The 72,089-nt window shown below is 40.2% G+C and overlaps 1 protein-coding gene across 1 annotated transcript; it reads right to left on the bottom strand.

Annotated features, from left to right (window-relative positions):
- Positions 1-11,942: 11,942 nt before the first annotated feature.
- DEFB116 (defensin beta 116) lies at positions 11,943-58,140 on the bottom strand. Its single transcript, XM_049869140.1, has 3 exons — positions 57,905-58,140; positions 16,640-16,725; positions 11,943-12,166 (listed from the first exon to the last, which is right to left on the bottom strand). The coding sequence occupies exons 1-3, from the start codon at positions 58,138-58,140 to the stop codon at positions 11,943-11,945; spliced, it is 546 nt and encodes a 181-aa protein (XP_049725097.1).
- Positions 58,141-72,089: the final 13,949 nt, after the last annotated feature.

Raw genomic sequence — 72,089 nt, 5'->3', positions numbered from 1 at the left:
AAAATTTCTGAAGGGTCTTTGCAACTTCTCACGCTGGACCAGCTGCTCTGATTTTGTGCTGCCCTGAGTCACGATGCATCTCCCATGCCAGAATGTCACCTTTGTAGTCCCTCCCTCTTCTAACCAGAAGTCAAGGAGACCACTTTCAAATCCAGCATTGTCCCTGACTGTGATCTTATGCTTTAACTCTCTGAATGTAGCCTTTCTACCTCAGCTATGGGGCTGGAGGAATTTACATCAGATCATAATCTAGCAGGTGTGTGTAGAGAGGGAAGTTATGGAGGCATCAATACACTGGAATAACCTGATAGTCTGAGTACATTTTTAAAATTCTTACACTGAAACTCTGTCTCCAGAGATTCAGTAGACCTGGGTAGAGATCAGGGCAAGGATGCTTTTCAAGAATTTCCTCCACTCTCTGAAAAAAAAAAAAAAAAGAATTACAGTGACCTTTTGTGTGATGTAAATTCTATAATTCTTCTTAGTCCTGACCTTCTAACACTCACCGTTAGATATTGCCCAACCATCTCCCCTCATTAAGCTATTCATGGCTTAGGATCAAAGTAATACATCATAAAATAGTAACAACTCAGCAACAATCAAGACCCTTTCTGAGCTCCATCCAGAACCCAAACATGCTATGCTTGCCACATTGTCTTCTGCTAACTGTGCACCCCTAAAGGCACCCTCCCCCAACTTCAAAGGTCTTGCCCACTGGTGGCCCACTATGTTTATTTGCTAGTCATAAATCATTTATATACATATATTCATTTAATAAGTATTTACTAAGAAGAAAAAAGAAACCCTGGTGACATAGTGGTTAAAAGCTCAGGCTGCTAACCAAAAGGTTTGCATTTCAGATCCACCAGGCGCTCCTTGGAAACTCTGTGGCGCAGTTCTACTCTGTCGTATAAGGTTGCTATGAGTCAGAATTGACTAGAAGGCAATGGGTTTAAGGAGATAAATGAACAAAGCACTCAACAACAGAGATACATAGGTTTATAAGACAGCCTTGGCTTTAAACTAGGTTAATATTGTATATATATATATATATACACACATACATATGTGTGTGTATTTTGAGATGATGAAAGAAGAGAATGGCTTTAATTTTCTTATTAGAAGAAATTGTCCAAAATAATTCCTGGCCACAAACTCTTTCAGCAGTGCTTGTTGAATAATAACTAAGGAAGCAGAACTTCTTATAACTCTTGGGAAACTCTATGGGGCAGTTCTAGTCTGTCCTATAGGGTCGCTATGAGTCAGAATCGACTCGATGGCACTGGGTTTTGGGTGAAGCATAAAGTTCTGTATTCATTTTATTTGTAAACCCACTTGCAGAAACCATTACTATTCCAACATTTTACTGAACATGGAAACAACTATCCCTGAAGTTAAAGAGTAGAAAGGGGCAAGGAAGAGGGGAGTAGGAGGATACAGAGTAAGAGGAAAATTGGGAGATAAGAGGAAGGGATGGTGGAGCAAGGGGAGGAGAAGGAAGTGGAGGAAAGCCTAGACATGGTAATTTTGAACTCACTCCAGAGAAAGGAGAAACAAACCTAGCTGTCCATAAGGATGGTCAAGTCTGCTCCTATGTTTTTGTTTTGTCTTGTTTGTTTGTTTTTTACTGGAAATGCCAAGGTTTGAAGGAACACATCTGGAAACATTCTAGCCTCCCAGTTTCATTTACCTGCATTGTCTTCTCCTCTATCTAGTGTATTTATGTTCAATGAGAGTCACACTCAAAAGAAAAGGAAGTGGATACATTTTATCCAGGGATGACTGATCTCCATCCCACAACAGCCCTGTTGTGATAGGCGGATATGTCTATTCACATGTCTTCAGCTTCTGCCCCAGGCTAACCGAAACTGTGTCCATATCAACCCCACATTCACCTACTTTGAACAAACATCTGGTAAAAACCTAACTCCACATCCTATACCTATCTCCATTCTATGCCTACCCAACCCTCAGTCCCAAGGCAAACACACTAGTCAAGCTATCCAACCCCAACACACAGCTTCGACCCACCAACCAGACTAACTACAAACCTTCTTTAATTCAACTCCCAGCTCTACTGAACTTCACTGCCAGGTCCATTCAACCACAATATCATTTTCAGTCCATCCTATCCCAGACCATCAGCCCAGCCTAATTCCATAAGCACAATCCCTCACTCCAAGTTCATCACTATTCATTTTTCTACCATCACCCCAACCCAAAGGTCCTATCCTCTCTGAACCACAATTCACTTCCCAATCTCCAAAGAAATCCCTTGATCCATAAATCCCCTACTTGGACTCAATTCCTCATACCTAACCCATCTCCCAAGCTCTCACCCCAGTGACAGTACTATCCTAAAATACTCTATGTCCAATCCTTTTCACATTCCACCACCCAGGAGCACCAAACTCTTTAATCTATTTTGGTAGTACAAAGCCATTAAGAGATCCTGGTATGATATGAACCTGGGGATAACATCCCTAAGCTTTTTAACACCATATCACCATGATCTCAATACCACATTCAGGACCCCAAAACTTTGGTAGAGGCCCGATTACCTGCAGTCTTGTGAATCAGTATCAGAAGGATGGCAATGGTCATTACATAGTACTTCATGACTGACAGATCCCAACAGAATGGAAGGCTGTGTTTCAAGAGATGGAATAGAGATAATTGCAGCAAGGCCGTGCCCTGCCTTTATTAGGTCCCGAAGTAGGCCAGAGTTGTGGGCAGTAAACTAAGGAATGGGACATACCTGAGGTTAGCCAGGCAGAAGGATAAAATGTATTACAGATAAGCTGGGCACCCTGTGTTAGTGTGGGAGATTTCTGGTACCCATGCCAAGGTTGGCCTTCCTTCCCAGTAAAAGGCAAAAGCAAATTAGAGCAGTTGTTATTTTGTGTGAGACAAATTGGAACAAATGAGTGAACAAATCAACAAATTGGACAACGCAAAAACAAGTAATTGCATGAAAAGTCTGTTCCTTACAATTTGTATTTACACTGCCCATAATTACCTTAACCAGCACATGACAATGATTCTCAGATGTCTCAAAGAAAAAATAAAACAGAATTTTATCTGCATGTAGTTTTTTCCTCGCTTAGACATTAAAAATAACTTTTGAAGGTATGCTCATCCCTCCAGTGATATTTTTTCATTTCTCTACAGTAATTCTCTTCCTGTGGCTCTGTTCCTGGATTGCTGTGGTTAACCTCACCTTTATGTCACTGCTATCTCATAAGGAAATTATTTTATGGCCATTTAAATATAATTTGAGTTCCTAATTTAAATTAAACCACCGATGATTGAAACAATGCAAATCACTCAACTGAGAAGAAAATAGCATTCATCTTCTTTGCACAGCTTTTTTGACAGACATGTCCAGGCAACTCTGTCACAACTTGCTCCAATGTGTGGTGGTTAACAAGGTACTTTCAACATTGATGTCACAATGCATCCAAATTTTAGAAGTGCTCAAATGTGCAAGAAAAAAGTATGCATCTGAGTTTCAGAGAAATAGGGTACATGCCAGACCTGGGGCTAGACGCCTTATACAAATAATCATATTTATTGCCCACAGTTGTTGCTAAGTTTACAGACACATCTTCACATTTATTATTATGATTGGATCCTTGATAACCTTGAGTCTATGTGCTTTTCTTTCCTCTTCCCAGGCAATAAAGACCAAAAATTAATTGGAAAAATGTGCAGGCTGCAGTAAATACTAAAAATTCAATGGAATAAAGAAAATAACATGTAAGAAAGGTAAAAATTTCTATCAAGAGAGGTCATACACTGCCCCAACAATCCCATTATCTCCCAGGAAAGTCCACCAGCTGGTCCCTGTGTATCCTCCCATCCAACCAAAACCAAAACCAAACCTAGTGCCATCGAGTTGATTCCGACTCGTAGGACAGAGTAGAACTGCCCATAGAGTTTCCAGGTAGTGCCTGGTGGATTTGAACAGCCTACCCTTTGGTTAGCAGCCATAGCCCTTAACCACTATGCCACCAGAGTTTCCTCCCATCCAACAGATAACTGTAAATTAAGCGATATAACAATATTCACTGGACAGTGCTTGGAGATGCAAATGAACAGCAGGAATCTAGAGTGGACCAGATGATGAGAGAGAATTTCTATGTCCTTGACTGGGGTGCCTAGAGTTTCTCCCACAGATTATTTGAAATACATGAATTAGGATAATTAATACTATTTGCTACAACAAACAACCCCTCAAATCTCATTGATCACATAATTAAAACTTAGTTTCTTGCTAACATCATATTTCATTGCTGGTAAACTAACTCTCCTGGAAGACTCAGGATGGTAATTCAAAGTGATGACTCAGGAATCTTGGTTTTCCCTATTTTATGGCTGTACCATATTTAAATTCTTAGCTCTCAGTTGCACCATATAAAGGTTAGGGAGAGATGATGACACCAGAGCTTTTAGAAGAAAGGCTTTAAAGTGGCTTATTTGTTTGCCCATATTCCACTGGCAGAACCAGTTACATGAACTAGCTAACTGCAAGGCAGGTTGGAATGTGTGGTCTTCTTGTGTGCCTGGGATGAAGATGTAGAATTTAAAAATATGTAAGCATTCTTTGCTACAGTCCACCAAATTTGCATTGTACTATCCCTGTCATAATAATCCAAGAAACTGGACTATATGAAGAACATGGCATCAGGATTGGAGGAAGACTCATTAACAACCTTCAATATGCAGATGACACAACTTTGCTTCCTGAAAGTGAAAAGGACTTGAAGCACTTACTGATGAAGATCAAAGACTAGCCTTCACTATGGATTACACCTCAACATAAAGAAAACAAAAATCCTCACAATTGGACCAATAAACAACATTATGATAAACAGAAAAGATTGAAGTTGTCAAGGATTTCATTTTACTTGGATCCACAATCAACACCCCTGGAGGCCGCAGTCAAGAAATCAAATTATGCATTGCATTGGGCAAATTTGCTGCAAAAGAAATCTTCAAAGTATTAAAAAGGATAGATGTCACTTTAAAGACTAAGGTGTGCCTGACCCAAGCCATGGTGTTTTCTATTGCCTCATATGCATGTGAAAGCTGGACAATGAATAAGGAAGACTGAAGAAGAGCTGATGCCTTTGAATTATGGTGTTGGTGAAGAATATTGAATATATCATGGGCTGCCAGAAAGATGAACAAATCTGTCTTGGAAGAAGTATAGCCAGAATGCTCATTAAAAGCAAGTATGGCGAGACTTTGTGTCACACACTTTGGACATGTTATTAGGAGGGACCAATCCCTGGAGAAGGACATCATGCTTGGTGGAGCAGAGGGTCATCAAAAAAGAGCAAGGCCCTCAAGGCGATGTTGCAGTAGCTGCAACAATGAGCTGAAATATAGCAATGACTGTGAGGATGTGCGGGACGGAGCAGTGTTTCGTTCTGTTGTACGCAGGGTCGCTATGACTCGGAACCGACTAGACAGCATGTAACAACAGTAACATCTCTCCAGTGTATAGAACATTGCCCCTCTCCAGAGGAGATTAACCAAAAGTCAAGTTCTCTACTCCCTCCCCTCCCCATATCCACTCAATTTAAAATTACTAAACAATGCTTAGACAATTTCAACAAAGAATCCATTTCAAAAAAGCAAGAATAAAAGGCACACGGCAGTCATTGTTCCATAGCCATTCTGAAATCCGAATAGACGGACATGATAAAGGCCACCACTATGATGATAGAGGAAATTTTATTTACGAGGCCTAGGTTCTATGGAAAGAGAAACAGAACTTTGTTGTCATTGTTCTCTGTGACCTCTGGCTCCACACTTTAGGAGCCTTCTTCTCGTTTGGTGCTCTCCCTAGTCAAATCTGAATTTGGGGAGCATACCTCTCTTTGAGGCACAGCAGCCTTTAATATCTGCATCTTGCTCAAAGAGGGGGACCATGAGTTAATCTAATTCTCACAAAGTCAAAGAATTTTCAGTCAAGGTTTGTCGTTTCTTGACAACGCAATTCTGGTCAATGGTATGAGGAGAAACGTGATCCATGCTGTTGCCAGGTTTGGCCATAAAACTCCCTAAATGCGCTTCTCTCTCTTTTTTTTTTTTTTTCTTAACCTCAGCAACCCTAGAAGCCAAGTCCTGAGATGGGTTCCATCAAGAGTCATAAAAAATTTCAAATGAAATGGATAAATAGTCCCTCGTCATAAGTACTATGAAAATATTGTGAAGATCGCTTCTTGTCAAATTGGTCTATAAATTCAATGCAATGTCAATAAAAATCCAAACAGATGCAATGCCAATTAAAGTCCTGATATATTTTCCATGAAACTTGAAAAACTGAATAAAAAGTTATATAGAGGATGAAAGGCCAATAACTGCCAAGAAACTTCTGAGAAAAATAGTTAGGATGGTGACTTCCCCTACCATGTATTAGAACTGTTTATAAGGCTATATTTGTTAAGATAGAAGAATATCGATGCAGGGATAAGCATAAGGACCAACAGAAAAAACAGGGAGCCTAGAAAAAGACCCATGTATACAGGGAATTCTGTTGTATAATGGGTATGAGCAGAAAATCAGTGAGGAAAAGAGAGATCAGTCAATAAACACAGGCAGAAATTTTGGTCATATCTATCGGTAAAATGCAATTATATTCCTACCTGTCACAAAAATAAGAAAACTATATCCCAGATAAAGAGCTTAACATTTAAACTTTAGGCAACTCAATAGGTGATGAAAGTAAAGTTGGAAATTGTTCATTTCTTTCATGCATCCACACATACTGAAGGCCTACTGTATTCCAGACCTGACGAGAGCCGCCGGAGCTCTTTAAGACCTTACAACTCTACTAGAAAAAAATTATTGGTAGTTTAAAAGCAGTTTAACTTCTAAAATTTTGTTTCATGCTGAAACATTCAGTATTACTCCGCTTTTCTTCCTAAAAATCACCAAACCTAAAAATATATCAGGACTTTAATTGGCATTGCATCTGTTTGGATTTTTATTGACATTGCATTGAATTTATAGACCAATTTGACAAGAAGTGATTTCACAATATTTTCAGATTCAACACATTTTGTATTTCTATCGTTTGTGTCTTCATTGTGTCAAAGTGTAATTATTTTTTAAAAGTTAAAAATGTGACACATACAAACATAAAATGAAATGTCAATGATTTCATCCAACTCGTAAATAATGAAGAAACCTGAGAGCTGTTAAGACTATGATGAACAGTGATGAATATAATCGGTCAAAAGAATTCTGAAATAAATCTGCAGAAAGATATACATCTGCTTAAAATCTCATAGGGCGATAAGCTGTAACATTCAGGGCTGTCTTTGCTACTGGACAGAAATTGAGGGCACCCAACTGCATTTGTTGCATCTTACCCGTTTCCATTGTTACGTGCGGGAATACTTTGCATGACTCTCAAACAAGAATTTTTGCAATGCCATTGATTTTTTACATGTTAATCTCTGCTCCTAGTCAATAGAAAATCTTCCAAAGGCGCACATCCCTAGTCACCAGTATCAGTAGTCATTGAGTCAATTTCGACTCACGGCAACCTGTGTGTGTCAGAGTAGAAGTGTGCTCCACAGGGCTTTCTTGGTTGATTTTTTGGAAGTAGATCACCAGGTCTTTCTTTCAAGGCACCTCTGGGTGGACTCGCACCTCCAACCTTTTGGTAAGCAGCTAAGGAGCGTTAACTGCTTATACCACCCAGGGACTACACAGAAGAGTACATTTCTGTAAAATAGGCTTAATCTGGTGAAAAGTCTTTGGTCTATTTACTGTAAGTGGAAAAGCATCTATTTGCCATTATTTCTAGGGTGTGCTCTTCTAAACACTAAGAAATTTTAGGACCAATGCTTTGAGGCTTAATCTTATGTTGAGGCAATTGATAGAGTTACTGGGATCTTTCTGTAGGAAATCTGGAGGCATATGAAACTCTAGTACTAGATTGGTTTTTAAGTCACAAAACGAAGTGTGAAGGTTTTTCTAACAGTCAGAGTTTTCTTCCAGTATAGTCTGGTGAAGACACTAAGGCCCGTATTTCCTCTGACCTGACAGGGTTTGGTCTTTTGCCAGTAAACTTTTTACTTGTATCTGAGAGGGCTTTGAGTTTGTTTGTTTGTTTTGAGGTTCACTGATGATACTTGCAGCCTCACATATCTTTGCTGTGAAAGAGAGAATTTAGAATTTTGACCTTCTTTCATAAACCTCTTCTTTCCACAGATACTATGATTTCATTCTGGCCAAGATGAGAGATTTCCAGATTTTTCTCTTAGATATCTTAGAACATCTTTATGCTAAGATAAAGTAGGGTTGGGGGGAAACACCAGTTTGAGGATAATTTATGGTCACTAATTTCAAATTATATCGAGGGGGTACCATAGTAGTTAAAAATAAACTAATCAGAGATGGGACTTTCTTCTTTAGTGTTTGAGGACACTACACAGTGTTGATCTAACCTCAAAAGCAGCAGCCCTGATTTTTCTGAAATCTAGGTGGTAAGGGATAACAGACGGCAGCAACGTAGAGACGGGTCAGTTTATAATCCTTACCTGAAATACCAAGCATTTCTGAGCTCAAGTGTGGAGCCATGGCATCTCCGGGCAGCAAAAGGAAGACACGGAGGAGGATATGAAAGTAAACCCATGCGTGCATTCAGTCTACATCCTGTACTCCACCTCCACTCTCCTTAGGATCTTACAAACTATGCCAAATTGTTGAGCAAGGATGACCAGACTCAAAAATTTAAAACAAGCGTTTGTCATTTATTGGGACTTCTGCAGGAAGGACGGAAGAGAATGCCCACCAGCCAGGAGCTGGGAACTACCTAACCCCCATTGCTTAACACATCTAAATTACAGACTTTTCTTTTATAACTTAATGTACCTAAAATCCCCTCTAAGATTTGTGTTGATAAGTAGTGGAGAAAATGAAACTCAAGAAGGAGAAGTGAGAGAAACCAATGCTATGCTGGGGATAAGGTGGACCTTATCATAAAATAGCAAACTTCAAAGATAAAATTTGAGAGGAGTACTGATAACAATCAAAATATACATTTGAAAAGAAAGGGAATCATATTACTTGTTGAGAAGGACAAAGGGGAATATGACATTGGAGATCCTTCTTATTACTGTCAGCTGCCATTGAGACGGCCCCTGGCTCATGGTGATCTCATGCATAATGGAATAAAGCGCTGCCTGGTCCTGAGCCATCCCTATGATCAGTTGTGAATCAGACTGTTGTGATCCATAGGATTTTCAGTGGTTGATTACCAGAAGTAGATCTCCAGGCCTTTCTTAGTTTTGGAAGCTCCACAGAAACTCGTTCAGCATCGTAGCAATGTGCCAGCCTCCACTGACAGATCAGTGTGGCTGCGCTTGAGGAACATTGGCCAGGAATTGGACCTGGCCCCCTTGAAAGGCAAGAACTCTACCACTGAACCACCCCGCCTTTTAAAAGAATCAAAACTTACATTTAAGGGAATAAAACACTAGAGGTTTCTTAATCAGTCGAGACTTTTAACTTTAAGAATAGCGAGTCCTCTACTTTTGACTATCCAAGGGCCAATTTAATCATTTAATTAAGATCACTTTTAGAGTTGGAACTAAAAGTGAATTTTAGTGATTTGGATGTGGTGGCTTGAGATGAATCGGGGGAATCAAGAATGACAGCCAAGTTTCTGAACAACAGGGCACGTGACCGAGGATGTAAAAACAAGAAGAGGAAGACCAGGTAACAGGTTTGAAGTTCAGTGTTGGACGTTTTAGTTGGAGATGGTTGAGGAATCTAAGAGGACATAACAAATATGTAATCAGTCTGTGACTCTCTACCTCTGAGATGCAATCTATGCTGAACATATAAATACAGAATTTGCCCAAGATCACAGAGCTAACTCAGCAGTGATGCAGAACAGAGGACAAACCTTTTTGACTCCAAGGCATGTGGAAACCAGGGAAATGGGAATTTGTACTTTAACCTGGAATTCCACAACCATTTTCCCTCTCCAAATCCTGCTAAGGTCAAAAGTCTAGAAAGATTATATTTAAACTAGTATGCTGAACCCAAGACTACATATGGCGTAAAATTGCTGTGTCTCTCCTTGAAACCTGGCTACTGCCAAGCCCTGAACTCCTGTCTGACAAATACGTCTGATTATTGGTGAATCTCAAAGATGTAAATATCATGAAATTTTCCTACTGGACTCTTAAACTCCATGCAAATTAAAACTAGATTGTATAAATTCATCATTTAGTGCACTGCCTTTAATATTTGATTTGTGTAACTAGTTGTGAACAATCTGGCCAGGTAAAGTGTGTATGGTGAAAAAAGAGAGAGAAAAGAATAGGGAAAATGGCAAAGAAATACCAAGGGATAGATGACAAAGAAGAAACCCCCAAAATGACTAAGAAAGAACATTCAGAAACCGGAGGCCAAGGCAAGCAAGAGTTTCAAAGAGGAAATGAGAAACATTGTGAAATGCTAGCTAGAAGCAACAAACCAAAACTCACTGTCGTTGAGTGGATTCCAACTCGTAGTGACCCCACAGGATTTCCAAGCCTGTAAATCTCTACAGAAGCAGACTACCACGTCTTTTTCCCTAGGAGCTGCTGGTGGTTTCGAGCCGCCAACCTTTCAGTTAGCAGTTGAACCTGAACCCTTTAACCGCTGCACCACCAGGGCTCCTTCAAAATGTGAAGAATGCTCAAGTTTTTCAACAAGGAAAGCATTGGTGACCAAAACTAGGGCCTTTTCAGTGATAAGCACAAAAGTTAGATAAGCACAAAAAGCCCAGCTTTCTCTTCGTTGAGGTGAAATTGGGGAATCTACAACTTAGACAGGACTAGCGTAAAACACTAATTCTGGGAGTTTGTGTCCAAGCAGGTGGGGGTGGGGGATGAAATTAGAAGAGGAGCACACACAGCGCAATGAAAATCCCACAGCATATCAAATAGCAGTTGTGACTAAGTTTGGAGTAAAAAAATATATATATATATATTATATTTTTTTAAGTTTGGAGTAGAGAAACAATTTTCTCGATTCTCAGAAATGAAAAGACCGTAAGTCCATTAAGTGCAATGGCTAGCTTCTCTGCAAAATCCCTCTCTACCACCATAGCCACCATCGCCTCTGTCCCAAATCCAGGAAATGGTCTTCCAGCCTCAAAACTGGAAAAACACCCAGTGCCAAGACTGTGACTCCGCTTTCCAACAACTCTCCTGTTAAGAAAAGGTTGTTTGTTTGTTTTATTGTGGTATGTATGTGTATATATATATGTATATACATATATATGTATACATTTGCCATTTTAACACTTTATATGTATAATTCAGTGGCATTAATTCTCTTCATTATGTTGTGCAACCCTCACCACTATCCATTTCCAAAGTTTTGCCCTAATTTGTCCCACAGATCCCACCTCCAATTCCATCCATCCATCCGTCTGGTTCTTGTTCTTCCTGAATACACCACTCCAAACCGAACAGGCTACGTTAGTCTTCTAGCTATTAAGGCAGCCCTGTTGTCCCTGTCCTGATCCTTCCGTCTTTACTCAGAGGACTCAGTGATCTCCCCTCCATGTTCACTGGATCACTTACACTCGATCCAGTTGTCACCTTCCTTCTGAAGCCTCCAGAAGGAATCACAACCCTCTTTGTGGTACCAAAGCAGAGCAGAAAGGCAATCTCCTCTTTCCCTTGGCACCCTTTACATCTACTGAGTTATTCCAGCATCCTATTTGCTTTCTTGACCAGTGCCCTGTTCTCTGTGGCTCTCCAGCTCCCAACCTAGCCTTCCCTCCATCCAACAATGACTGCTCATCAATGAAAGATACACACATGAAAAGGAATGCATTTTATGAGGAGGGGATTCCAGGGCAGGGGAGGAATTATTTGAGGAGGGGATGAAGCTGGTGATCTTCGAATTTCAGAAGAGCTTCAAGTGTTTGTGGCTGACAAGTCGGAGGTGGAGTTGCAATCCCCCCTCTCTTTGTTAGAATTGGCTATATTCACAGAAACTTTCAGGCAGCACTTTTTACCATTTTGGCACAGTAAGTACTGAATTTCATATTTTTTGCAGGTGTTTCTGCATGCGCCTTGATAAAGCTGGCACGGATTCCAAGGTTTTTGGTTCTTGTCATAATTGAATCCAAATAGGCCACCTGGGAAAGACATGACCATGGTTAGTTTCCATGCGGTAGTGTTAACAGGAATGGGAAAGCATGATTTAAAGAGGATAAGCCCTGAGAATATTAAAAGCACAGGACCTGGAATCGAAACCACCTGGATTCAAATCTGGGCTCTATCATTTACAAAGTTCCCAGGGTAGCACAGTTTGTGCTCAGCTAGTAACCAAAATGTGGTGGTTTGAATCCACCCAGTGGTGTCACAGAAAAAAGGCCTGGTGTCCTACTTCCTTAAGACTACAACTATTGAAAACCCTTTGGAGTATTTCTACTTTTACATACACAGGATTGCCATGAGTCGGAATCAACTCAACGGCAACGGGCACACACACACACACACGCACACACACCGTTTACAAGTTCTCCATCCTTAAGCATATTACTTCATCTCTCTGGCCTTCCATTGCCTCATCTCCACAATGGGCCTACTAACGAAGCCAACTTCTTAAGTTTTTTGTGAGGACTAAATGAGCATATACAGTGTGCTCAGAGTAGTGTCTGGCACATGGTAAGAAGTAATTACATATTAGGTGGTGGTGTTGATATGGCAGTCTTTTCCTGAGGGCTCCTGCGTCAAGAGCTGAGCACATATTGGGGATGTCTCCAAGTGCCTACAGAGTTGTGTCCCCACATACACAGGTCATTAGAGATGCCAGGATCTACTCTGAGACAGGGTACTCATATATCAGAGCCCATGTGCACGTGTACCTTTGTGCTTTGAAACATAAGAGCAAATATATTTCACACGTCTTCCTTTGTCCGTTGGCCGCACAGAAACAGGCATTGTACATACATGGGCTACACACTGGCATATACACAGGCACATATGCACAGCTTGCTTTGTTCACAGGTCCACATTCACACACAAATTGTGCCATGTTTGCATGTGCTCACTGTGCAAAACTCTGCCACATATTTTCCACATTTAGCTAAAGCCCATCTGTGAATATTGATAACCTTATCAGCCAGCCAGCTATGTGCATGTGTTTACAGGATCTTTGTCTAAAAACACCTCAGTGGCAAAGGTTCTCATACATAGTTTTCTATAAATACTAGTCAGCAGTAGTATTAGTTGCCCATTGGATCTTTCAAAAGACAAAGGACCCTTTGGAAAGAAAATAATACCAACAACACTACCATGTGCCCAGCATATCCTATGTACCAGGCATTTTATACACAACATCTCACTGAAGCCTCAAGAAAACCTACCATGATCTTCATTCATTAGATGAAGACACCGAAATTCAAAGACATACCCTGTTTTGTCCACATTCCCATAAATTGTACCTGACCAAACCAGGATTCAGTTTCTGGTCTATATGACATCAAGCCCATGCTCTTTCCTCTCTGGGTCACACTGCCTCTCTATGTAATAGGACTTCTAGGACAGGGTGGCATCTTCCTTTGTGAATTCTGCAAGCACGGGGTCTTCTACAGCTTCCAACAGATAGTCCAAATTCCTTAGCTTAGCATTGGGAGACCTTTTCAACAATCCACCCATTCCCTCATTCTACATCCATTTATCAGCATCCACTCTGTGCCAGACTAAGCATATAGAGGTCTCCAATGGGCACATTAATAAAATTAAAAGGAAGTTTTATTTTATTTCTTGCATGGAACAAAAGTAACACTTCACTAATTTTTTTGACCTGAGAAAGCAAAATTGTCCATGTTTAGGTGAGGTGGGAGGACAGGAGAAGAAAGGAAGAAGAAAAGCAAAGGCCTCCGCGGCAGACATCCCACAGCATTTGGGTCCTGGTGTATGTATGAACTGCCACAGACATCCAGAGGAGGCACTGAATTGCTGCTGCATCAGCCAGTCTGCTGGTTAACCAGAGGAAGGGGACCAAAAATGGCACCCAGCCAGACATCCTTCAGGATCATGGTACCAATGCGTTCCCCATCCCAATCCTCACCCTCATCGTGGGACCCATTCTCTTTCCTGGCACCATTCTGCTTAAAGGAGGAGGATGTCAGCAGGGGAGACCTCTCCTGAGTGACACCCATACTCTTCTGGCTAGCACTTGACCTTGAGGACTTGCCCTCTCCCAAACACCTTGGATGGAAGTTGGAGCACACAAGACCCCTTACTAGGGTGATGGATAAGAACATAGATACCAAGAATGAGGATCAGGCAGGCTATACTGCCTTTTTCTTACTCTCTTCACGTGGAGAGTAGGTCAACGCAACCCCAGGAGAATGCTCCCTACAACGGCTCATAAGAAGGTTTTGTCAAGGACATCTGTAGCTTCTCTCTCCTGCTCTGACCCTATATTGCCTTATTGCCCTGTGTTACAAATTCTAACACCCACATCAAATTAATGTCACCTTTGATAATTCCTCCACCTTCAAATCGAAATCAGAAGAGATCTTTTGAATCTCAGCACTGCCTCTCACCCTGTATACCATGTTGTATTTAAGCTCTCTGGACCTAGTCTTCCCCTCTGAGAAATGTGAATAGAGAGGTTTGCACTGAGGCAGAAAATCTCGTGTTTTATAGAGGGGGAGAATGTTAAGATTTTTCATACTTTGTTATAACTTGGAAATTTTAAAATACACTCACACCAAGTCTCCATTCTAGAGATTCTAATTCAGTAGGTCTAGGGAGAGCCCAGAGCAATGGAGTTTTGCAAAAGTTTCTTCCAAAATACTGATGGGTTCCTGCTTGAAGTGAGAACCACAGCCCTGCCTGACCTTCTCACATTCACCTATAGACCCTGCCCAGCTTATTTTCCCAATTGGAGGTATTTAAAGAGCAAATTAAAAGATAAAAAAATGAAGAAACAAAAGATATGTTCTATTTTCTCTCTAACTGCTCCATCCAGGGCTAAAATAAATGTGATACATTGTTTCTCTTCCACCTGTACACACAAAATATGATCCTTTCCCCAACTTCAAAGATTCTTCATACCCATATACTTATTAGACATAAATCACTTATCTGTTTATTAATGCAATAAACATTTACTAAAATGTACTCTGTACAAAGCACTCAGCTTAACACCAGGGATAGAAATATTTTTTTAAAATGTAGTCTTGGCTTTCAAACACATGTTTATATTTGGAGTGATGAAAGAAGAAAATAACTTTGATCATCCTAGTGGCAGAGTTTTCCAGAACAGTTCCTGGCCATAAATTTTGCCCAGTGAAAGTATTAAATAATTATTAAGGAAGCTACACTGTGTACAATTTTTGAAGCATAAAATGCTGACCTTTTTTTTTGTTCTTTCTTTTGGCAAATCTACAGTTTCTACTACTATTCCAACAGTGTTTACTGAGCATGGGGACAAGTCTTCCAAGTGAAGAGGATGAAAGAGGGTGAGAAATAGAGGGTAGAAGAATGGGAAATAGAAGGAAGATGGCGAAGAGAAAGAGGAGGGGAAGGAGAAAACATAGAAGAAGGAGGGGGGGAAATCCTAGACAGAATGACTCTGAACTCTCACTCCTAAGAAAGGAGAGACAACCTTGGTCCTCTACAAGGCTGGGGGTTGAGACTGCTCCCATGTCTGTCTGTAAATGCCAAGGTTTGAAGGAAGCCACTTGAGGACATTCAAGCCTCCTGACTTCATTAATCCTCACTGCAGTTACATTTATTGATCTTCATTCCCTGAATATCACACTCAAGAGACGTAAGAATTTGAAAACAATACTGGATATTTTTCATCCAGTGTTTATTCTCCCCATTCCAATAACTACAACCCTGATTGGATGGAAACGACCATATTACTCAAAATTAATCATCTCCAACCCTAGCCTAAGTCAACCAAACATCACCTCCATCTCCCAGCCTTACCTCTTCTGCTAACCACCGAAGCCTAATTTCAAAACATAACACAAACACAACACCGACCAAGCCACCTAATCTTAATTCACAGCGTCAATTCAAAATACAGCCTAACTACAAACCTCACTCTACGCCAGCTCCCAGTTCCCCCAATTCCATCTCCAGCTCCATTAAATAAAAAATACTATTCCCTCTCCAGACTACTTCATAATATTAGTACAGTCCAATTCTATAAACAGAATTGCTCATCCCTGCTCATTTTCTCAGTATCACTTTATCTCTAAGGTACACCTTCCTCACAACTCACTCTCCGTCCTTAAAATTAACCCTTGGTTCCTCCTACGACTCCTGACCATGGACCCAGTTTTTCACACCTAGCCCATCGACCAAACTCCCATTCCAATGGCAGCGCTACCTAAAATGCTTCATGCTCCTACTCTCCACTATTCCACCACCAAGAGCAGCAACCTCTTAAGTCTTTCTTGGCAGAGCAAAACCAGTGGAGATCTTGACATGAGATGAGCCTTGGAGATAACATCCACAACCTGAGACCATGAAAGATTTTAGGTGTTGCCTACTATATATAAGTAAGAGTCACCTCAGAGGTCGCCAAGATGCCAATACAATATGCAAGGCCCCAGAATTTTGAGAGAGGCCTGAGTTACCTGCCGTCTTATGAACCAGGATCAGAAGGATGGAAATGGTCATTAAATAGAACTTCATGACTGACAGGTCCCAAGAGAATGGAGGACTGTGTTTCAGGGGATGGAATAGAGATCACTGCAGCAGGGCAGTGTCCTGTCTTTATTGGTTTTGGAAATAGGCCAGAGTTCTGCTCAGTGAACTAAAAGGGATGGGACATGCCTGAGGTCAGCCAGAGAAAAGGGTAACATGTATTACATATCTCAATTGGGCATTCTATGTAAATATGGCAGAATTGTCAGCAACAGTCACGCCAAGGTGGCAAATTAGAGCCAATTGGCATTTTGTGTGACACAGATTTGAATCAATCAATCATTTAATCAATCAATGAGAAAACAAATGCATAACTATAAGAAATAAAGGATCATTTTTTGTATAATTGTCTTTACTCTCCTGACAGTATAACATCCCCCTCCATCAGTGGCAATTACTGTACGTCCAACCCTCTACTAGGCATCATGGATTAACAAAGAGATGGGAAGAAAAATTGAAAGGGAAGGAGGAAAAGACAGAAAGCAAAAATAAAGACAATTCACATCTAGGATATGCCACTGGCCTCACCCCTTTGGGAGCAAGGAAGAATGAATAAAACTAAAGATACAAGGGAAAGGTTAGTCCAAAGGACTTATGAACCACATCTACCATGGCCTCCACCAGACTGAGTCCCATACAACTAGGTGGTGCTAGGCTACCACCACTGACTGCTCTGACAGGAATCACAATAGAAGGTTCTGGACAGAGCTGGAGAAAAATGTAGAACAAAATTCTAACTCAAAAAGAAAGACCAGACTTGCTGATCTGGCAGAGACTGGAGAAACCCTAAGAGCATGGTCCCCGGACACCCTTTCAGCTCAGAAATGAAATCAATCCTGAGTTTCACCCTTCAGCTGAAGATTGGATGTGCCCATAAAACAAAACGGGACTAAAGGGGCACACCAGCCCAGGGGCAAGGACTAGAAGGCAGGGGGGAACAGGAAAGCTGGTAATAGGGAACCCAAGATTGAGAAGGGAGAGTGTTGACATGTCGTGGGGTTGTTAAGCAATGTCATAAAACAATATGTGTACTGTTTAATGAGAAGTTAGTTTGTTCTGTAAACCTTCATCTAAAGTACAGTTAAATAAATAAATAAATAAATAAAGGCAATTCATATCTACCATGAATCTGCCATGTGTCATTCTCTGTACTAAATATTACAGTACACATATGAATACTTGCTACAACCCTTAAAGTCACGTACCGTATTACCACTCTACAGATGAGGATAAGGAACTTTTAAAAAAATTGAAGTAATGTTCCTAGGTCATACATCTAATAAGGCATAGAGGCTTATGACTCTAATAACCCATATGTCTGACAGTATGTACTTTTGGGATTTTCATTCTTTCTGTGGATAGAGGGGCAGAGAATGAGATAAAGACATAATCAAAATGATAAAAATCAAAGACTAATCACTTTGTAAGAAAATAAATTCAGTCTGGGGAATTCAGTGCTTATCCTGTGAGCAACAGGAGAAGTAGGAGCTTTTGTTGTTGCTGTTGTTGTTGTTAGGTGCTGTCGAGTCGGTTCCGACTCATAGCGACCGTATGCACAACAGAACAAAACACTGCCTGGTCCTGTGCCATCCTCACAATCATTGCTATGCTTCAGCTCATCGTTGCAGCCACTGTGTCAATCCACCTCGTTGAGGGTCTTCCTCTTTTCCACTGACCCTGTACTTTGCCAAGCATGATGTCCTTCTGCAGGGACTGATCCCTACTGACAACATGTCCAAAGTATGTAAGACGCAGTCTCGCCATCGTTGCTTCTAAGGAGCATTCTGGTTGTACTTCTTCTAAGACAGATTTGTTCATTCTTTTGGCAGTCCATTGTATATTCAATACTCTTTGCCAAAACCACAATTCAAAGGCGTCAATTCTTCTTTGATCTTCCTTATTCATTGTCCAGCTTTCACATGCATATGATGTGATTGAAAATACCACGGCTTAGGTCAGGAGCACCTTAGTCTTCAAGGTGACATCTTTGCTCTTCAACGCTTTAAATGGGTCCTTTGCAGCAGATTTATCCAATGCAATGTGTCTTCTGGTTTCTTGACTGCTGCTTCCATGGCTGTTGATTGTGGATCCAAGTAAAATGAAACCCTTGACAACTTCAATCCTTTCTCCGTTTATCATTGGTCCAGTTGTGAGGATTTGTGTTTTCTTTATGTTGAGGTGCAATCCCTCCTTAAGACTGTGGTCTTTGATCTTCATTAGTAAGTGCTTCAAGTCCTCTTCTTCACTTTCAGCAAGGAAGGTAGTGTTATCTGCATAATGCAGGTTGTTAATGAGTCTTCCTCCAATCCTGATGCCCCGTTCTTCTTCATGTAGTCCAGCTTCTCGTATTATTTGCTCAGCATACAGATTGAATAGGTATGGTGAAAGAATACAACCCTGATGCAAACTTCCCTGACTTTAAACCAATCAGTATTCCCTTGTTCTGTCTGAACAACTGCCTCTTGATCTATGTAAAGCTGAAACTAAAGAAAATCAGAGCAAGTCCACAAGAGCCAGAATATGACATTGAGTATATCCCACCTGAATTTAGAGACCATCTGAAGAATAGATTTGACGCATTGAACACTAGTGACCGAAGACCAGACGAGTTGTGGAATGACATCAAGGACATCATCCATGAAGAAAGCAAGAGGTCACTGAAAAGACAGGAAAGAAAGAAAAGTCCAAGATGGATGTCAGAGGAGACTCTGAAACTTGCTCTTGAGTGTCAAGCAGCTAAAGCAAAAGGAAGAATTGATGAAGTAAAAGAACCAAACAGAAGATTTCAAAGGGCATCTCGAGAAGACAAAGTAAAGTACTATAATGACATGTGCAAAGAGCTGGAGATGGAAACCCAAAAGGGAAGAACACACTCAGTGTTTCTCAAGCTGAAAGAACTGAAGAAAAACTTCAAGCCCCGAGTTGCAATAGTGAAGGATTCTATGGAGAAAATATTAAATGACACAGGAAGCATCAAAGGAAGATGGAAGGAATACACAGAGTCATTATACCAAAAAGAATTAGTTGATGTTCAACCATATCAAGAGGTGGCATATGATCAGGAACCGAAGGTACTGAAGAAAGAAGTCCAAGCTGCTCTGAAGGCATTGGTGAAAAACAAGGCTCCAGGAATTGATGGAATATCAATTGAGATGTTTCAGCAAACAGATGCAGCGCGGGAGGCGCTCACTCATCTATGCCAAGAAATATGGAAGACAGCTTCCTGGTCAACTGACTGGAAGAGATCCATATTTATGCCTATTCCCAAGAAAGGTAATCCAACCAAATGTGGAAATTATAGAACAATATCGCATGCAAGCAAAATTTTGCTGAAGATCATTCCAAGCAGCTGCAGCAGTGTATCAACAGGGAACTGCCAGAAATTTAGGCTGGTTTCAGAAGAGGACATGGAATCAGGGATATCATTGCTGATGTCAGATGGATCCTGGCTGAAAGCAGAGAATACCAGAAGGATGTTTACCTGTGTTTTATTGACTATGCAAAGGCATTCGACTATGTGGATCATAACAAATTATGGATAACATTGAGAAGATTGGGAATTCCAGAGCACTTAATTGTGCTCATGAGGAACCATGAGGAGCTTTTAAAGGGAGTCATATTAGTTTTTAACTCCTGTGAAACATGTGGAAGCTGGATAGGCATGGCCCGGTCTTTTGGCTGAAGATATGAAAATGAGTGAAAAAGCTTTTTCAAAATGCTAGAAGAGGATTCCTCCATGTAGAAAATCTGAGCTTCCTCAGGGAACCTCCTATTGACTGGGTTTTTTGTCTTCTTCCCCTCCCCCCACCACCTGTGTGCATGAGCCATACTTTTTTCTTTCTTTTCTTGCCTTCTCATATTTTTATTGAAAACTGGACATTTTGGTTACTATAATGTGGTGACTCTGAAAATCAGACTCCTCTCCCTCTCCAGGTTTGTTGTTGTCACTGTTAGTTGTAATTTTTGTTTGTTTGTTTAGTTATTTTTCTGAACTAATTCTGTAAAGTCTCTACATTTGTCTTGTATGGTCACTGCTACAACAGAAATAAGACAAGTGAGTGGCTTTAACAACAAAAATTTATTTTCTCACAGTTCAGGAGGCTAGAAGTTCAAATTTAGGACACCAACTCTAGGGGAAGGCTTTCTGTTTCTGTCAACTCTGGAATGTCCTTATCTTTTCAGCTTCTGCTTCCTGGTTCCATTGCTCCTCCTTCGCTTGCTTGTTTAATCTCTTTTATATCTCAAAAGAGATTGACTCAGGACACACCCTATACTAATCCTGTCTCATTAACATAGTAAAGACAACCAATTTCCAAATGAGATTATAACCACAGACATGTTGTTAGGTGCCCTTGCATCAGTTTTGACTCATAGCCACCCCATGTACAACAGAGAGAAACGCTTCCTGGTCCTGCACAATCATTGTTATGTTGCAGCCACTGTGTCAGTCCGTCTCCTTGAGGGTCTTCCTCCTTTTTGCTGACCCTCTACTTTACCAAGCATGATGTTGTGTCATCTGCATATTGCAGGTTGTTAATGAGTCTTCCTCTAATCCTGATGCCACATTCTTCTTCATATAGCCCAGCTTCTTGGATTATTTGATCATCATACAGATTGAATAAGTATGGTGAGAGGATACAACCCTGACACACACCTTTCTTGACTTTAAACCACGAATTATCCCCTTGTTCTGTTCGAACGATGGCCTCTTGGTCTATGTACAGGTTCCTCATGAACATAATTAAGTGTTCTGGAATTCCCATTCTTTGCAATGTTATCCATAATTTGTTATGATCCACACAGTAGAACACATTTACATAGTCAATAAAACACAGGTAAACATCTTTCTGGTATTCTCTGCTTTCAGCCATCACCCACCTGACATCAGCAATGATACCAGAATATTTTCTAAAAGTGGACTGCCAGATCCTTCTTCCTAGCCTGTCTGAGTCTGGAAGCTCCACTGAAACCTGTTTGCCAAGGGTGACCCTGTTGGTATTTGAAATACTGGTGGCAAAGCCTCCACTATCACAGCAACACACAAGCCACCACAGTACAACAAACCGACAGACATGTGGTGGACCACAGGCGTAACAGTTAGGATTTACAGTGGGTATTGGGGGGGGGGGACACAATTTAATCCATAAATTTCACCCCTTGGTCCCCCAAAATTCATGATCATGTAACATTTAAAATGCCTTCACCCTATCACATCACCCCAAAAGTCTTAAATCAACTCCTAGTCCAAAATCTCATCTTCTGAATTATCTAAATCAAATACTGGTGAGACTTTAGGTGTATTCCACCCTGGAGCAAAATCCCTCTTTATCTGCGAACCCGTGAAATCTAGACTACAAGTTATCTGCTTCCAAAGTAGAACGGTGGAACAGGCACAAGGTAGGCATTTCCAGTACAGATGGGAGGAAATGGAAGAAAAGGAGGGATAAGAGGCACCTGTTGTTGTTGTTACTGTTAGGTGCCGTCGAGTCGGTTCTGACTCATAGCGACCCTATGCACAACAGAACGAAACACTGCCCCGTCCTGTGCCATCCTTACAATCGTTGTTATGCTTGAGCTCATTGTTGCAGCCACTGTGTCAATCCACCTCGTTGAGGGTCTTCCTCTTTTCCGCTGACCCTGTACTCTGCCAAGCATGATGTCCTTCTGCAGGGACCGATTCCTCCTGACAACATGTCCAAAGTATGTAAGACGCAGTCTCGCCATCCTTGCCTCTAAGGAGCATTCTGGCCGCACTTCTTCCAAGACAGATTTGTTCATTCTTTTGGCAGTCCGTGGTGTATTAAATATTCTTCGCCAACACCACAATTCGAAGGCGTCAACTCTTCTTCAGTCTTCCTTATTCATTGTCCAGCTTTCACATGCATATGATGTGATTGAAAATACCATGGCTTGGGTCAGGCGCACCTTAGTCTTTAAGGTGACATCTTTGCTCTTCAACACTTTGAAGAGGTCCTTTGCAGCAGATTTACCCAATGCAATGCATCTTTTGATTTCTTGACTGCTGCTTCCATGGTTGTTGATTGTGCATCCAAGTAAAATGAAATCCTCGACAACTTCAATCTTTTCTCCGTTTATCATGATGTTGCTCATTGGTCCAGTTGTGAAGATTTTTGTTTTCTTTATGTTGAGGTGTAATCCATACTGAAGGCTGTGGTCTTTGATCTTCATTAGTAAGTGCTTCAAGTCCTCTTCTTCACTTTCAGCAAGCAAGGTTGTGTCATCTGCATAATGCAGGTTGTTAATGAGTCTTCCTCCAATCCTGATGCCCCGTTCTTCTTCATATAGTTCAGCTTCTCGTATTATTTGCTCAGCATACAGATTAAATAGGTATGGTGAAAGGATACAACCCTGATGCACACCTTTCCTGACTTTAAACCAATCAGTATCCCCTTGATCTGTCCAAACAACTGCTTCTTGATCCATGTAAAGGTTCCTCATGAGCACAATTAAGTGTTCTGGAATTCCCATTCTTCGCAATGTTATCCATAATTTGTTATGATCCATACAGTCGAATGCCTTTGCATAGTCAATAAAACACAGGTAAACATCCTTCTGGTATTCTCTGCTTTCAGCCAGGATCCATCTGACATCAGCAATGATATCCCCGGTTCCACGTCCTCTTCTGAATCCAGCCTGAATTTCTGGCAGTTCCCTTTCGATATACTGCTGCAGCTGCTTTTTTAATGGTCTTCAGCACAATTTGGCCTGTGTGTGATATTAATGATATTGTTCTATAATTTCCACATTTGGTTGGATTACCTTTCTTGGGAATAGGCATAAATATGGATCTCTTCCAGTCAGTTGGCCAGGAAGCTGTCTTCCATATTTCTTGGCATAGATGAGTGAGCGCCTCCCGCGCTGCATCTGTTTGTTGAAACATCTCAATTGATATTCCATCAATTCCTGGAGCCTTGTTTTTCACCAATGCCTTCAGAGCAGCTTGGACTTCTTTCTTCAGTACCTTCGGTTCCTGATCATATGCCACCTCTTGAAATGGTTGAATATCGACTAATTCTTTTTATTATAATGGTATTCCTTCCATCTTCTTTTGATGCTTCCTGCATCGTTTAATATTTTCCCCATGGAATCCTTCACTATTGCAACTCAAGGCTTGAAGTTTTTCTTCAGTTCTTTCAGCTTGAGAAACACCGAGCGTGTTCTTCCCTTTTGGGTTTCCATCTCCAGCTCTTTGCACATGTCATTAGAATACTTTACTTTGTCTTCTCGAGATGCCCTTTGAAATCTTCTGTTCAGTTCTTTTACTTCATCAATTCTTCCTTTTGCTTTAGCTGCTCGACGCTCAAGAGCAAGTTTCAGAGTCTCCTCTGACATCCATCTTGGACTTTTCTTTCTTTCCTGTCTTTTCAGTGACCTCTTGCTTTCTTCATGGATGATGTCCTTGATGTCATTCCACAACTCGTCTGGTCTTCGGTCACTAGTGTTCAATGCGTCAAATCTATTCTTCAGATGGTCTCTAAATTCAGGTGGGATATACTCAATGTCATATTTTGGCTCTTGTGGACTTGCTCTGATTTCCTTCAGTTTCAGCTTGAACTTCCATATGAGCAATTGATGGCCTGTTCTGCAGTCGGCCCCTCGCGTTGCTCTGACTGATGATATTGAGCTTTCCTATCGTCTCTTTCCACAGATGTAGTCAATTTGATTTCTGTGTGTTCCATCTGGTGAGGTCCATGTGTATAAAAAAAAAAAAAAGTATAGTCACTGTTTATGTTGGTGAAAGAAGGTATTTGCAATGAAGAAGTCGTTGGTCTTGGAAAATTCTATCATTCGATCTCCAGCATTGTTTCTATCACCAAGGCCATATTTTCCAACTACTGATCCTTCTCCTTCGTTTCCAACTTTCACGTTCCAATCTCCAGTAATTATCAATGCATCTTGATTGCATGTTTGATCAATTTCAGACTGCAGCAACTGATAAAAATCTTCTATTTCTTCATCTTTGGCTCTAGTGGTTGGTCCGTAAATTTGAATAATAGTCGTATTAATTGGTCTTCCTTGTAGGCGTATGGATATTATCACTGACACTGTTGTACTTCAGGTTATATCTTGAAATGTTCTTTTTGACGATGAATGCAACACCATTCCTCTTTGAGTTGTCATTCCCAGCATAGTAGACTATATGACTGTCTGATTCAAAATGGCCAATACCAGTCCATCTCAGCTTACTAAATGCTTAGGATATCAGTGTTTATGTGTTCCATTTCATTTTTGACAATTTCCAATTTTCCTAGATTCATACTTCGTACATTCCAGGTGCCAATTATTAATGGATGTTTGCAGCTGTTTCTTCTCATTTTGAGTCGTGCCACGTCAGCAAATAAAGGTCCTGAAAGCTTTACTCCATCCACGTCATTAAGGTCAACTCTACTTTGAGGAGGCAGCTCTTCCCCAGTCATCTTTTGAGTGCCTTCCAACCTGGGGGGCTAAGAGGCACCTAGCAAGTCCAAAACCCAGCAGAAAAATTTACATTAGCTCTCAAGCCTAGAAAATAATCCTCTCTTCTCTGAGACCATATAGGTAATGGCCCTGCCCTCCAGACTCTGGGTGTTGACCATGCTTTCTAGATTCTGGGTGGAGGCCCTTCAACCCTGGGCTTTAGCTCCACCTTTCAGGCCCAACTGGACGGTAACTCTGCTCCCTAGGCTTTAGGCGGCCCCGTTCTCCTAGTCTATATGAATGGCAACTCACCTCCTCTGTCCCTTGGACATGGCAACCTTGCCCCCTCTGCTTTGGGCATAGGCCCCACCCGCCTGGCACACCTTAATAGCAGCCCCACACTCCGAAACCAAGTGAGAGAAGATCAGACTGTTTGAAACTTAAAAGGCTGTGCCCCTCCCCGTTTGAGGTTCAGGAAACCATGGTCTCACCCTTTTGAAACCCCAGAGGCCATGGCCCCACCCTTTGAGATGAAGGCAACTCTGCTTCTCATGCTCCTTCCGGCAGTTCTACTGATCTTCGAGCTGCTCCAAGGATGGTCCTTTTCTTTTCTTGAAGGACAACAGAGGTAGCTCCTTTGGCCTGTTTCCCTGCCTGTAGACTTTCAAGAGGCAGACAGTGTTCTCTCCTTTCGTTCTTTATCTGTTACCTTCAGTCTAACCTGATGGGTTTTCTGCTGTGGTGGTTGGTTATACCCATCAGTCACAAGCTTAATCTCTTTAACGAGTTTATGTAGCCACATCCTTGGTGATAATTCTAGAACATGTGTCCTTAATTTCTACAACAGAATTTTCCAAATTTTACATTCTGTTTTCATTTTGCAGAGTTCATTTTTAAGTCCATCTCTTTCCTCTCACATTTTACTGTAAGTGGCAAGAAGAAACCATGTGGTTCCTTTAAAATGTGACTTAGAAATCTCCTCAGCTAAATATCCAATTCATCACTTACAAGTTCTACCTTCCACCAAACATTTGAACATAATGCAGACAAGTACTTTGCCACTGCATGGAAAGCATTGCCCTTCCTCCATTTACCAATCGCATGTTCATCATTTTCTTTTAAAGCCTTCCCAGAAACACATTTAACGTCCACATTTCTAGCAACATTCTGTTACTGGCATCGTATGTATTCTCTGAGATGATAGAAACTTTCTCTATAACTCTCCTCACTTCTTTCTGAGCCCTCACCAGAATTGCCTTTAATGCCCATAATTCTACGAACAGTCTCTTCAGTGCAATTTAGGCTTTTACTATTAAGCACCTTAAAACTCTTCCAGCCTCTACCCATTACCCAACTCCAAAACTGCTTCCACATTTTAGGTATCTGTTAGAGCAGCACCCCACTCTTCCGGTACTAAATTCTGTCTTAGTTATCTAGTGCTGCTATAACAGAAATACCACAAATGTATGGGTTTAACAAACAGAAATTTATTTTCTCACAGTTTAGGAGGCTCGAAGTTTGAATTCAGGACAGTAACTCTAGGGGAACTCTGTCTCTCTCTGTCAGCTCTGGAGGAAGGTCTTTGTCTCTTTAGCTTCTGCTTCCTGGTTCCTTGGAGAGCTTCATGTGTCCTGGCATCTATCTTACCCCACCTCTGCTCACTCACTTGCTTGTGTAATCTGTTTATATCTCAAAAAAGATTGACTCAAAACATACCCTATGCTAATCCGATCTCATTAACATAACAAAGACAAGTCATTCCCAAATGGGATTATAACCACAGGCATAGAGGTTAGGATTTACAACATATATTTTTGGGAGACACAGTTCAATCCATAACAGTCACTGAAGTCTGTACTTGAATAGCTTGGTGGTTAGCTAATGATTAGGCAGAGATTTCATTAAGCACCTGGAACCAATAAATCTCCTAGTCTTTGCTGAGGGGCTGTGTGTGTGTGCTGGAGAATGCCTTCATCACTCAGCCAACTGCTTTACATCACTGTATTAGCCTTCACTTCTTGCTCACTTGACCTCATGGTCAGCCAGAGGTTAGAGCTTAGGGCCTTCTTGGGCCTTTCCTGAATATGCATACAGCCCTACAACTGTATATTGCCTTTTAGAGTCCCAGTAATACATTAGATTTTCAAAGCTCCTATGTACATCTCAAGGAGCCCTGGTGGTGCAGTGGTTAAAGCGCTCGGCTGCAAACCAGAATTTTGGCAGTTCGAACCCACCAGCTGCTCTGTGGGAGAAAGATGTGACAGTCTGCTTCCGTAAAGATTTTTTTTTTTTTTACAGCCTTGGAAATCCCATGTGGTCACTATGAGTGGGAATTGACTCGTCGGCAGTGGGTTGTAGTTTTGCGGACTTCTCATTCTTCGGTTTTTTCTTTTAAGCATTTTTGTTAGTCTATTGCTTGCTCTGTTACCCATCATCTCAGGCAGTCATGATGTTAATAAGCATTCAACAAAAGCCCCTAGGAGAGAGGCTTTTGACACTCGGGGAGTTTGAGAGAGGTCAAATAAAGACAAGTCTTTGTCATGTCATCCAGGGAACCATCAGACAGGTCAAATAGTGGCTCTTTGGGAATAAAGCTTTGAAAAAGTTCCAGCTCTGTTCCACTCCATCTGGAATGCAAATTGTGATTTTCAAGACCACTACTAGGCTGGGGAGGAAGGGATGAGCCAAGGGTAAGTTAAGGTGTCAATAAACTTGCTGTTCTTACAGAAATTCAACTGTTTTTCTTTATTAAATACTCCCTGGGTTGCTGCAAACCTTGTTAATTTCCAGAGTTCTAGAAAAGTTAATTTTGATAACTTTTGCCAGTTTTTTTTTTTCATCGCTTTTATGAAGGGGTGAATTTTCGGACGTCCCTTGCCATTTTCACTGACATCACCTGAAAGTACCCTTGACCTAATCAGATAAATAGGCTACATAAACCCCTCCCTTTGGCCTTCAGTTGTCTCCACTTTTGTGGCAGCATTGGTGCTGGAAATTCAAGCGCAAGCAAAGGAAAATGTTGTTGGACAGCAAGCCCAGACAGTGTCCCAGATATGGGGGCGGCGATAAAGTTTTCAGGGAATATGAAGGAAAATAAAGAAGACAAAAAGAAATTCAAATTTTCAAAGGGAACAAACCTTTCTCTGGGGTCACCGACAAATAATCCCCTTTGTCATCGAGTCGATTTCGATTCACAGCAACCTTAAAGGACAGAGTAGAGCTGCCCCATAGGGTTTCCAAGGACGGTCTGGTGGATTCAAACTGCTGACCTTTTGATTAGCAACTATAGCTCTTAACCACTACGCCAACAAAAGATGGGGAAATGGAAAGCCAAGCCAGGATTATTGGAAAAAGGAATGCCAGATGGGACTGACGAAGATGCAAGAGATGCAACCTAATTCCGAAGGCTTGGCACCTCGCCCAGAATATTTTCTTCTAGGAAATCAGACAAGAAATAATTGGCAAATGGTTCCAACTAATGAGCAACATGGACATAGCTGGGGAACTCCAAGCTAGAAATGGGAAAACTTTATGTGCCTGTTTCTTTTCTCTGTGTTAATCTTTCCCCACTGTTTCTTGTGGGTACAGGAGCCACATATTCTCCAGTTTCTACTGACCTTCATCATTTTAATCTCTGGACAACTTTCTACCTGTCCCTTCTCCTCCAAGATTTTCATGTGAATTTCTCCTTTTTTGAGAAACACAACAGTCTCTGGTCTCCTGACACACCTTTCAACCTGTTTGGAAGGGACTTGCTATGAAACTAAGGACTACCTTGTTTTGTACTCCTGATGGAGTGTGTTTGGAGCTCCTGGGGCAGCTGTGCTGATAATATGTGCATTCTGAAACAGAAGGGGGATGAGGGAAAGTGGCAGTCTCACCAGGTGCTGGAAAATACCCCAAATTACAGGAAATATATGGTACAGTGGTTAAGAGCTATGGCTGCTAACCAAAAGTTGTTGGCAGTTCAAATCCACCAGCCTCTCTGTGGAAACCCTGTGGAGCAGTTCTACTCTGTCATATAGGGTCACTATGAGTCGGAATCCACTCGATAGCAACAAGTTTGGTTTGGTTTCGGTTATAACTTTGAGAAACCATCCCACCTTCTCTGTCATGAGAATATGGGAGCTGTTAGTGGTGTGTTTACTCAAAAATTAGGCCCTGATTTTAGACCTATTGCTTAATTTTCTGTGTTTTTGGATTCTTTTGCTCCTTATTACCCTGCAGTCTTCTTGGCAAGTGGAACAAAGGAACCATACCCTAAAGAATTCTTTGGCTGAGTTATAGCAATCCACTGGCTTAGGATAGTCCAGAACTTCATAGTTGTTCTATTAAAAATAAGGTCAACTACTTCTAGCAAGCATGGCATTTCTCCCCTGAGTTAATGTTTGGAAGCTCTGAGTTTAAGGTTTAAGACTAGCCCCTTACTTGATACGATGGAAAACACTAAGGATCGGCTATACTTGTTTCCGTAGGCTCAATACGCCATCGTGCGGCCAGATGCTGGAAAAATCCCCCCGAGGAGGTACGTCATTGATAAAGACAAAATCCGCATCGAAGTAATCCGATGGCAGGCTGAACTGTCACCTTGCTGGGAAGAACCCTATCAGGTGTTGCTGATGACTCACACCATTATCTCAGTGAGGGAGAAACCCAGCTTGATACGTGCTTCACACTAAGACTGGCATCTATGACTGAACGGGCTGTAACTGCCATTAAGGACCTTAAGGTTAGATTCTCTAGACAGTAACTTGCAATAATACGCAAGCTAAAGGAAAAAAAGATTCTCTAACGGGCTAAAGGAAAAAAAGGCAGAATATTGTTACTTTCTTTTTAGTTATCCTGGCCATTATAATTTTAATAATTTATTTCATATCATTTGATCATGGAGCTTATAGTATTAGTCCTCCTTCTTTTAAAAATGAGTGCCTTAACCTCATGGAATTTCAAATCAACTGCAAGTTGTCCTGAATATGAAGTAAAGACTCAAGAAACCTCTTCCTCTGTCTATATGCTTCAGAGTCACTGACTGGGTGATTTAAATTTAGAGTGAATGAAAATTTCAAATCTTCCCACAGACTGATATCAATATTACCTGAAAACTAAATGACACATCTTAAATATCACCACCCATTGTGTTACTGACTATACTGATTGGGAGAAATAATTAAGCAATCTAGCAGAGTACAATTATACACAAGTTATGTTCCACAGGACTCTAACCGTTCTCTATCTTTTACAGCCATTGGAGTCTGGTTTAAGAAAACTGAAGATGGATGTGAAAATGAGGAAAAAATACCCCAGCCCAAATGGTGGGATTGGTTTCTCCCAAAAGGCTCAAAATATATCCTCCCATAAGCGTGAGCCTGCCCCATTTGTTGTCGTTGCTGGGTGCCATTGAGTTGATTCGGACTCATGGAGACCTCATGGAGACCCCACGTTACAGAACAGAACTGCTCCATAGGGTTTCTCGGCTATAATCTTTACAGAAGCAGATTGTGAGGTCTTTCTCCTTCTCCCACTGAGCTGCTAGGTGGGTTTAAACCACCAACCTTTCAGTTAACAGCTGAGCGCTTATCATTGTACCACCAAGGGCTCCTTCTACTCTGTTTAGAACCTAGCCATCTATAATCCCCATACTTAAGGTCCCCTGGGATAATTAAATGGACTATATCTCCTAGTATTACTGCTGCCAACGTGAGTCAATTCAATACTCGCACACAATGGACTTTATTGTTACAGAAATTTTTTACAGAGGAAACAAAGGGAGCCATGATCAAACTAAAAGAGGCTTATTAAATATAATGTTAGGAGGAATTAGAATGGGGACTGGAATTGCAAATTCTTATGATACAGAAATACTGACAAAAAACTTAGTGTCTTGGGGCAATTGCAGAAACATGTAACTCAGAGGCAAACGGCATTGAATCATAATCTAGTACAGGATTTAGCAGTGTGAGTGAAATTGACATTAAATTGGTGAAGAATTTGGAATTGGACAGCTGGGAATGAAATTCTGCTGTGACAAAATACAGCTAAAGAATTGTCATGAGCCTTCACTTGTATAACCACAAAACCATGAGCTACCCAAATATCGGTGGTAGATTTTCATGCAAGAGACCTGGGTTCGATTCCTGGCCAGTGCACCTCCTGCATAGCCACCACTCATCTGCCAGTGAGCCCTTACGTGTTGCTGTGATGCTGAATGGGTTTCAGTAGAGCTTCCAGACTCAGGCAAACTAGGAAGAAAAACCTGTCTACTTCCAAAAACCGTCAGATGAAAACCCTGTGAATTGGGACAGTCTGATGTGCAACCGATCATGGGGATGGCATAGGACCAGACAGTTGTGCACGGGGTTGCCGTAAGTCGGGATCAGCTCAACAGTAGCTAAAAACAACAATGCTGAACCACAGGATGGTATCTACTTATGTAAACAATTAGGTATTGGGCGTGGTACTGTCTATGGAGGGATTAAAGGATTATACCAAAAAAAGTTGATCATATCATGGATATGAAAGCTGAAAGTTGGTATTTGCAGATTGAAACTATTGAAAATTGAACCAATATACTTTATATTATTTATATTTATGTTAATTCATGTTACTTGTAAAGGGTGAACATTTTCTCTTATGCCAATATGGAACAATATTTTAGATGAGTGCCTGTCATTCAAGGAGACTGGCACATAGACAGGTACAGTAATTCAATCAATATATTGATATTGACAGGTGTGAGAAAATGGTCAGGTGAATGGATTTGTCCCCAAGATTTGGAATAAACTGAACCCAATTCCTCAAAATTTAATAGTTTTATATATACCCTCCAACAAAGTATTCTTTATAAACAAACTTTAATAACAGATAATAAAAGATGTGTGTGTCTTATATTGGAAACATTACTTGGAAATATAGGACTATTTCTTTTGGCACTGATTTGGCCTATAAGAATAATATAACTTACAGAATTGATGGCTATTCACAGGAAATATGTTGAGCCATGCAAGAAAATTTTCAAATCAAAGCTTATGCTGAAAAACAAAAACCAAACCTGTTGCTGTAAAGTTGATTCCTACTTATAGTGATCCTATAAGACAGAGTAGAACCACCCCATAGGGTTTCCAGGGAGCGACTGGTGGATTCCAACTACCGACCTTTTGGTTAGCAGCTGAGCTCTTAACCACTGTGCCACCAGGGCTCCAAGCTTGCACATTTAAGCTCCAAATTGATTATATGTTAGTTATCACTTGGGAAAAGACAAAAAGGAAAGTTGAAAAATAACTCCCAAATTGTAAAGCATTTAGAAAAACAAGTGCTAAAGCTGATGATCAACAATTGGTAAAATTGTTCTATGCTAAAGGAGAATTCTTACGCATAGCTCATCACAAATTTGCTTTTGACTCAAAGGCAGTGGGTTTTTTTGTACACCACTGACACAATATTTTCAAAGGCTATTCACCTGATACTTGCCGATAGATACTTCTGAGTCAAGGCCCCAACTCTGCAATCCCAGAGATCATATAACAGAGTCAAAGACCCATCTGTGGTGCTTTTCACACCCTCTTTACGGGAGTGAAAATATACGTTGCACATTGGTTCTCTATAGACCTAATTGTCATGAATTGAATTGTGTCCTCCAAAAATATCCTCAACTTGGCTAGGCCATGATTCCCAGGATTGTGTGATTATCCCCCACTGTGTCGTCTGATGTGATTTTCCTATGTGTCGTAAATCCTATCTCTATGATGTTAATGAGATAGGATGAGAGGCAGTTATGTTAATGAGGCAGGACTCAATCTACAACTTTAGGCTGCGTCTTAAGCCAATCTCTTTTGAGATATAAAAGAGAGAAGCAAGCAGAGAGACATGGCGACCTCATATCACCAAGAAACTAGAGCCAGGAGAATAGTGTGTCCTTTGGACCCAGGGTCCCTGCACGGAGAAGCTCCTTGACCGGGGAAGATTGATGACAAGGACCTTCCCCCAGAGCTGGCAGAGAGAGAAAGTCTTCCCCTGGAGCTGGCACCCTGAATTCGGACTTCTAGCCTCACAGACCGTGAAAGAATAAATTTCTCTTTGTTAAAGCCATCCACTTGTAGTATTTCTGTTGTAGGAGCCCCAGATAACTAAGACACTAATCACACGTGGTTACCTGATTCATGAGTCGTGTGATGTGGGTTGTGAACACTGGCTCTGCCTAATGGTTACGGGGCCTTGGCTAGATCACTGCTGCTTTCAGAGACACAGTATCTCATCTGAGATGAGGGAATAATGACATCTGCTTGTAAAGATTTGATGAGTCAATGACGTAATATTAATAAAGTACCTGGCACATAATGGTTGTGCAGCAAACAATAGTGCTAATTTTTATTATTTGTTTTTGTTTTCTTACTTTTATGAAAAAACTCAACTACAGGAGAATAGTAATACCAACGGCCAAAAGTGATCGAATGCTGCCTTTGTGACAGGAACTGTGCCTTGGGGTATCCTCAGGGCAAGGAGCCTGTGTCAACATGTGTGTCCATGTGTGGCTGGTATAAGTTGTCTTCCCTGTGTTGTTGCACGTGTATGAGTGAAACACATTTGGGCTTCTTCTCCGTATGGGATGTGTGTGATATTTGTGAAATACACATTGCAGTGCTTGTGTAGGCAACTGTGGATCTGTGAATGAATGGAGTTGTATATAAGTGCCTTGCAGAGGCCAGCAGAGAACTTGGAGGACTAGTAGTCAGGAGAAACATACCAGTTTGGTCACACAAATCATTAAAGTATTAAGATGCTTCAGAACCAATTTGATGAAAACAAGTTCCCTAGCTATTGAGTCGTCATGTCACCAGATGGCTTCACACAGTGGCATCAGTAGAAACGAGTAACAGAGCAAGCACAAATATGGGGTGAAGCAGGAGGGTATTTAGCACTAACTTTTTTTTTTTTAGGGGTACTGAAGTGGTGGACACAGAAGTACGGGCATGAGCAGCAGCCCCAATTGCTCCAAGAATACTCAGGTTGCTGGGAGCTATAGAGAAGGGTACTTATCAGGCAGCATGGGCAATGGGGTGTTGGCAAGGGCCTGGCACAGGCACTCAGGTCTGTGTCTGGTAGCAAGTAAAGGTATCTAGGGACCAGCAGGGCACCCACCCAGCTACCCACAGGCTGCAATAAAGCACCAGAGTCACAGTGACTATCATTTTAATAAATGTGTTTTGAGAAGACTTGGATGCCCTTCCTTATGCTAATGTATAACCCAAATTTTAAAAATAACAACAAGGAAATTCCATTGCCATTGAGTCCGTTCTAACTCATGGTGACCCCATGTACTACGAAGTAGAGCTGCTCCGTAGGGTTTTCTTGGATGTAATCTTTCACAGCAGCAAATTGCTGGGACTTTCTTCAATAGCGTGGCTGGGTGGGTTCAAACCACCAACCTTTCAGCTAGCAGCTAAATGCAAACCGTTTTTGCCACCCAGGCACCTGACTCAAATCAAGGCAACGTTTATCCAGTAACCCAAGTGAAATAAATTACATCAACAATTTCTAAAAATCAACAAATAATTTGGAAGTTATTAGAATGATTAGGTGGGAAAATTGTGTGTCCTCTTATATGGTAAAAAGCTGAATGACACATACTCTAGTTCTTTTAGAGGCTAAAAGGGATCGTATTTAAAATATTTGATCCATATGTTGATTTACATATTAATTTATGTCATTGTGCTTGTTGTTAAATATTTGGGGTATCATCCCTTGCTGCAGATCTTGATAATACCTGTGATATAATGCGAAGATGAAAACATATATGTGTATACATACATGTACATGTATAAGAGGCGTGTGTTCAGGAACAAAACACAAAGGGCCTCTAGCATGGGTGCTCATGATTGAGTGTGTATGGGTGAGTGCACACCCCGCCTCAGAATGAACCTGGCTGTCTCTAAGCATTTGGTCAATAGCAGAACATGTTGGGGCAGATATGGGGGAACTTGCCCAACCTGTGCCAAAAAAAAAACCATACCCACTGCCATCGAGTCGATTCCGACTCCTAGCGACCCTATGGCACATACCTGCAAATGACAATCTCTAAATCTGCCATCTCTGTTAACTTCTTCCATGATGTTCTCTGTTGAGCAGAAACCCTTAATTCTGATATGATTTAAATTCTACACAATCTTTATTGTTTGTCCTTTGAAAGAGTGGTTTAGAAGTTCTCTACTATAAGGTTACAAAAAGATTTTTGACTTATTTTTTCCTTTTTAACTTTGTATTTTTATCTCTCACACTTAGGTCTTTAATCCACCTGGAATCTACCTTGGAAAATGATTTAACTTGGTGAATGAGCCAGGTTTCTCAATACCATCTACTCAACAAACTGTTCCTTCCTTATTGATTTGTGTTGCCACCTTTATTGAATATTAAGTTTCTGAGATCTAGATTTTGTCCATTGGTCTATGATAACACCTATAATATTCACAATAACATTCACAATATTCATGACAATTATACTTCCTCCTTTTCAGTGCTTGCACTTATTCCTAATTTTTCCTAATAGCATTGACCAGGCCCTCCACTGATATGATAAATATTTGCAGTATTATGAGAATCCTTCTTTTCTTTCCAATTTAAAGGGAAGGCACCTAAAGGTTCATGAGTAGATAAAACATTTGCCCCAATATTTTGGTACAAGATCTTTCATATGTTTAGTAAGTTCCCTTCTCTTCCCAACACACTGTTAGACTGGGTTTTCTACAGTTTTATTTTAGATTTTGGCAGATACACACAGAGATGTGAGGATGGCACAGGACCGGGCAGTGTTTCGTTCTGTTGTACACAGGGTCGCTAGGAACCAACTACATGGCACCTAACGACAACCATATGCAAGGCAATATGGCCCATTATTTTCTGTTCTTTATTGTTCTTATCTGTTGTTGAAATCAAGATAACACTAACCTCCTAAAATCATCCAGGCAGCTGTTATACTTCTCCTACTTTCTGGAACAACTTGTATAAGACAGGAATTAATTACTTTTTCAAAGCTTGCTACATCTAAGGTCACTATTTAATTTGTCTATAATTCATGTCACCAGAACACACTAGAGAATAAAAAGGAGCATTATTAATAATTATGCCAGGGCAAAAATGAGTGAGTAAACACTATTCTAAGCAAAACCAACTAGAACTAGAACTGGAGTCTGGAACTTAGCAGGAGAAGATGACTATCAGTAGCATTTCAATGTCTTCATGCTTGGTTGATCTATTGAGGTTTATATTTCTTTAAGCATTTTTCAAATTTATTATGCATGTTTGTTCATCATATTGTTTTTGTTGTTAGGTGCCGTTGAGTCAGTCCGGACTCATAGCAACCCTATGTACAACAGAATGAAACACTGCCCAGTCATGCGCCATCCTCACAATCTTTGCTATGTTTGAGCCCATTGTTGCAGCCACGGTGTCAATCCATCTCGTTGAGGGTCTTACTTTTTCTTCACTGACCCTCTACTTTACCAAGCTTGATGTCCTTGTCCAGGGACTGGTCCCCCCTGATAACATGTGCAAAGTACATGAGACAAAGTCTCACCATCCTTGCTTCTAAGGAGCATTCTGGCTGCACTTCTCCCAAGACAGATTTCTTTGTTCTCTGACAGTCCATGGTATAGTCAATGTCCTTCGCCAAAACCATAATTGAAAGCCATCAATTCTTCTCCAGCCTTCCTTATTCATTGTCCAGCTTTCGCATGCGTATGAGGCTATTGAAAATGCCACGGCTTGGCTCAGACACACCTTAGTCCTCAAAGTGACTGCTTTCTAACACTTTAAAGAGGTCTTTTGCATCAAATTTGCCCAATGCAATACATCCTTTGATTTCTTGAGTGCTGCTTCCAGGGGTGTTGATGGTGAATTCAAGTAAAATGACATCCTTGAAAGTTCAATATTTTCTTCGTTTATCACAATGTTGCTTATTGGTTCAGTTGTAAAGATTTTTGTTTTCTTTATATTGAGGTGTAATCTATACTGAAGGTATCAGGATTGGAGGGAGATTCATTAACAACCTGCGATATGCAGATGACACAACCTTGCTTGCTGAAAGTGAAGAGGACTTGAAGCACTTACTGATGAAGATCAAAGACTACAGCCTTTGTTTGTCATACAGGTTTATTGTTTTTAATCTGTTATACCTATAGTTCTTGCCGTATCTTTTTATTGTTTTTAATTATTTCCCTCTTCTTCATTTTCTCTTGATAAGATTATTAAAAATGTGTTTATCTTGTTTATCCTTAGCAAGAATTAGACTTCTGGTTTTGTTAATTTTACACAGGGTATTTGTTGTTAGTGTAATCTATTTCTGTTCCATCAATTTGAGCTCCTGAACTTAATTATGCCTCCTCTCTTTGTTTCTTTGGCTTTCCTCTATCGCTGTTTTTCTAACATCTAATATTTAATGCTTAGCTCATTTTTAAACTAATATTATTATTACAAAAGCAATAATATTTCATCAAATAATAAAAATGCAGATAAGCAAAAGTGATACAATACAAACATATCACTACCCTCCAGAGATTGCCACAGATAATACCTTGCTGTGTATTAGTCTGGATCTTTTTCTATGCATATAGTTTACTAAAATGAGATTCTACTGTATCCACTGTTTCCGAATCTGCTTCATTTAATTAACCATCTTCATCTTCCAATTTTAACAAATTTTCATTTAATTTAATACCCAATCCACGTTCCAATTTTCCAAATGGTCCCAAAAACCTTATGTAGAGTTGGTATAATATATGATTTTTATATCGCTTCAGTCTCTCTCAATCTAGCAGTCAGCATTTCGTCACACAGTTATGAACTCCATGGTGGCTGATTCATAAAGGATGGGACGTTGTTTTTGAACTCTGACTTTATCAGCTCCTGAAGCAGAGTAGGTTGTTGGTTAGTGAAATACAGAGGGAGGGAACTTATTTGAGGTCAGCCTAGTAGCTAGACAGTGTGGGAGAGTGGAATACTGGCTCGTACCCATAACAAAAGTGGGCTTGCTTCCCGGAAAGGGATACAGGCAAATTAAAACCACTTGTCTTTTTGCGTGAGACAAAAATAATAATGGAAAGGGTTTTCTTAGAAAACAAACGTTGAAAATAATAAGCTGTGCTTGCCTTCCTGTTAGAAACAGTTATGAGCACTTCCCATGAATCAAGCCCAGTATGCACCACATGAATGAGGAAGACCCAGGTGGGAATAAATATGGAGGGAAGAAGGAAGAAAGGGAAAGATGGAAGGTGAGAAGGTCAATTAATATTTATCAGGCAACTACTTTTTGTCAGTCTTTGTTCTAAACAACAAAATGTGCAGTAATTACAGATATAGACAAGGAAGACATGTCTTGAGTCAGGTTCCTTGAAAAAACGACTCTGAGACAGAAGTTCAAAGAGGGGTGTAAACTTCCCCAAGGTCATACAGCTCAGAGAACAAGGATGGGAACACTGATTTGTCTCGAGTCTTGAACAAAGCCCATTTTCTTCACAGACTCAGGGCAAAGGTGGAGACCAGTAGAAGAAACACTCATAAAACGATACTGTTGAATCCATGTTTTCTCAGTAGTCATTGTTCATTTAAATGTATCTGACTTTGGGCTTAGATAAGAAACCCTTGGGATCATTTTGCTCATTGCTTTGTGTCAGTGGGAGGAGTGGAAAGATCCTGGTTTTTCATCTTTGAGAAAAGGTAAAACATAAGAAATATGATAAATATGACAAACAACTGGAATTACAGACCTCATGGAGGTTCAGTTTAATTCACAGGACACTGCAACAAACTTTGAAGTCTGGATGGCTTCCAAAACTTCCCTGTTAGCATTAATCTTTGTAAGAATTGTTTTATTAAACTGTAGATGATCTGCTTTCCTGGCAGACCTCATGGGGGGAAAGAACATTTTTCTCCTTATTTTGCTGAAATTTATTTTGCCAACAGTGAATAGGATTTACTGTCCGTTTCAAAGACAAGTGCTGGAATCTCAATTATTATAAAGATGGTGGAGAGGGAGAAGCAAGTTTAAAACTTACAATATAGAAAGACAAAAGTGAATTATTAACAAATAAAATACGGGGTGTGTAATATTTTACACCCACAACCCCGCTCCCTGCTGCCATTAAGTGACACTTTACCTTAGACTTGAATTTGCAGATGATACCTTAGCTCTTTTTGTCCAGATTTCACTTCCCTAGTATGCATTACTTTTTAATATCCAGGTGAGAACATTTGCTCTTTATCAGGTAAGGTTGCAAATTGTACAACACTCTGTGTCCCTGCCAAGTACTGTTTCTTCCAGCACCGTTACAATAATGCGCATTTTAAAGTCAAGAAAACACAAGCTGAAGAAATGCTGGATTTTTTCAATTTTTATTAATTAATATATTTTTATGTCTCCAAATACTAAGAATCCTTCTACATCTGCTTCCCTTAACCGCAACTTCTCATCAGGGCCCCTTCACACTTCTCTTTGAGCCTCTACTGTTCCTTTTCTATAGTCTAACTTTTCTGCAAACTTCCTTGTCTCTTCAATCAGATGGTAACTCTCACTGTACATCTCTCATCTATGTGAGAATTTTTACAAGAGATTGGTTCAATCCATTAATGCCGAGCTTTGGTCCTCCTTCAGGATACCCATTTTGGGTGAGGATTTATAAACTAGCCCTTCAAAGCCACCCATCATGACTGCAAGCCTGGCATAATAATAAATTATTATATGCCTTTAAAAAGAAAACAGCAGAGGCTAATCTTTGAGAACCAATTTCTGCCCTTATTCTTCTAGTGGAAACCCTGGTGGCCTAGTGGTTAAGTGCTATGGCTGCTAACCAAGAGGTTGGCAGTTCAAATCTGCCAGGCGCTCCTTGAAAACTCTATGGGGCAGTTCTACTCTGTCCTATAGGGTCGCTATGGGTCGGAATTGACTCAACGGCAGTGGGTTTGGTTTTTGGTTTTATTCTTCTAGTATCCCGGACGGCACAAGTCTTGTCCACTCTAGCTACCCACAGTGTTTTCAGGGCGTCCGCTGGATTTAACTGGCCAACATCAAGAGGTTTCCAGAAAGGTCCCAACCTATACATCTCACAGTGCATATACTGAGGTGCATCGTCTGGAACCCCCGTCAGTATGGAGGCAATCATTCTTCCCAGCTGCCAGGAGTGTTGGCAGCTGGCAGCTCACAACTGAGTCCTTCTCTGGAAATTGCTCTCTACTGATAAAGAAGTTGCCACACCCAAGGTATCACCCTCTCCCCAACAACTCTACCTCCAAAGTCTGGTCAAAGAGAAAGAACAAAGTCCCAGCCTCTTTGCTTCAATTGCAGTGAACTCTGAAGGACCATCCCAGCTCCAGCTGAGGCCTCTGTTGCAATGACAGTCTAGGTTAACTTCTTCCTTTGCGCAGCCCTGCTTCTTAATTTCTTACAGATATTACATAAATCTACACGCAAATTTGTCCCAGAGTCTGTTTTCAGGGAACCTGAACCAAGACACATGTCCTGGAAGAACGTTTCAGCTGTTCAGGAGGTCAAGAAGCTTTCAGAGAAATGTGATCAAGTCTCAAAGAGTAATGGAGAAGGACAAGGTGATCAAGATAGCAAAAGTGGAGTGGAAGGAATAGCCAGGGCACTGGAGAGAGGCATGAAGAGGGGTTCTTTGAAACGGACTGTGGTGTCCATTTCTGAAATGCCTCATTCTTTTGGAGTTTGGCCAAACCCACCTGGCTGAAGTATGTGGTAGAATCTCGTTGGTTGATGATGGACTCACCAATGCTGAGCCTGCGGGATATGGCAGGAAAACTCACAACTTTGACGTGCTGCTGTCATCACTGGCTTCACAGTATACTAAGGAGAACTCAGAGCATGTTTCTTAAAGTTACAAGTTCAACCAGAAACAAAATGACATTGTATTCTGCAAGTACGACATTTTTAGTTTAACTGAGGATGTGGGTATCCACATAATATAGTGCCACATTGACAACTCTACAACCAGGGACATTGGTAACTATATGAGATGCCTCTAAATTTTTCTACCACAATGAAACAAAGAAGCATCAATTCTGCAAGGTTGGACTTGTATCAATCTCTGAATATTTAAAGAGTCTTTAATATTCAGTTATTCAACTATTATGAGTACTGTCCCAGAAGAAAGTCCTTGGAATTTCTCACTCAGTGCCAGATGGTATGTGATCAAGCATTTAAAAACTTTTAGGACTTTTGTATATTAATAAGACAGTTGAATGAATTTATTGGTGTTATACTTTTGGGCTTTCATAGTCACCCATTGCCCATTGCCATCATTGATTCCTACTAATAGTGACCCTATAGGACAGGGCAGAACTGTCCCGTGGGGTTTCCAAGGTCGTAACCTTTACAGAAGCAGACTGCCACATCTTTCTCCCGAGGAGTGGCTGGTGGGTTTGAGCCACCAACCTTTCAGTTAGCAGCCGAGCACTTAACCACTGTGCCACCGGGGCTCCTTTTCATAGTCGAGAGTGCAGCAAAAACACCTAGATATAGTTTTATCATTTCAGTCTTAATCTTTGAAACTGAATGCTCTTTACATTACAATTGAAGTTCAATGACCAATCCACAACGTTCTGTAGAAAAATATAGCAAATATCAGACCATGAGATCCTGCTTATTGCCAACACTATTGACTATAGTGATGAACTTCTTTGTAGGAAGAGAAAAGATTAGCAATTTTGCTCAGTCTTTCTGTGTTGTTTGGTAACTCTCAAGTAAGGACTTATTCCATGATGAGAAAATGAACAAATTCTTGGCAGAAGGAGATTGTGTACTTACAGGAGGGGGGTGGAAAATTACAACCTAATTTCTAGGAATGCACAAGTGGAGTCCAAAGCAAAATCAACAAGAAAGTTAAATGCTCTCTCAATGGAAATTTTCAGCAATTATCTCAGAATGAATCCATTGTAGCAGGTATTGAAGGTTGTTGGAAAACAGCCAAATTTTAGCTGTAGGAAGATCAAAGACAAAGTGAGTCTAAAGTTGTCCATGTAATTTTAAGACAAAACCAGAAAGCTCCTATAAACTGCCACCACTGACAAATGGGTCATCGGTCTCTGTATCTAAAAGAAAAACAAATTAAAAGCTAGATGTTGTTAAATAGGTAGGGAGAGATATCTGAAACAGACAGCCTCAGGACTAGAAAACCCATGTTAGGAGTCAGCACTTGATGGGCCCCTTCTAGTGAGGTTTGAGCAATAATCTCCAGGGCTAAAACTTGATGTAGAATCCTTCAGCAGACTTATTCGATGGCGTGCCCACCTGGGTCAGCAGGAGGGCTTCTACACCTATAGCTATTCCAGAAGCAAGGGAATCCTAATTGTTTTTACAATTGTCTAAGTCATAAAATATTCCCAAAAGGATAATGACAGTCAGTGCTCTTTGAGATGTGTGAGAACACACTATGTGAAGGGAGAGCCACCTGTACAAAACATACAGAAAGCCAAAAAAAATTTGCTAGCTCATATTGAGAACAAACTACATATCTTGAGTTCAATTTTCTTTTCTCTGATCCACCAGTCCTTTCTCCTCTATTTAAATTCAAATTTCTTTTTTCACTAGTGTTAATATATCTTGATATCTGCGGTACTTAGGTGCATATATACAATATATATTTAGCAAACAATGATTAAATGACTATGTTATTTAAACTTAAAAGCTCCAATGTTTAAAACATAAAATATCAAGCATATTTTAAGACAATGTATGTAACACTTTGGTTGGTATAACTACCTTAATTCTGGTGGGCACCCAGGGACTCCATTTGAAGAACAAGTTAACGTATATCAATAATATTCATGTTGTTGTTAGGCGCCCAAGTCAATTTTGACTCATAGAGACCCTATGTACACAGAACGAAACATTGCCCGGTCCTGTGCCACCCTCACAATCGTTGCTATGTTTGAGCCCATCGTTGCAGCCACTGTGTCAATCCATCTCGTTGAGGGTCTTCCTCTTTTACCAAGCATGATGTCCTTCTCCAGGAACTGGTCCCTCCTGATAACATGCCCAAAGTAAGTGAAATGAAGTCTTGACACCCTTGCTACTAAGGAGCATTCTGGCTGTATTTCTTCCAAGACTGATTTGTTTGTTCTTCTGGCAGTCCATGGTATAATCAATATTCTTCACCAACACCTTTCTCCCAAGGACAGTCTCATGGGTTCAAACTGCCGACCTATCATTTAGAAGTAGAGCACTTAACTACTAGGCCATCAGGGGTCCTCATAAAAATCGTAAGCATTTAAAAATAAAGACTATGTGGCAACTATGGACTTTATTTTCTCTCTTTCCAAATTTTAATTTCTTTAAAAATATCAAACACAAATTTCTAACCAATATTGAAGTATTCCAAAAATCCAAAAGCAATGAAGGATTCTAGAAAATATATTTAAGCTAATTAAAGGACAATCAAGTCACGGTTCATAATAACAACTTATCACAGAAACAAGATCATCATAAAACTACACCCAGATGGATGGTTTAAGTGGTGAAACAATCAATCCACATAAATGAAATATTGTCTGAAGTTTATGAGAACCAAAGTTACAGACTCTATGTGTTTAAAGTATGCCTCGATTTAATTGAAGACCTATGTTTACATTTACTTCCCCTTAAATGAATCAAAATCAACTCAACAGCAGAAGGTTTGGGTTTTTTTAATTTAAATATTATTATAAATAATAAAAACTTATTTGATCCATAAACCAAGTATAAGAGATTTAGGTGTTTAACCTTTTTGCAAAAATAATAAATAAATCAAAAGTCATGAATAATATATATCCTGTCCTTATTTTCGTTTTCCACTGTGGCAAATTCAGAGAGAATAAATATATACTTCTTTTAACCCAAACTTTGCTTTAAAAAAAAAATCAAAAACTTTCCTGTGACTGGGAGTATTGACGCAAGCTGTATGTAACTATAATGTCTCTCAACCGAGTAATGTTAAAAACTTTACAGACGAGTTTCATAATGCCTTTTTATGGTTACTTATTATCAGCTTGAAGTCCATTTGCATATCTTGTGTTCTTTATATTGTGCTTAGCATGAACACCTGAGGCCACTTAACTAAAATTAGATATTCTCCTTCTCAAATAAAAACATTTTTAAAAGTGAAAGTGTATTAGAAAACAGGGACACCATTTAAATTATTTTTTTAAACTTGTGATTTTGATGAGGCTCTTTGCATATTTTTTATTTACATATGTTTGATTTTATTCCTGAGAGAGTATAATATTCCTTTGACCTGGGTCTCCCACATGAAAGGCAAGAATTTTACCACTGAATGAAACCAGGGTCTCCTGCATGGAAGGTGAGAATTCTACCACCATACTGAGGACAAGCAATATTTGAAGGTAAGAGTATTGTCTCTGGAATCTTCTGTACTCCAATCTTAGTTCCCAGACAGTAAAGGCACATTCTCACAAAGTAAAAAAACTCCCTTGCCTGGAAGAAGAAAAGATTTTACACTAACCAACACTCAAACCTAAAAACATTCACTGCAGGAGGACAAAAAAAGACTTCCCTACTCTGAGACCATTGTTGATGGCTTCTCAAATAAAAGTCTACCTATATTCTATGAAGCAGCCCTAGTGGCCCAGTGGTTCACTGTTTACCTGCTAACCAGAAGGTGGACAGTTCAAATCCACCAGCTGCTCACTGGAGACCCTATGGGGCAGTTCTACTCTGTCCTATAGGGTCGCTATGAGTCAGAATCAACTTGACGGCAAAGGATTATATTCTATGAGAGCCCTGGTGGTACAGTGGTTGAAGCACTCGGCTGCTAACCACAAGGTTGGTGGTTTGAACCCAACAGCTGTTCAGTGGGAGAAAAATGTGGCAATCTGCTTCCATAAAGATTTACAGCTTTGGAAGCCCTCCGGGGCAGTTCTACTCTATCCTGTAAGGTCGTATGAGTTGAAATTGACTTGACAGCAGTGGGTTTGGTTTTGGTTTATATTCCATGAATGTTCCAGTGACATTGGGCAAAAGCCATAAAGCTGCAACCAACAATGACTACAACATTTTTAAGATTTCCCAATGATTTTATAGATTCTTAAAAAAGTGACTCTTTAGAAGTGTTTTTAAAGATAAATCTCTTTTGACAGCTCATAGTTCTCACCTCCAAATTCTCTTCTTGGTTTAGCCAATCTATAGCATGGCATCATTTACTAATTTCAGTGATTAAGGTCTCTCAAAACTTTGTTGAAATCAGAAATAACAAGATCATTTTGTTCCATTCTTGTAGAAATGCCCATAATCGCCTTTTTGCATAACAAAGAAAAATAATAGTATTTATATCACTGATAAAAAGAGTTTTCACTTTAAGCATTAAGAAGGAAGCTTTCAAAATTTAATGAGGTCAAGTCAAAAGGACACAGAACCAGCCTGACGGGAACATATTGGCCAATGCTATGACAATTTGGGCATCAAAAGGGATATTGAGGCTTCAGATACTGTCAAAGAAAAAATTAATAACCGACATCTTACTTTGATTTTAAGGTTTTTCTTACCCACTAATCTAAATACTAACTGTAAAAACATTCCTCTAAACATTTTTCTAAGGAAGACCAAAGAAGAATTGATGCCTTTGAATTGTGATGTTGGCAAAAAATAGTGAATATGCCATGGGCTGCCAAAGAACGAACAAATCTGTCTTAGAAGAAGTACGACCAGAATGGTCCCTCAGAAGCAAGGATGGCGAGACTGTGTCTTACATACTTTGGACATGTTGGGGGAGGCGGGCGGGGGATCAGTCCCTGGAGAAGGACATCATGCTTGGTAAGGTACAGGGTTAGCAGAAAAGAGGAAGACCTCCAACAAGACGGACTGACACGTAACTGCAACAATAGGCTCAAGTATGACAACGGTTGTGAGCATGGTGCAGGGCCGGGCAGGGTTTTATCCTGTGGTACACAGGGTCGCTATGAGCTGGGACCGACTCAACGGCACCTAATAACAACAATAACAAAAACATTCTTGACCCAAAAAATCATCCTACCATGGGCTTATTTTCACCCAATTTATTAATCTTTTCTTTCCTGTTCGAAATCAGTCTCTAAATTACAAAAGATATCATAGCCGGAGGTAGGTGGAGGACCAGAGACCACCTTGTGACCTGATGTCAATCGATTTCAGTAAACTTTAATCCATTGTGTTAAGATTAGCCGATGGTTAATCTATTCTTCTCCCTCCTCTTCTCTTTCTAAGCCTCATTGTAACTAGCCTACTTCAAGTCATTTGCATTTTTTTGAATCAGAATGGCCTTCCTATATGCGTATAGAATAACTGCTCAGAATAACCTTGTGTTTCAATTTCTTTGCGTTCGTTCTTATTATTTTTAACACTACCAACCAAGCTGAAGCAAGCCCACTAGGAAGCAAGCAGACAAACTCACAAGCTGGTACATCTCATTTTATATTGCTGTACTTTTTGACCAGCAGTGAAGGTGTCATAGTTTGAAGGCTAAGTGCTGGGATTCCCTTAGTTAGCTCTGAGAGAAGCAGAGACAAGCCAGAGTGGCTTAAAACTTACAGTATGAAGGGAAATCGAAAGAAAGGACTTATAAACAAATGGAATATGTGGCATCATGGCAAAGCTCCCGGAAAGTAATTACTGTGTAAAATGTGTAAGTAATTAGCACATTCAAACTAGAGAACTTATCTGCAAAAAGAAAACAGACTTAGAAGATAGTTACAGAAAGTCTGACGTGTTAATTATGAGCATGTAGAAGTTATGATTCGAGATATTGGAAGAAATTTTCCCAGAACTGAAGAAAAATGTCCAGGTTGAAAGGATTCTCCAAGTCCCAGCCATATTCATGATAAAAAGCACATATCTAGACATAAACAGGAAAACAAAAGGAAATAAACAAATGAAAAAAAAAAACTACATCCCAGGATTAAAAAAAGGCAATATCAGAAGCTTCCAGGAAGAAGATAAAAGATGCCAACCAAAGACAGAGAAACAAACTAGCATCAGACTTATCATCTACAACTCTGGAAGTCAGAAGTGCAGTGCAGTAACTTTATAGACTATTGAAAGAGCTGCATACCCTGAATCAGGTTCACAGCCAGAGTACAATTACTATGTGAACACAAAAGCTAATGTGAAATTCAAGGGCAAGACAAAGTGAAAAATTATGTAAAAACAAATGCAACAATCCACAGAGAAGCTACACCCATTGCTGTTGAGTCCATTCCAACTCAAGGCAACACCATGTGTTCCAGAGTAAAAATGCTCCACAAGGTTTTCTTGGCTGTAATCTTTTTTTTTTTTTTGTACTTTAGATGAAGGTTTACAGAACAAACCAGCTTCTCGTAAAAAGTTAGTATACGTATTGTTTTGTGACATTGGTTACCAACCCCACGACATGTCAACACTCTCCCTTCTCTACCTTGGGTTCCCTATTACAAGCTTTCCTGTACCTTCCTGCCTTCTACTCTAGGCTGGTGTGCCCCTTTAGTCTCATTTTGTTTCATAGAACTGTCTAATCTTTGGCTGAAGGGTGAACCTCGGGAGTGGCTTCATTACTGAGCTAAAAGTGTATCCAGAGGCCATAACCTCGGGGTTTCTCCAGTCTCTGTCGGGCCAGTAAGTCTGGTCTTTTTTTTGTGAGTTACAATTTCGTTCTACATTTTTCTCCAGCTGTGTGGGACCCTCTATTGTGATCCCTATCAGAACAGTTGACGGTGGTAGCCGGGCACTATCCAGCTGTAGTGGACTCAGTCTGGTGGAGGCTGTGGTAGTTGTGGTCCATTTGTTCTTTGGACTAATCTTTCCCTGGTGTCTTTAGTTTTCTTCATTCTCCCTTGCTCCCAACAGGGTGAGACGGTGGAGTATTTTACATGGTCACTCACAAGGTTTTAAAACTCCAGGCTCTACTCACCAAAGTAGAATGTAGAACTTTTTTTTAATAAACTATGTTATGACAATTGAGCTATGTGTTCCCAGAGGCCATGGTCCCTACATCTCTCAGCCCAGTAATTCAGACCCTCAGGGAGTTGGGATGTGTACATGGAGCTTACATGACCTTGCCTTGTGCAAGTTGTACTGGCTTCCCCAGTATTGTGTACTGTCTTACCCTTCACCAAAGTTACCACTTATCTATTGTCTATTTAGTGTTTTTCAATCCTAACCCCTCCCCTCCCTCGTAACCATGAAAGATTGTTTCTCTTTGTGTTTAAACTTTTCGTGAGTTTTTATAGTAGTGGTCTCATACAATATTTGTCCTTTTGTGATTGCCTTATTTCACTCAGCATAATGCCTTCCAGATTCATCCATGCTGTGAGATGCTTCACAGATTCATCATTGTTCTTTATTGTTGCATAGTAATCCATTGTGTGTATGTATCATAGTTTGTTTATCCATTCATCTGTTGATGGGCATCTAGGTTGTTTCCATCTTTGCTATTGTGAATAATGCTGCAATGAACATGGGAGTACATACATCTATGCCTGTGATGGCTTTTATTTCTCTAGGGTATGTTCCTAGGAGTGGGATTGCTGGATCATATGGTATTTCTTTTTTTTTTAAATAATTTTTGTTGTGCTTTAAGTGAAAGTCAGTCTCTCACACAAAAACCCATATACTCCTTGCTACACACTCCCAATTACTCTCCTCCTAATGAGACAGCCCGTTTTCTCCCTCCACTCTCTCTTTTCGTGTCTATTTCTCCAGCTTCTAATCCCCTCCACACTCTCATCTCCCCTCCAGGCAGGAGATGCCAACATAGTCTCAAGTGTCCACCTGATCCAAGAAGCTCACTCCTCACCAGCAACCCTCTTCAACCCACTGTCCAGTCCAATCCATGTCTGAAGAGTTGGCTTCAGGAATGGTTCCTGTCCTGGGGCAACAGAAGGTCTGGGGGCCATGACCACCGGTGTCCTTCTAGTCTAAGTCAGACCATTAAGTCTGGTCTTATGAGAATTGGGGTCTGCACAGATCCCACTGCTCTCCTGCTCCCTCAGGGGTTCTCTGTTGTGTTCCCTGTCAGGGCAGTCATCGGTCATAGCCGGGCACCATCTAGTTCCTCTGGTCTCAGGATGATGTAGTCTCTGGTTCATGTGGCCCTTTCTGTCTCTTGGGCTTACAATTGCCTCGTGTCTTTGGTGTTCTTCATTCTCCCCTGATCCAGGTGGGTTGAGACCAATTGATGCATCTTAGATGGCTGCTTGCTAGCGTTTAAGACCCCAGACGCCACGCTTCAAAGTGGGATGCAGAATGTTTTCTTCATACATTTTATTATGCCAATTGACTTAGATGTCCCCTGAAACCATGGTCCCAGACCCCTGCCCCTGCTACTCTGGCCTTCGAAGCATTCAGTTTATTCAGGAAACTTCTTTGCTTTTGGGTTTAGTCCAATTGTGCTGACCTCCCCTGTATTGTGTGCTGTCTTTCCTGTCACCTAAAGTAGTTCTTATCTACTATCTAATTAGTGAATGCCCCTCTCCCACCCTCCCTCCCTCCCCACTCTCATAACCACGAAAGAATGTTTTCTTCTCAGTTTAAACTATTTCTCAAGTTCTTATAATAGTGGTCTTATACAATATTTGTCCTTTTGCAACTGACTCATTTCACTCAGCATAATGCCTTCCAGGTTCCTCTATGTTATGAAATGTTTCACAGATTCCTCACTGTTCTTTATCGATGGGTAGTATTACATTGTGTGAATATACCATAATTTATTTATCCATTCATCCATTGATGGGCACCTTGGTTGCTTCCATGTTTTTGCTATTGTAAACAGTGCTGCAATAAACATGGGTGTGCATATATCTGTTCATGTAAAGGCTCTTATTTCTTTCTCTAGGATATATTCCAAGGAGTGGGATTGCTGGATTGTATGGTAGTTCTATTTCTAGCTTTTTAAGGAAGCGCCAAATCGATTTCCAAAGTGGTTGTACCATTTGGCATTGCCACCAGCAGTGTAGAAGTGTTCCGATCTCTCCACAGCCTCTCCAACGTTTATTATTTTGTGTTTTTTGGATTAATGCCAGCCTTGTTGGAGTGAGATGAAATCTCTTTGTAGTTTTGATCTGCATTTCTCTAATGGCTAATGATCTTGAACATTTCATCATGTATCTGTTAGCTACCTGAAAGTCTTCTTTAGTGAAGTGTCTATTCATACCTTTTGCCCATTTTTTAATTGGGTTATTTGTCTTTTTGCAGTTGAGTTTTTGCAGTATCATGTAGATTTTAGAGATCAGGCGCTGATCAGAAATGTCACAGCTAAAAACTTTTTCCCAGTCTGTAGGTAGTCTTTTTACTCTTTTGGTGAAGTCTTTGGATGAGCTTAAGTGTTTGATTTTTAGGAGCTCCCAGTTATCTAGTTTTTCTTCTACATTCTTTATAATGTTTTATATACCGTTTATGCCATGTATTAGGGCTCCTATCATTGTCCCTACTTTTTCTTCCATGATCTTTACTGATTTAGATTTTATATTTAGGTCTTTGATCCATTTTGAGTTAGTTTTTGTGCATGGAATGAGGTATGGATCTTGTTTCATTTTTTGCAGATGGATATCCAGTTATGCCAGCACCATTTGTTAAAAAGACTGTTTTGGGGCCTTTGTCAAATATCAACTGCTCATATGTGGATGGATTTATGTCTGGATTCTAAATTCTGTTCCATTGGTCCATGTATCTGTTGTTGTACCAGTACCAAGCTGTTTTGACTACTGTGGCGGTATAATAGGTTCTAAAATCAGGTAAAGTAAGGCCTCCCACTTTGTTCTTCTTTTTCAGCAATGCCTTATTCGGGGCCTCTTTCCCTTCCATATGAAATTGGTGGTTTGTTTCTCAATCTCGTTAAAGAATGTCCTTGGGATTTGGATTGGAATTGCATTAAATGGTAGAATAGGCATTTTTATAATGTTAAGTCTTCCTGTCCATGAGCAAGGTATGTTCTTCCACTTATGTAAGTGGAAGTCTCTTTTGATTTCTTGCAGAAGTATTCTATAGTTTTCTTTGTATAAGTCCTTTACATCTCTGATAAGATTTATTCCTAAGTATTTTATCTTCTTGGGGCTACTGTAAAAGGCATTGATTTGGTGATTTCCTCTTTGATGTTCTTTTTGTTGGTGTAGAGGAATCCAACTGATTTTTGTATGTTTATCTTGTATCCCGATACTCTGCTGAACTCTTCTATTAGTTTCAGTTGTTTTCTGGAGGATTCCTTAGGGTTTTCTGTGTATAAGATCATGTCATCTGCAAATAGAGATACTTTCACTTCTTCCTTGCCAATCTGGTTGCTCTTTATTTCTTTATCTAGCCTAATTGCTCTGGCTAGGACTTCCAGCACAATGTTGAATAAGAGTGGTGATAAAGAGCATCCTTGTCTGGTTCCTGATCTCAGTGGGAATGTTTTCAGGCTCTCTCCATTTAGGGTGATGTTGGCTGTCGGCTTTGTATAAATACCCTTTATTATGTTGGGGAATTTTCCTTCTATTCCTATTTTGCTGAGAGTTTTTATCACGAATGAGTGTTGAACTTTGTCAAATGCCTTTTCTGCATCAATTGATAGAATTATGTGATTCTTGTCTTTTGTTTTATTTATGTGGAGGATTACATTAATTGTTTTTCTAGTGTTGAACCATCCCTGCATACCTGGTATGAATCCCACTTGGTCAGGGTGAATTATTTTTTTGATATGTTGTTGAATTCTATTGGCTAGAATTTTGTTGAGGATTTTTGCATCTACATTCATGGGGGATATAGGTCTATAATTTTCTTTTCTTGTGGTGTCTACCTGGTTTTGGTATCAGGGATATGGTGGCTTCATAGAATGAGTTTGGGAGTATTCCGTCCTTTTCTATGCTCTGAAATACCTTTAGTAGTAGTGGTGTTAACTCTTCTCTGAAAGTTTGGTAGAACTCTGCAGTGAAGTTGTCTGGACCAGGGCTTTTTTTTTGTTGGGAGTTTTTTGATGACCTTTTCAATCTCTTCTTTTGTTATGGGTCTATTTAGTTGTTCTACCTCTGTTTGTGTTAGTTTAGGTAGGTAGTGTGTTTCTAGGAATTTATCCATTTCTTCTAGGTTTTCAAATCTGTTTGAGTATAGTTTTTCATAGTAATCTGACATGATTCTTTTAATTTCAGTTGGATCTGTTGTAACATTGCCCCTCTCATTTCTTATTTGGGTTATTTGCTTCCTCTCCTGTTTTTCTTTTGTCAGTTTGGCCAATGGTTTATCAACTTTGTTGAGTTTTTCAAAAAACCAGCTTTTGGTCTTGTTAATTCTTTCAATTGTTTTTCTATTTCATTTAGTTCAGCTCTAATTTTTATTATTTGTTTTCTTCTGGTGCCTGTGGGTTTCTTTTGTTGCTCTCTTTCTATTTGTTCAAGTTGTGGGGATAATTCTTTGATTTGGGCCCTTTCTTCCTTTTGGATGTGTGCATTTATTGATATAAATTGGCCTCTGTGCACCGCTTTGCTGTGTTCCAAAGGTTCTGATAGGAAGTGTTTTCATTCTCATTGGATTCTATGAATTTCTTTATTCCACCCTTAATGTCTTCTATAATCCAGTCTTTTTTGAGCAGGGTATTGGTCAGTTTCCAAATGTTTGATTTCTTTTCCCTGCTTTTCCTGTTATTGATTTCTACTTTTATGCCCTTACGGTCAGAGAAGATGCTTTGTAATATTTCAATGTTTTGGATTCTGCTAAGGCTTGCTTTATGACCTAATACGTGGTCTATTCTAGAGGATGTTCCATGTGCACTAGAAAAGAAAGTATAGTTGGTTGCTGTTGGATGGAGTGTTCCGTATATGTCTATGAGGTCAAGTTGGTTGATTGTGGCATTTAGATCTTCCGTGTCTTTACTGAGCTTCTTTCTGGATGTCTTGTCCTTCACCGAAAGTGGTGTGTTGAAGTCTCCTACTATTATTGTGGAGCTGTCTATCTCACTTTTCAATGCTGATAGTTTGTTTTATATATCTTGCAGCCCTGTCATTGGGTGCATAAATATTTAATATGGTTATATCTTCTTGGCATATTATCCCTTTAATCATTATATAGTGTCCTTCTTTATCCTTTCTGATGGATTTAACTTTAAAGCCTATTTTGTCAGAAATTAATATTGCCACTCCTGCTCTTTTTTGATTGTTGTTTGCTTAATATATTTTTTCCCATCCTTTGAGTTTTAGTTTGTTTGTGTCTCTAAGTCTAAGGTGTGTCTCTTAGTCTAAGGTGTGTCTCTTGTAGGCAGCATATAGATGGATTTTGCTTTTTAATCCATTCTGCCACTCTCTGGTGCATTTAGTCCACTTACATTCAGGGTAATTATGAATAGGTATGAATATAGTGCTATCATTTTGATGTCTTTTTTGTGTGTTGACAGTTTCTTTTTCCTACCTGATTTTATGTGCTGAGTAGATTTTCTTTATATATTATCCTTTCCTCATATTTGTTGTTGTTGATTTTGTTTCTGCTGAGTCTGTATTTTCCCTAGTATTTTATTTTGATGAGTAGGATAGTCTGTCTCCTTTGTGGTTACCTTATTATTTACCCCATTTTTCTAAATTTGAAACTAACTTTTATTTATTTGTATCGCCGTATCTTCCTCTCCATATGGAAGGTGTATGATCACATTTCTTAGTCCCTCTTTATTATTTTAATGTTGTCTTCTTTTATATAATAACATCGCCATTACCCTGTGTTGGCCTTTTCTTTTTTCAATCTTGCTTTGTTTTTTTGGATTTCCCTGTCTGGGTTGACTTCTGGTTGCTCTGCCCAGTGTTCTAGTCTTGGGTTGATACCTGATATTATTGATTTTCTAACCAAAGAACTCCCCTTAGTATTTCTTGGAGTTTTGGTTTGGTTTTTATGAATTCCCTCAACTTGTGTTTATCTGGAAATGTCTTAATTTCACCTTCATATTTAAGAGACAGTTTTGCTGGATATATGATTCTTGGCAGGCAATTCTTTTCCTTCAGTTTTTTAACTATGTCATCCCATTGCCTTCTTGCCTACATGGTTTCTGCCGAGTAGTCTGAGCTTATTCTTATTGGCTCTCCTTTGTAGGTGACTTTTCTTTTATCCCTCGCTGCTCTTATAATTGTCTCTTTATCTTTGGTTTGGCAAGCTTGATTATAATATGTCTTGATGACTTTCTTTTAATATCTACCTTTCGTGGAGTTCGGTGAGCATCTTGGATAGATATCTTCTCATCTTTCTCAATATCAGGGAAGTTTTCTGCCAACAAATCCTCAACAGTTTTCTCGTATTTTGTGTTATCCCTCCCCGTTCTGGTACTCCAATCACTCATAGGTTATTTCTCTTGATAGAGTCCCACATGATTCTTAAGATTTCTTCATTTTTTAAAATTCTTTTATCTGATTTTTCTTCAAATATATTAGTGCCAAGTGATTTATCTTTGAGTTCAGAAATTCTACCTTCTACTTGCTCAGTTCTGCTCCTCTGACTTTCTATTGAGTTATCTAATTCTGTAATTTTATTGTTCATCTTCTGAATTTCTGATTGCGATTGCTGTCTGTCTATGGATTTTTCCATCTTATTAAACTTTTCATTATGTTCCTGAATAATCTTTCTAATTTCTTCAGTTGCTTTATCTGTGTGTTCCTTAGCTTGTTCTGCATATTGCCTCATTTCCTTCCTGATGTCTTGAAGAGTCCTGTATATTAAACTTTTGTATTCTGCATCTGGTAATTCCAGGAATGTGCTTTCATCTAGAAGATCCCTGGATTCTTTGTTTTGAGAGCCTGTTGAGTGATCATTGTCTGTTTCTTTATGTGACTTGATATTGACTGTTGTCTCTGAGCCATCTGTAAGTTATTGTATTAGTTTATGCTTGCTTACTGTGTCGTAGCTGCTTGCTTTGCTTTGTTTTGGTATACCCCTATGGGTTGCTTGAGTGAGCTAGCTTGATTATTTTTGCCTTTGGAGCTCTGGTGTCCTGTCCCCAGCTGGCTAGAGCTGTTATCAGGTATATCGGTCTAGGAGCCCATTCAGTTTTCTTGTATGAATTCAGCTCAGGTGTCCAGGTAGCTGATATCAAGTGTGTGGTACAGGCTCTGTCCTACAGTCTTAGAGGGGCAGGGGTGATTGGCGTATATACTGGTATCTGATTGCAGCAGGGGGTCACACTCTGAACAAGGCAGGGGGCTGAGAACTGACCCCCAAGTGTCTCTGAGGAAAATGCGTCTCTATTCCCTAGAGTGTGCTCGTGGGTGGGCTCTGCATAGGGACCATGGGCACCCAAAGTTTTTTGTTGTAAGGTACCAGTTATCTTTGAACCCCTGTTGCAGGCAGCTGGGTGATCTGAGTGGAGCTACCAGTCCTTAGGTCCCTGTTGTGGGTAGGTGAGGACCTTGTTTAATAGGCAAAGCAATGTCAAACATCAAACACCCACCTCTCCACCGCACAGCCGAAATGGTTGGAGTTTGCCAACAAGGGCCTATTCTCCCGAAATAGGCCCACACAGGTCCATGCAGAAGGGAAACGTGTCCACGGACGGTTTATGCCTGGACAGGAGCCGCTTCTGTCCTGAGCTCCCCCAGTTAATGGAGCTAGCAAATTATCTTTTCCCCCAGTTGCAAGTTTTTTCCTTCCCCAAGGCTGGGAGGATGGCTCTAGGTGCTCACCAGGGTCTATCTCAGGCCTAGGGATTCGGCCGCTGAGGCCGGCTTGCGGGGGGCATGGTAAAATATACGCAAGCGCTTAGTTTTGCCAAGAGCGCCGTTCTCCTCAGGTTCCGGAGGTGTAAGTGGGCTGTGTGGCTGGCTGCTTCTCCCTGAGGAAACTGCGGCCGAATGCTAGGACCAGCCTGCCGCTGCTGCCGCGGCTCCGGGAATGGTGCCTGGGGGCTCCCCGCGATTCAGGTCCTATAACTCCTGTCCACTTCTGAACGGTCTCTTCCTTCCCCTGCCCCTCAGTTCATTGTCTAAGCTTGCCTTTGATGCTCAGGGCTCCCAACTTGTCACAAATATACTCATTTCACTTATTTTTTTGGGTCTTTGTTGTAAAGAGGGCTCGATGGAAGCATCTGTCTATTCCATCATCTTGGCTTCTCCTGTCCGGTATTTCTTATTTCTAGCTTTTTGAGGAAACGCCATATCCTTTTCCAAAATGGCTGTAACATTTTGCATTCCCTTTTGGCTGTAATCCTAACAGAAGCAGATCCCCAGGACTTTCTCCCGTGGTACTGCTGGGTATGTTCAAACCACCAACCTTTAGATGAGTAGTCAAGTGCAAACTGTTTATACCACGTAGGGACCTCAGAGAAGCTCTAATAGTTGTAAAAAAATGATGAACTGTGAGTTAAGACAAAAAAATAAATTTGCAATGTAAACACTACCAGAAGTACAAAGAGAACTTGATTAGATACACAGTCATACTTGGGAGACTTTAATACAGTTCTCTGAGTATTTCATAGTTCAAGTAAATAGAAAATAAATAAAAACATTGGGCAAGTGATTAAGACAATAAAAATGCTTAATTTAATAGAGTCCTTTGTATCTTGTAAACAGATCATACCAAAAAAAACCCAGGTTATCTGGCAAAATAAATCGTCAATACATTCCCAAATCTAAAGAATATCACACCCTAGTTTCTGACCATAATCCAATAAAACAAGAAATTAATCACAAATTAATGACAAAAAGAAATAAACCACCTGGAAATTTACCCCTAACAAGGATATTAGATGCCTCCTCTCAAGTGTCATTGGTATTTCTCTGGCCAAGCCGGAAGGCGGACATAAGGTTATATGACTCCTTCCTGCAGGAGCTTGCAGAGAGTGAAAGTAGAGCCAGACACAAGTCTGAGCTGGAGCCAAGTTGACAGCTGGGTCCTGACCCCAAAGTCACCTCTATATGTTGACACATTCAGTGAAGTTATGGGGCTCTTTCTCAGAATGCCCACGTCAGAAATAGCATCCCTGGTACTCTTCACCTACCCTGAGGAGAGGGCATTTCGGATGATAGTGACCCTCTCTTGCCTGCTACTCACTCCTCCTCACTTAACCTCAGTGTTCCTAGCTGTGAAATAAGGAAGTCTGCCTACTTGATTCCAAAAATCCTACTTGATTCCAAAAATCCTGATTCTAAGACTCACCAGGATATTAAACATTGTATAAACATGTGTTCATTAACTTCATTGAGATATTCTTTTCTGAGCCCCTCTAAGATTAAGCCCTTGGCCCTGAAAGCACAGTAAAGACAGAGATGGTTACTGCCCATAGGGGGGTTTCCATTGGCTCCAAGGCAGTGTATGAGTGCTATGATAGAGTGGGAAGGGCCAGCATCAGAGAGATGGGTACACTCCCACAAGGGGGAGGGAAAAGTTCCTCTCTTCATATATTTCCATGATATTTTTACTTCTCTTTTATTCTTCTTGCACCCCTAAGAGTGCCTAAAACAGGGCTCTGGGTAGTAAATACTCAGTTAATGCTACTGATGAAAGGGCCAATGTTACTGATAGTACAGTGTTATACCTCTTTTTGGTTCATTGCCCATGACCCACCCCCTCCCCATGGAGGCCAATAAAGACCTGTGTCCAGAGTCATGTTGCAGAATGCTTTGGACTCCTGGATATGCCACATCCTTTCCAAAAGATCATGAAATTCCAGTTCCTGGCCCTTGCTGTTCTTTTGGTCCTGTTCCAGATACTCACAGGTAACCAGAACCCAAGGAAGAGGGGAAGAGAATTAGGGCAAGTAACTACCCATGGAAAATCTAATACCTTTCCATCCACTGAGGGAGGATTTTTAGGGGGGGCTAGAATCTGCTTGACCTACTCTTCTCCCGGAACAAACCCAAAGCCCCATAATGGGCAGTTGTATCTGACCATGATCTCTGGACGCATGCGGTCTTCAGACAGATGCTTTTTGTGGTCAGGTGTAGCCTCAGCATCCGAGATGCCCTTGGTATTCTGCACAAACCAACATCCAAGGACCCAGCTGAGAACCTGCTTCACTTCAGCTATCTTTCCAATCTCTATCAGATAGTGAGTTGTGAAGACTTTCCTGGACATTAAGTATCATCACACAAGGCCCCTGTTCTATTCTGGGATGAAAATATCTTCGAGCAGTCTTGTGAAAAAGAGCACAGATTTTTCTGCTCCCTTCCAACCATAAAAGTTTGTGATTTTGTTAATGATTTATAAGAAGATTTCACAAACAAAAGGACCAGAGCTTTGAAATTACTGTTTATGAAGGCCTGAATAGCTTTTAGACAAGGTAACATTCTACTTGCCTGTCTCATATTTGAAACTTTTTTCCTCTGTGTATATGAATTTATATAAATTCTATCTACATGTAGTTCCTTTTTTAACCAAAACAAGGTAATTATGTATTGCCCTAAAACTTTTTTTAATTCGACAATGTATAGTAGACATCTTTCTTGTCAGCACGCTAATACCTGCCTCAATAGTTCTGGAAGGCACATACTATTCCATCATTTGGATAGATCATAATTTATACACTCAATCCCTATTGAGGGTAAAATGGGATTTTTCCAGTTCTTTGATAAGACAAAAAAAACAAACAAAAAACTGCAACTGACTGTTTGCACATATATTTTTACATATTTGGGCAAATTTTTCTAAAGAAGTTCCCAGAAGTCAACTTTTTAGGTAAAGAGCAAGTGTATCATTTTGTTCTTAATGACAACCCTTAGGGTCAGACATAGCTGGAAGAAATCACCTGTCCTCCAGGACAAAAAGGCTTTGAAAAACCCGAAATGAACATTCTTTACACAGAGAAACATTTGGGTCATCTCTGGGTCTACTCTATGCACTTGCCTCGAGCCCGGGGGTGGACACTAAGAATGGAAGAGAAAGGGACGTGTGTGAGATATATGTTGTGAGTAAGAGTGTACACAAAGGTTAAGTCACGAATAGCACACACTACATACTTCTTCAGGTTTATAAAGTTTAAGTCTCAGCCATATTGATATTTAGAGTCCAAAAGCGTTCTAAGATAGCTTTGGAATTAGAGTGGTGGGTTCTGTGATTTCCCATAAATGTTCTCCGTGTCGATCGTCTGTATCTATGATGCAGTATTTCATTAGTGAATGCTTTAGGGGAAGAGCCGCCCCAGCAGAGCTAACAACACAAAGTTCCAGATGCAACAAGGCTTTTGGCCTGTTGGAGCTAAAGTCAGGAGACCAGGGTGAAAGAAAACTAGGAAATGAGATCAGACAGTAATGAGTGACCAAGTTGTATAGGTTCCTTTGTTGTTGTTGTTGTTGTTGTGTGGCGCTGAGTCAATTCCAACTCCTAGTGACCCTATATGACAGAATAGAACTGCCCCGTTGAGTTTCCTAGGCTGTAATCATTACAGGAGCAGATCGCCAGGTCTTTTCCCTTGATGAGCCTCTGGTGGGTTCTAACTGCTAACTTTTTGTTTAGCAGCCGAGTGCTTTAACCATTGTGCCACCAGGGCTCCTTCATAGGGTCCTTAGGCTATGGTCAACACTCTGGCCTTCATTTTGTAAGAGATGGAAAGTGATAGAAGGGTTTTGAGCCGAGAAGTAACATGATGTTTCTTTTATTTTATAATTTTCAACAAGGCTGCTAGCTAGCTGAGAATAGACTCTGAAAGTGAACAATTGAAGCAAAGAGAGGTTAGTCATTAATCCAGTCAAGAGAGAAGGGTTACTCAGGTAGAGGTAGAAGTGAGGGTGAGACAGAGTGAGGGCAGAGCCAATAGAATTTGCTGACAAATAAGATGTGGGATATGAGGAAAGCAAAGGAGTCAAGGATGACTCCAGGGTCTTAGCTGGAACAACTGGAAGGATGGCGCTGCCATCCACTGAGATGAAGTCTGTAGGGGGAGTTAGTTTGGGGAGAAACAATCAGCAACAGGGTTTTGGACATGTTAAAACTGAGTTTTCTGTCAGCTATCCATGTAGCAATATAAATTAAACAGCTCAGGAGAGGGGTCTGGCCTGGAGATTTATAGTGGGAGTCATCACTGGGTGTAAGGAAACCCTGGTGGTGTAACGGTTAAGAGCTATAGCTGCTAACCAAAAGGTCAGCAGTTCAAATCCACCAGGCTGTCCTTGGAAACCCTGTGGGGCAGTTCTACTCTGTCCTACAGGGTCACTGTGAGTTGGAATTGACTCCACGACAACAGGTTTGGTTTTGGTTTTGGTAGTGGGTGTAAAATTTAAAGCTTTGAAATTAGATGAAATCACTAAAGGAGTAAGTATAGATAAAGAAGGAAGAGACCAGAGGACTGAGCCCTGGGGCACAATGGTTAAAGCACTCGGCTGCTAAACAGCCAGGGAGATGAGAAACAAGGCTGAGAAGGAGCAGCCAGTGAAGTAGGAGAAAAACCAGATGTTGGTGTCCTGGGAGCCAAGTTAAGAAAGTTTTTAGTTAAGAAAGTTTTTCAAAGAGGAGAATGTGATAGACTACAACAGTTCTGCTACTAGATCGAAGACAGAAAATTGACACTCGTATTTATTAACCACTGTGCCGTCGAAACTCTATAGGGCAGTTCTACTCTGTCCTATAGGGTCACTATGAGTCGGAATCAACTCGACAGCACTGGGTGGGTGGGTGCCATCAGAGCTCCACTTATCTATTAATTTCTTACATCTTTTTAAGAGGTTGTCTCAGGTCCAAAGTTAATCAACTCTGTAATTGATGACACACTGTAATCATCAGACCATACAAAGCCCTTTTTATTTCCTCCTTCTCACCTCACCAGCAGTGCATAAGAATTCCAGTCTCCCCGCAGGCTCCCTGGCATTTGTTATTTTCTGGTTTTTGGATTCATGCCAGTAATATAGGGGTGAGATGGTATCTCATTGTAGTTTTGATTTGTGTTTCTCTAATGGCTACTGATCGCAAGCATTTCCTCATGTGTCTGTTAGCTGCCTGAAAGTCTTAGGAATACGTAGTCTTAATTTGGCTGAATGAGGCATCAGATTGCTCTGCAGACCCAGCCTATACTCCCACCAGCTTTGCCTGAGGGGTCAAGATGGATTAAAGACCTATATGTAAGAGACAAAATGGTGAAGGTAATGGGAAAAAAGAGACTACCTTTTATCACAACATCCCCACGCACATTCTTTGCATCATCCATCTTTCTAGTATTTGCAGGGTGATGTGTGCAAAGTGATATGTCATTGTTATTTAAATTCATATTTCTCTTGTTACGGAGCTTGAACATCTCATATGCTTATTCGCCTTTGGGCTTCATTTTCTATAAATAGCCTGATGATATGATTTTTCTTTTTTTCTATTGAAGTTACTATCTTTTTCTTATGGATTTGCAGGGGCCCTAGTGGTGCAGTGGTTAAGAGCTAGAGCTGCTAACCAAAAGGTCAGCAGCTAGAATCCACCAGGGGCTCCCTGGGAACCCTGTGGGGCAGTTCTACTCTGTCTTGTAGGGTCCCTATGCGTCAGAATCAACAGAATGACAATGGGTTTTGTTTTTTTCTTTCTTTTTCTTTTTTTTTAATGTAGTCTAAATATCACTGCATTGTCAACTCTAAACATTTCAAACTTGATATATCCAAACTGTCTTCTGCCTGTTAATTTTGTCCCCAGTGCCCTTTGTTAAACAGAAATCTTTAATCTTGATGTAAGCATATTCAGCAAACTTGCCTTACGGTTTGTACTTCAAGTGTTTTGCTTTAAAGGACTTCTCTGTTCATAGGTCATAAGGATATTTTCCTTTTTTCTGTTGTTTACGACTTTGCCTTTCACACTGAAGTCTTTAATCCACCTTGAGCCTACTTTTCTATATAGAGTAAGATAAGAATTTGATTTTATCTTTCTCTATAAAGTGAGCCAGTATTCCCAGGACTGATTACTGAAAACAACTAAAAAAAAAAAAGCCTTTTGCTATCATTTTATGACACCACCTTTATTGTAAATCAAGTTCCAATATGTTTCAAACCAATCTCCAGGTTCTCTACTCTGATCTTTTCATCTGTTTGCCAATTCTCTTGCCAATACCAGTCTGGTATAAAGCAGTGCTAAAAATGCCCTTCAGTTGGTACTCTGTGTGGCAACTTCTCAACTGTAACGCTGGTATGAAAGAAAATAAATACTTTAAAGAGTGAAGGAAATGAACTTTTGACCTAGAATTTTTTTTTATCTATTCACACTGCTATTTATGTACAGAGGTATAACAAAAATATTCTAACAAGTAGAAGGTCTCAGAATGTTTGCCACACAAATATCCACTTTGAAAACTCTTGGAGGAAGAATTCAAATAAAAACAAATTCAGAAGGATGTTGGGAATGATATGAGGTATAAGAATCATTAATTTGTAATTTTTAATTGACTAAAAAAATGTAGAGAAGAGGAATGTCCGTAAGAGCCCAAACGTTTTAGATAATCACATGGTGAGGGAAGGATGGCCAAGAATCTGTGGAGAGAAAGCCAAGGAACATGAGTGTGCTAAAGTACTTGTCTTGTAAAGGAATAAAATATAATTATGAATAAGTTTTAAAAACTGGTAAAGGTAGGTTATCATGAATATGGAGTCCCTGGGGGGCGCAAATCGTTAACACACTTGCTGCTAAGTGAAAGGTCGGTAGTTCGAGTTCAACAAGAGATGCCTCAGAAGAAAGGCCTGGTGATCTATTTCAAAAAAACCAGCCATTGAAAATCTTACGAAGCGCAGTTCCACTCTAACCCGTGTGGGGTCGCTGTGAGTCAGAACAGATTTGAGCACACGGATTTTTTTTTAATCATTGATATGGCTTTTGTTGGTGAGCATAAGAATAAAAATAAGAATGAGTGCATTTTAAACTAGCTGAAGAAACTCTTATCTAAATGAAAACAATAAGTAAGCAAAAAAAGTGGATAAAATTGCAGAAATAAGTACAAATATAGGTTTAATTGCAATAAATGTAAGTGGATTAAAATCACTAAATAAAGCCTTAACCTAGAAGAACCTACGGCCGTCGAGTCGTCCATGTTCTTTAGACAATATACTGTTGGATCTTTCTTTATCGAATTTGAGAATCTAAGGCTTTAAAATAACAGTACATTGTCTAAAGAACGTGGACCCACTTGATATAATTAGATATGGAAGCATCAAAGTAATAAAGTGTCATTAAAAAAAAATTTACCATTAAGTTGATTCAGACTCATAGCGACCCTGCCCCATAGGGTTTCCAAGGAGCAGCTGGTGGATTCCAACTGCTGACCTTTTGGTTAGCAGCTGAGCTCTTAACCACTGAGCCATCAGGGCTCCATACGAGGCAAATATATACTAACATAAAGCTGGAGTAGCAATGCTAATATGAGACAGAGAATAATTCTATGCAAAACATAATAGTTGACAAAGAGGTGATTTATATACTGATAAAAGAAATAATTGAGCTCCAAGGACATATTGACACCTACAGTTTCCACTTCCAAATTTATAAAACGATAAATGAGAATCCTTCAGAGAAAAGTAGGTAAGTCAACAATAGTATTTGGAGATTTTTAACCCAAATTTTAACACTTGGTTAAAAACAACACACTGAAGATCTGACCAGTGTATTGAGTATAAGCCTGGATATGTATTTACATGAGGATATTTCTATGCCAAACAAATAGAGATTAAGCATTCTTTTTGAGCACACATCAAAAAATTACAAAATATCCCACATATTACCCTACAATGAAAGCCTCATTAAACCAAAGAATACCATACAGGCCGTATTCTCCAACGTAATTAATAAAATCAGAAATCAGTGATAAATGAATAACAAAGAACTCATGTATCTGGAAACTAAATAACATATTACTAAGTAAACGTTGACCTAAATAAGAAATCATTAAATACTAGAAATAAATGGCATTTGTAAAAGTTCCTGTCAAAATGTGTGGGACAATCTAATTCAGTTATAGCTAATAAAGCCTCTAAAAAGTCAGGTGTTAGAAGTCAGAATAGGGCTGCCTTGGGGAAAGGAAAAATGCTAATGACTGGAAGGGGACGTGAAGGTGTCTTCTGCTGCTGGTTACATGAGCAGTTTTCGCTATGTTGATTCATCAAGCTGTATGCCAATAATTTGTGCACCTTTTTGGAAGTATGTTACACTTTGACTACAAGCTTGGTTAAAAACTGAAACATAAGGCTTGCCACTTACAGCTTCTAGATTTGCACTTTACATTATTTTTATCTAGGTTTCTTTCAGCTTGTCCTTCTTCTGTGTTTTACCCCCCAACATGTAACCTAATTCTTGACTATCCTTTTTTCATTGAAAATGATATATGGTATCACTGGAATGATACAGGTTGGTAATTATAGCCATTGTTAGCTAAGCATGGAATCAATTTCCCAAACTGCACTTTTTTAAACTCTGTTTATCACCCTTAAGGAATTTTTAAGGTCCCTAATATAACATCAAGGCATGATGAAATGTACAATGATAACAGGTGCATTTTCTGATTGGTTTCATTTTTTTCTTAAAGTATGTGTCATTTAAAAATTTATTGAGATTCCCTTAACAATCAACAGTCAATTTTTGACAGAGAGCCTTTGAGGACTTGATACGGATTGAATTGCATCACCCCCAAAATTTGTTGAAGTCTTAACCCCTGTATCTGTGACTGTGATCCTGTTTGGAAACAGTGGTTTTCTTTTGTTACGTTAATGAGGTCATATCGGAGTAGGGTGAATCCTAGTCCCTTCGGAGTGGTATCTTATAAAGGGAAATACAAACAGAGATACACACCAGGGGGAGATGCCATGTGCAGATAGAGTCAGATGTATCCACAAGCCCAGGAATGCCAAGGATTGCCAGCAGCTACTAGAAGCTGAATAAGACAAAGAAGGACCTCCCCCTAGAGCTGACGCCCTGAATTAGACTTCTAGCCTCCATAACCTTGAGGAAATAAGTTTCTGTTCTTTCAAGCCACCACCTGGCAGCTCTAGGAAACTAAGACAGATGCCTCAATGAAAGTGCCTCAAAAAGCAAGACTCATCAACTACTCTATCCCTTGAGATTTGATAAATGTTATGGCTTACACATATATGGTCTGTGAAGTGACAAACAGGCACCTCAAAAATAAAACATGTATCTATCTACTTGTGGGGATGTTTCATCCTTAGACTCTGTAAAATACCATAGAGAGGAGTAAACCTGATGTCAGGTCCATTTTACAGCGCTAGTTAAACCAATTAGGAGTTACTGCCTTTCAAGAATTTATTAGTATGTAGATATTCCTCCAAAGATGTTCTAGACTTTATCTACAGTACAGTGGTTCTCAGCGTGGTCCTCGACCAACAGCATCAGCATCACCTGAGAGCTTTTTAAAAACACAAATTTTCAGGTCCCATCCCAGACCTACTGAATGAGAAACTCTGCAAACGGGGTCCAGCAATCTGTGTTTTAACAAATCCTCCAGAACATCGTGATGCCTGCTCAGGTGTGAGAACCACTTCTCCAGTAAATAATCTACTACAGCTGTGTAGCTGTCTGGACAGACCCTGATTTTGTTTCATTACTGCCTCATAGAGCAATTGTTTTTAAAACATTGTAAGTGACAATTGTGGATCCAATTTTAGTAAAATATCCTATGCATGTGGCTTGACAAATGTTTAATAATTCAGCTGAGGTTCAATTAAATTAGCCTAGTTTGTATAGCTAATTTCTCATAATCACACAACTTCTTGACACATGATTGCAGTTATTGCTGGATAGCGATTCCTTTGACATTGATGATAAGATACTCAGAAATATGGAATATTTTACCAAACCTTGCTTTGCATACATAATCTCTATTAATGCACACAACCAAAACCAAAACCCAAACTCAGTGCCATCAAGTCGATTCCGACTCATAGTGACCCTACACACACAAGGCTGTTGCAAAGATTACAGATATGTTCACTAATTATCCTGACTACGAGCATTAATACCTTGAGTTAATTCCCTTCCTCTACTCTTTTCAGTCTGCAGGGGCCAAAAATCTTGCTGGAACCAAAAAGGACATTGCAAGAAAGACTGCAAACCTGGTGAACAAGTGAAAATGCCATGTAAAAATGGTGATCATTGCTGCGTTCCAAACAAGGCAGATTCTCAACCACACAGACCAACCCAAGCACCTACCAGGAAAACCCGAATCTTAGATTATGGTTTTCAAGCCAAAATCCCAGGTGTGCCAGTAATCATCAATTGAGCCAGCAAGAATTTAGAGAAAAGCCAGTAAAAATTTGGGACTTCTAAGACCAGGGATTGTCAACTCCAGTCCCTCTTCTATGGCCCATTAAAACACATGACCTCCTCTGTGCTGTCACTCATCTAAGACCTTGAGGTTTCCTAAGATTCGAAAATACTGTGGTGTCCCAATCCCACCAATATATAATTCTAAACAAAAACAACAATAAACTAGCTAAATAGTTGTTAAAAGGAATTCCAGAAAATGGACAGTGTTTCCCATGAGAATTCCCTTAATTTTTTTGAAACATCAATTATCAAGTTTCTTCACTCAAGAAAAACACTTTTCCATTCCTTTTGTGCCTTTGATTTCCTAGTGTCCTATGTCCTTGACATTATTCTCTCCATCTGGGCCTCTGCCTTCCCAACAAGAGGCCTCTGATAGATCCCTGTGTCATTCTTGCTTCCTGGTTCCAAAATAAGTACCTCCTTGATTTTTGACCAATAGCTATGAGGACACTGCCTGAGACTTTTCTTTGTAAAATAGAAGACACCTCAGATTAATGCATTCTGTTTATTACTAACTCAACTTTGGTCCTAAACTTCTGTCTGATGTCCTGCTCCAGAATGCTACTGGGCCAGAAGTGTGCACTAAGGAATGCTTCGATCTGTTTGCTTAAGGACTAGGTTAGTGCCTTGTTGATTTGCAGGCTCCATGGGCCTCTTTTCTTTACCCCAAGCTCTGATCATATTGGCAATCCAAGGGCCCATTTATGAGGCAGCTGAATCCTGCATAATTATACTTGCCCTTCTGAGCTTGTATGTGTTAGGGTGAGAGAACGCAGAAAAGAACAAGAAAATGAAAAGCTCAAACAAATGTCCCAGCATAACCATTGTACAGAAACCAAATCCATTGCGGCCAAGTCAACTCCAGCTCATAGTGACCCTATAGGACAGAATAGAACTGCCCCAAAGGGTTTCCAAGGCTGTTTTTTTTTTAATCTTTACAGGAGCAAATTGCCACATCTTTCTCCAGGGGAGCTGCCAGTGGGTTTGAACCATCAACCTTTCAGTTAGCAGCTAAGCTCTTTAACCGCTGTGCTACCAAAGCTCCTTATAAGCACCATAGGAAGGAGTAAACTTGATGCAAGCTTCATTTTACAACTTTGTTTACCCCTATTATGAGTTTCATTCCCAAGGGCCATTTGGGAGTCCCCAAAGACTCCATATTGGCATTGGTCTTTACGCGTCTCCTTGGAGACTCAACAAGGTGAGAAGCCTTGAGCTCCACTTCATGGTTTGAATGTGTGATTTCACATTGTTGGAAATAATGAGAAAATCTTGCCCTGAATATGAAAAGCTTTTAACAGTAGGTGAGGTTAATCCCAGGAGTACTAGCCACAGTCTTGAGAAGGTTTCTGACCCAATAGCCCTCATCCAGTCAGTTTTTCTTATTAAATGATTATGAACTCCCTACTGATGTGATTCTCTGTAAACTATAAACCCATTGCCATCGAGCTGATTCTGACTCATAGCATCCCTATAGGACAGAGCAGAACTGTCCCATAAGGTTTCCAATGCTGTAAATCTTTATGGGAGCAGACTGTCATATCTTACTTCCACAGAGCGGCTGGTGGGTTCAAACTGTCAACCTTTTGGTTAGCTTTTGAGCACTTAACCACTGCACCAGCAGGGCTTGTCCTGTAAACTATAGATGTTGGAATATCAGAAGCTGCATTTCCCTTCTTAAGAAAAAGCAAGAGGTAAAAACTATGAATGTAACAACAATTAAACTTGAATTCCAAGAATAAAGCACTACTTAAACATACGAAACCCGAAACAAAACCCATTGCCATCCTGTCAATTCCAACTCGTAGCAGCCCTATAGGACAGAGTAGAAGTGCCCCCATAGGGCTTCCAAGGCTGTAAATCTTTACAGAAGCAGACTGCCACATCTTTCTCCCGTGGACCGGCTGGTAGGTTCATACCACCAAACTTTTGGTTAGCAGCCGAGCCCTTAACGATTGCCATACCAGGGCTTCTTACTCAAATATAGCAGCACTCAAAAACAAAAACAAAAATTGACATGGAAATGAATCCTATCACCACTTTACAGGTGAGAAAACTGAGACCTCACAGGGTTAATTTATTCAACAAATATTTATTAAATGTCTATCACATGTAAAGACATTGTGGGTGACACTGGGGCCACAATGTTAAAGATAACAGGGTTGGTGCCCAGTCTAATGAAGCTTGTTGTCTAGTAAAGAAGGCAGCAAATAAACAAGTGAAGAAATAAATATATTTATAAGTTGTGATTGTTACTATAAAGGAAACAAGGGAGGCATTTAGAACAAATAACGACTTGAATGGAAGTGCCTACTTTTGATGGAACATTCAGAGAAAGCCCTTCTGAGAATGCAACATTCAAACTAAATCTCGGTAGAAATAACCATGAAAAAAATCACAGGAAGAATGTTCCAAGACGAGGATACAAAGAATATTTGACAGGTGCTGTATTAATCGAGATAGAATAGACTATACTGCAATAACAAATAAACCCTGAAATCTCAGTAGCACGACAATAAAGATTCAGTTTTGCTCGTACAACGTTCCTTGCGGGTCACACAGACTTCCTCCATCTTGTAGTCACATCATCTGAAATACGTGATATCTAAGATTAGCACAAGGAGCCTTGATAGCTCAAATCATTAAACGCTTGGCTGCTAACCAAAATCTTGGCAGTTCAAACCCACTCAACATCTCTGTGGGAATCTGCTTTCATAAAGATCACACCCAAAACCCTATGGGGCAGTTCTACTCTGTCTCATGAGGTCGCTATTAGTCAGAATCTACTCAACTGCACTCAACAACAACAACAAGATTAGCATTGCAAGGGAAAAGAGGGTTGATAGATCATGTAAAATGTTCTTGAGGGCCAAGGCAGGAAGCGCTTTACATTATTTTTCTACTTATCTCTCTTGGTCAGAACCCAGTCACATGACACCAACCTAACTGCAAGAAAGGCTGGAAAATGAGGGAGAAGTGTATAGATATTTGGTGACCGCTAACAGACTCTAGGTCCCTGGGTGATTCAAACAGTTTGTGCTCTGCCACTAACTGAAAGGTCGGTGGTTCAATCCACCCAGCAGCACTGCAGAAGAAAATTCTGGTGATCTACTTCCATAAGACTGTTGTTGTTAGGTGCTCTCAAGTCAATTTCAATTCATAACAACCCCATACGACAGAGTAGAACTAAGCCATAGAGTTTTCATTGCTATAATCTTTACGGAAACAGATCACCAGGTCTTTCTCCCACAGAGCTGCTGGGTGGGTTTGAACTGCCAACCTTTCTGTTAGCAGCCAAGCACTTAATCGTTGACTCCACCAGGGCTCCTTTCTGTAACGCTATAGCCATTGAAAACCCTGTGGAGCACATACATGAGGTAGCCCTGAGTTGGAATAGCTGCAAAGGCAATGAATGGGTTAACAGACTCTACTACAGTCGGAAATGGTTTTATCCCCTTAATCTCTTCTTTCTATGTATAGAACACACTCAATTCCTTCCCAAGGGACAAAATACAACATACAACCCAGTTCTAAGCCAAGTGATCCTGAGCAACGCACAGACTTCACCATCAGGTCTAAATGTGGGTCTCCTCAGTCTGACAACCTAGGAACTAAAAAGACAAGTTATTTGTCCACCCACATACACACCATACAAAATGCTGGGTCAAGAGTAAATTAACTGTAATCAATATTCTCATTTGGAAAGGACCAGCAGCCATTGGTACATAGCAATGATGAAACAACATTAGGCCCATATTGCGAAGCTCTCGCCCTTTGACTGGGTTAAATTCTCTTGATCCTAGAGTTCTTGGTAAGGCCCTGATTCTTCCCACCGTAGTAAATTCCCTTGTCCTTTGTTCTCTGTAAAAGGAAACCCTGGTGGTGTAGCAGTTAAGTGCTACAGCTGCGAACCAAAGGGTTGGCCGTTCAAATCCTCCAGGCACTCCTTGGAAACTCTATGGGGGAGTTCTACTCTGTCCTATAGGGTCGCTATGAGTCGGATATTGACTTGACGGCACTGGGTTTTGTTTTTGTTTTTTTGTTCTCTGTAATACCTGAATCTATTCCCTGGGGACTTCCACCTTTACCCATAATTCTCCTTGGCCATATTTGAAATAGGTGTTTGTGATTTGCCCACTTTGGAGGGTCTACAACCTTTGAATCCTATCCCCACTCATGGAAGATTGGGGAACCAAAGATTCATTTACAGCTTGGACAGCCAAAGACTTTTTTGATCCAGTGTTAATGGTTCTTTGGCAATATGGCACCTTCGAAGACTTACTAGGCTTAGCAGGCATCTAATCTATTTGCTTCCGGTCAGTTCCATCTGCAACTAACCAAACTCAATGTCCCTTCCTAGACTTACTTCAGATTATTTTTAATGCTTTTTTGTCCTGTGTGAGCTCTCTCCCTCTCAATCCAGCTGGAGTTAGAGCTCAGAAATGAAAAAACTTTTTTTTTTTTTAATCTAATACTATCAGCATTTTGTAGAGCATTCACTATGGTATAGGAACTTCACATATGCTACTTCATTCAATCTTCACACCTCCATTCAAAGTCTCTTTTCAGAATTCCTAGTTTCATTTGACATTCAGTATGCAAGAACCGTCCTATGTTCTCCTAGTTCATTTGCTCTTCACTCTTCCATCACCAATTTTCTACCTTCTCCTCTCTGCCTATCAACACCTCCTACACCACCCTCACTCTCAGCTGATGACCGTGATTTGTACTTCACTTAAAAAAAACAAGAAAACTCCACATCTGCCTCTTACCAGTATCTATACCCAAATACTCTGCCTTCTTGCCTGTTTCTATAGATGTAATAGCCATGCTCCTATTTAAAGCCAATCTCTCCACTTGTAAACTAGATTCCACCCTCTCTTGCCTATTCAAAGGTGTCACTCCTGCAATTCTCTCTCATTCACCTATAGCATGAAGATTTTCCTCTCTACCAGAATATTCTCATGCCAGTGGGATTAAAAACATGTCATTATTTCTTCTTTTTTTAAGAAAATAAACTCTCTTAACCCTATTTTACCAGTCAACTTTGCTCCATCTCTCTGTTCTACTTTGCAGAAAAATTCCTTCAAAGAATTTTCTGTGAAGTTTTCTGTGGTCACTGCTTCCAATTCATTCCTTCATTTTCACTTAAACGAACTTCAGTCATAGTTCAGCATCCTCTCCAACTAGTTAAGTAACCCCAAGAGTTTGCCACATATGTGAGTGCCTGGAATAACACCCAAACTTTCATCAAAGGCTTTTGCAGCTCCCCTCATCCACAGTGTTCTGCGTCTTTATTACTTTGGGCAACATATCAGTCAGTGTCCCAGCAGGACTGAAAAATTAAATCTGGGGTCTGAATTTCAGCAAGAGTGGCCCTGTAGCTACAAGAAATAAAAGCTTCTTTGGAGCCACCAATGATTTCTCTGATTCTCTGATCACGACTCTGTTGAGAGATTAAAGACCTCAGCTTGTCGGTTTTTTCTGCAAGCCCTGCACTGAAGTAAAAAAGCAAGATATTCCACAGCCCTTATAGTTCTCAAATCTCATTAGATGGCCTGCTCATTTCTACCATAGCCATCAAGTTCAGATTCTGCTTGGTCCCTAGGCATTTGTTTCAACAATTCAGTCTCAGGCAACTACAGGTAATAATTGAGTTAATTGTGATACAACTGCACACCATAGATCACCAGTGTACCACTTTTCCATGGCAAGAAGCTCATCATGTCCTTGATCTGAATTCAAGGTCGAGGGTCAGTGAAAAAGAGGAAGACTCTCAACAAGATGTATTGACA

This window comes from Elephas maximus, chromosome 25, assembly GCF_024166365.1.
Source record: "Elephas maximus indicus isolate mEleMax1 chromosome 25, mEleMax1 primary haplotype, whole genome shotgun sequence".
Classification (NCBI taxonomy): domain Eukaryota; kingdom Metazoa; phylum Chordata; class Mammalia; order Proboscidea; family Elephantidae; genus Elephas; species Elephas maximus.
This window is presented reverse-complemented; position numbering and strand designations above follow the sequence as displayed.

Bases quoted from the DNA above. Each gene is read 5' to 3' on its own strand.
- DEFB116 (XM_049869140.1), bottom strand. From the start codon at position 58,140: ATGTCCAGGAAAGTCTTCACAACTCACTATCTGATAGAGATTGGAAAG. The intron at 16,726-57,904 runs GTAGGTCAAGCA...CCTGAAACACAG, and splicing joins GGGTTTGTTCCGGGAGAAGA to TCCTCCATTCTCTTGGGACC. The intron at 12,167-16,639 runs GTAACTCAGGCC...TGTCTTTCCCAG, and splicing joins CCTGGTTCATAAGACGGCAG to GTGGCCTATTTGGATTCAAT.